Source organism: Lynx canadensis, chromosome A2 (genome assembly GCF_007474595.2).
Source record: "Lynx canadensis isolate LIC74 chromosome A2, mLynCan4.pri.v2, whole genome shotgun sequence".
Taxonomy (NCBI): domain Eukaryota; kingdom Metazoa; phylum Chordata; class Mammalia; order Carnivora; family Felidae; genus Lynx; species Lynx canadensis.
Genome location: NC_044304.2, coordinates 60,681,380 through 60,752,548, shown reverse-complemented (window position 1 = coordinate 60,752,548; position 71,169 = coordinate 60,681,380). Strand labels below are relative to the sequence as shown.

Sequence of the window (71,169 nt, the reverse complement as noted above, 5' to 3'; positions counted from 1 at the left end):
CAAGACATGGCAATCCTAAATTTGTATGCATTAAACAACAGAGCTACAAAATATGTAAAGCAAAAATAGACCTGAGAGGAGAAATAGACAAATCATGATTATATTGGAGACCTCAACACCCCTCTTCCAACAATTGATTAAAATACCCAGAAAACCAGCCAGGATATGTAATAACTCAATCAACAGGGTTACCCCCCCCCCCCCCCACCACAGCAACAGCAACAGAATAGGCGTTCTTTTCAAGTTCTCATGGACAGTTTACCAAGATAAGCCATTTACCACAATAGGGTCATAAAACAAGCTTCACCATATTAAAAACAATTGAAATCCTACTGTGTGTGTTCTCGCCGCAATGGAATCAAACTAGAAATCAGTAACAAAGGTAACAGGAAAATCTTGGAACAGTTGGAAACTAAACAATTTTGCTAAATCTATGGGTTAAAGGAGAAGTCTCAAAGGATAATAAAAACAACATATTGAACTAAGTGAAAATGAAAGTAAAACATACCAAAATATGTGGGATGTAGCTAACGTAGTGCTAACAGGAAATTTTATAGCACCAAATTCTTAACATTAGAAAAGAGGGAAAGTCTGAAGAAAATAATTTAACCTTTCAATTTATCCTATAAAAAGAAGAGCAAGATAAACGTAGAGGTGCAGAAGGAAGGAAACAATAAGAGGAGAAACCAAATTGAAAAGAGAAAAACAGTGGAGAAAATAAAAGATGGTTCTTAGAAAAAATTGACAAACCTTTGATAAGACAAAAAAGGATGACACGAATTACCAATATCAGGAATGAAATGAGCTAGCACTATAGACCTTACAGACATCAAAAGTATAATAAGGGTATAGAACTGTACATATATAGATTTGACAACTTAAATGGACTAATTTCTCAAAAGTCATCTAATATAAAAGATAATTTGTATAGGTCTGTAAATCTTAAAGAAGTTGAATTTTAAATTTAAAAACATCCAAAAAAAGAATCAGAGATTCTCAGTAGAGAATTCCACCAAACATCTACAGAACAAATTCTACACATTATCTTCCAGAAAACAATAAAGGAGAGATTTTCTAACTTATTTTATGAGGCCAGTATTATGCCCAAACCATACAAAGACCATCCAAAAAAGGAAAACTACAAGTTAATATATCTCAGGAATACAGATGCAGAAATCCTCAGTGAAACATTAATAAGTGGAATTCAATGTATAAAAAGAGTTATGGGATTTGGAAAGGATGACAGAGTAGAAAGCACCAGAAATCTGTCTTCCTACTTAGACAATTGTCCTGGCAGAATGTGCTTGACTTAATTATGTTGGAACTCTGTAGTTTATTCAAAGACTTGTAACTTCCTGAAGAAGGCTTGAATGGGAGAGTGCAGTTAATTTTGGTCAGTTTCACCAATGGATACCCACCACCCATCTTCCACTCAGTGACAGTCATGCATTTGTTCCAGGAGCAGCTTACATCTAGGTGAGCCAGGGTGGGCAATATGGGCCCTGTCCTTCAAATTATCAGGATCTGTTTTGTGCTTGCTGCTTCTTATCATGGAAGTACAGACACAGGAGCGGGCAGCCATTGCTGTATGTTCCCTCCCATTGTTTCAAGCCCCTTGCCCTACAGCGGAAGTGACTTCCAGGAGATTTAAAGAGGTGGCACCTTTCCCCCCACCTTTATCTCTTTTCCTCATTTTGGGAGCCAGACATTTAAGGACGAGGTCCTTAAATGGCAAAAGTGACCACACATACAGGGGAATTTAGAAAGTCTTTGTGCATGCCTAGGGAAAAGTTCAGGCTCAGAAAGACCTGAGAAGACCTTAAGTTTACACCTCAGGCTGATCTCCGGCACACAGAGCCTACAACAATAAAACTAAAGCAAAAAACACCCCCCCCCCCCCCCAACCCCAAAGAAAATCCTGGGGAGATAGAAAAGGAAGAATCTGGTTTCCAGGCTTCATACATTATTAGATTCAAGCATGAAGTTTTCAGGGAAAAAACAGTCACAAGACACACAAGGAAAGAGGAAAGTATGGCCCATTCAAAGAAAAAAACAATTACAGTAGAAAATGTCCAGTGAGAAAGGCCAGCTGGCAAATCTAGAGAAAGACTTTGAAACAACTGTGTTAAAGATGCTCGAAAAACTAAAGGAGGACAATGGAGAGAATCGAGAAAATGATGTATGAGCAAAATGGAAATATTAGCAAAACCACAAAGAAATTCTGGCGCTAAGGAGAAGAACTGCAGATTTGAGCAGGCAGAAGAAAGAATCAGTGAACCAGAAGGTAAGATAATTGAAATGATCAAGTCTGAGGAAAGGAAAGAATAAAGATTGAAGAAAAATGAACAAAGCCAAAGGGACCTGTGGGACACCTAGAGGTTTACCATGCATTGTAGAAGTCCCAGAAGAGAGAGAGCGTCAGAGAGATTATTTGGAGAAATAATGCCTGAAAACTTACCAAATTTGAAGAAAGACATATAAACATCCAAGAAAAAATATAAACATCCAAGAACTTAAACTTCAAATAAGATGAATTCAAGGAGACCTACACAGAGACACATAAATTGTTGGCAACTAAAACAGAATCTTGAAATCAGCAAGAGAAGCAAATCATCACATAACAAGGATCTTCAATAAGACTATCACCAGATTCCTCATTTGAAACTTTGTAGGCCAGAAGTCAGTGGGCTAGCATATGCAAAGTAGTGAAAGGGAAAAAAAGATGTCAGCCAAGAATACTGTATCTGCCAAACTGTCCTTCAGAAGCGGTGAAGAAATTAAACCCAAAGCTAGCAGAAAGAAAGTAATGGAGATCAGAGATGAACAACACACGGAATAGAAAAAAACAAATAAGAAGGATTCTAGGAAGATGGGGTCAGAAGCCTCAGGAATCTGTTTCCCTCCTTAGACAACAATTGTACTTGCAGAATCATCCGATATAACTATTTTGGAACTCGAGTCTGTTGAAGGCTTGCAACTTTTAGGGAAAGGCTTGGATGGTAAATTTTACTTTATTTCTGTTCTTAGCATGATAGTAACTACACATCCCAACCCCCAGCCACTTGACAGACAGCCGTGTTGCTGGATCAGCTTGCACACAGCTTGTGGGAGCCAAGCAGGCAAGAAGGACTCTGTCCTCTGAATATCAGGGATCTTTCCTCTGATCACTGCTGCTTCTGATCATAGAGGTTCAAAGAGGCAGGGAGCCATTGCTATTGCACCTCCCCCATCTGGCTCAAGTGTGTTACAATATATTTAAAGGGCCAGTACCCTTTCCCCCCTTTTATCCCTTAATTTTTTGTTTTGTGTGTCAGGGGGAGATGGGGAGTCAGAACCAGATGTTAAAGGCTAAGGTATTCAAACACTCCTGCATATACAGGAAAAATTAGAAAGTAATTATGCATGTCCAAGGAAAAGAGATGATAAGAGTTAAATCTACATCTCAGGCTGATTCTCAGCACAGAAATGGTATAACAATCAAAAAGACAAGTAACAACAGCAAACCCTGAGGGAAGGGGAAGAATCTAATTTTCAGAGTTATCACATTATTAGATTCAAATGTCTAGTGTTCAACAAAATATCACAAGTCAAAGAGACAGGAAAATATGTCTCATTCAAAGGAAAAAAATACAACAGAATCTGTCCCTGAAAAATACATTGGGAGATATATTAGGCAAAGACTTGGTGGTAAAGATACTAAAAGTCAATGGGACGCCTGGGTGGTTCAGTTGGTTAAGTGTCTGACTTCAGCTCAGGTCATGATCTCACACTCCATGAATTCGAGCCTCATGTTGGGCTCTGTGCTGACAGCTCAGAGCCTGGAGCCTGCTTCAGATTCTGTGTTTCCATCTCTCTCTGCCCCTTCCCCACTCATACACTGTCTCTTTCAAAAATAACATTTAAAAAAATTTAAAAAACACTAAAGTCAAGAAAACAATGTGAGAACAAAATGCAAGTATTCATTAAGAGATGGAAAATCCAGAAAGAAACTAAAATGAATTCTTTAGCTGAACGGTACAATAACTAAAGTAAATCACAAGGAGTCAAAGGCAGATTGAGCTGGCAGAACATAAATCAGTACTTTAAGGTAGGACAATGGAAGTTATTGAGGCTCAGGAACAGAAAAAGATGAAAAATAGCAAACACAGCCTGGATGTCTATGGGAAACCATCAAAAGCACTAACATAGGCATTGTGGGAGTCTCAAAGAAGAAGAGTGAGAAAGGGGTGGAGAGAATATTTGATGAAATGATGACTGAGAATTTCCCAAATTTGAAAAAGGACATGAATAGAAACATTCAAGAAGCTCAACAAACTTCAAGTAAGATGAGCTCAAAAAGACCCACTCCTTGGGTCCTCCCTCAACCTCCAGGAGCTCGTGGAGGGATGTGTAACCTCCCCCTCTTGTCCACCCTATTCCCAGGATGAGAGGAAGCCTCTCTCCTTCCCCATCAGACTGGATGTGCCATTATCCTCCAATGCCCCGATCTCTCTGAACACCCCCATTCTCCACCTGGTGGTGCAGGGTGCTCCTTGACCCACCCAGATTCAACAGTTCAGGGGGCTCCCCTGCTATATCTCCTCCCATCCAGTACCCTATTTCTGGGGCCTCATCACTGTGGAAGACAGGGACAGTAAGGGTATAAATGGATGGGAGGCATGGGGGAAGGTTTTGGAGTAGAACCAGGGTGTGTGTGTATGAAGGGGGAGTGATAAAGTCCCTAGGGGAGGGGGGGACTACCTTGTCTGGTTGGATGAGAAGGCATACTTATTTTTGCCTTCTGTATGGTATTTGAAAAGAGAACTAAAAAATCCAAATGGCAAAAACACCCCACATTATAATCAAACTTTCAAAAGCCAAAGAAAAAGGGCAAATCTTGAAAGCAGCGAGAGAAGACAATTGTCACATACAAGTGATCCTCAGAGATTTGCAGATCTTTTTTTTTTTTTTTTATAAGAAACTTTGGAAGCTAGAAGACAGTGGGCAGATGCATTCTAAGTGCTCAAAGAAAAAGAATCTCTCAACCAAGAACCCTATATCCAGCAAAACTGCCTTCAGAAGTGAGGAAGAAATCAAGACATTACTTGATAAAAAGCTGAGGGAGTTGTGACCACTAGACCTGCTCTGCAAGAAATGCTTAAGGGAACCCTGCAAAATGAAAGGACACTGTACATTAGCCTGAAGCTGTGAGGAGAAATAAAGATCTCGGTAAAATAAACACATGGACAGTTATAAAAGCTAGGATTATTGTAATAGCTTGTAACTGTGCTTTTCTTTTTATGGAATTTATGATACTAATGTGTTTAAATAAAAAATGCTAATGTAATTATTACTGTACTTTGGTTTGGTAACTCCAAATCTTATTTTGTACATAATTTAGGAGACTAATGCATTTAATATACTAAACTTATGTTTTGGAGCATACAATGTATAAGATGTGGTTTTGTGACATCAACAACCAAAAAGGTTAGGGACAGTGTGAAGGAGCAGCTTTTTTTGGTGTATTATTGAAGTTAAGGTGCTATAAATTCAAATTAGAGTTTGACAGCTTAGGATATTAAGTGTGAGTCCCCATGGCAACCACAAAGAAACTAGCTATAGAATATACACAAAAGGAAAGTAAGAAAGAGCTTAAACATTTGCTACAAAAAATCAACTAAATACAAAAGAAGACAGGGCTGTGGGAAATGAGGGACAAAAAAGCAATAGGGCATATAGAAAAACAAATAGTACAATGATAGAAGTAAGTCCCTCCATATCAGTAATTATTTTTTTTTTAATATTTATTTTTGAGAGAGACAGAGCATGAGTGGGGGAGGAGCAGAGAGAGAGAGGGAGACACAAAATTTGAAGCAGGCTCCAGACTCTTAGCTGTCAGCACAGAGCCCTACACAGGGCACGAACCCACAAACTGTGAGATCATGACCTGAGCTGAAGTCAGACACTTAACCAACTGAGGCACCCAGGCATCCCAGTAGTTACTTTAAATGTAAATGGATTCTGGGGCATCTGGGTGTCTCAGTCATTTAAACATCCGACTCTTGATGTCTGTTCAGGTCGTGATCTCATGGTTTGTGAGATCGAGCCCTCCGTTGGGCTCTGCACTGACAAGGGGGAGCTTGCTTAGGAGTCTCTCCCTCTCTCTCTCTGCCCCTTCCCTTCTTGTGTGCTCTCTCTCTCTCTCTCTCTTAAATATAAACAAACCTTTAAAAATGTGAATGGAGACGCACCTGGGTGGCTCAGTCGGTTAAGCATACGACTTTGGCTCAGGTCATGATCTCATGGTTCATGAGTTCAAACCCTGTGTTGGGCTCTGTGCTGACAGCTCAGAGCCTGGAGCCTGCTTTGGATTCTGTGTCTCCCTCTCTGTTCTTCCCCTGCTCACACTCTCTTTCTCTCTCAGAAATAGTTTTTAAAAATGTAAATGGATTAAACTCTCCAATTAAAAAACAGATTGCCAGAATGGACGAGAACACATGATTCAACCATATGTCTGTCTACATGAGACTCACTTGAGATTGAAAGATACAGACTTGAAAGTGAAATGATGGAGAAAGATATTCCAGGCAAATAAGTAACCGAAAGAGAGCACAAAACACTATACAAAATTCAGATGAAATAGAATTTAAGTCAAAAAAGCTTACAAGAGACAAAGATGTATGTTAACAAATGTTTTAACAGCAAGAAGGAATTGTAATTATAAACATTTATGCACCTAATCGCAGACCATAAAAATATATGAACCAAAAAGTGACAAAATTGAAGGAAGAAATAGTTTTGCAATAATAGTTGGAGACTTTAGTACCCCACTCAAAGTAATAGAACAACCAGACAGAACATAAGGAAATAAGGACTTAAGCAATACAGTAAAATACTAGTTCTAGCAGACTCTATACATATAGGGTACTCTACCTACCCATAACAACATACACATTCTTCTCAATGTACATGGGAGATTTTCCAGGATGGTCCATATGGAGGGTCACAAATTAACTCAATAGATTTTTAAAAGATAGTTATAATACAAAGTGTCCTTCTCTGATCACAATGGGTAAAGTTAGAAGTCAGTAAAAAACTAAAATACACAAATTTTGGACACTAAACAACACAATTGTAAACAACCAACAGATCAAAGAAGAAATCATAAGGGAAATTTAAAAATACTTAGAGACAAATGAAAAGAAAGACACAACAGAACTCCTGAGATGCATTGGAAGTGGTGCTAAGGGGGAAATTCATTGGTATAAATGTCTACATTAGAAACAAGAAAGTTCTAAAACAACAACCAAACTTTACAACTTGAGGAACTAGAAAAAGAATACACTGAAGCCACAGCTAGCAAAAGGAAAGAATAAAGATTATACCAGAGAACAATGAAATAGAGAGTAGAAAAAATGGTACAGAAAATCAAATGAGACCAAAAGGTGGTTCTTTGAAAAGATCAACAAACTGACAAACCTTTAGCTAGATGACTTAGAGAAAAGTCTCCAATTACTAAAATCAGAAGTGAAAGTGGGGACATTACTATTAATTCTAGAGAACTTAAAAAAAATGTTTATAAGGAAGTACCTTGAACAACTTATGCTGACACATTGGATAATCTAGATGAAATGGACAAATTTCTAGAAACAAAAACCTACCAAGACTAAGTCATGAAGAAATAGTCTGATAGACCTATTATTAGTAAGGAGATGGAATCAGCAATTTAAAAAATCTCCCAACAAAGAAAAGCACTGGTCCTGAGAGCTTCACTGGTGAATTTTACCAAACATTTAAAGAAGAATGCTTTTCATTATTTTTTTTTTTCAACGTTTATTTATTTTTGGGACAGAGAGAGACACAGCATGAACGGGGGAGGGGCAGAGAGAGAGGGAGACACAGAATCGGAAACAGGCTCCAGGCTCTGAGCCATCAGCCCAGAGCCCGACGCGGGGCTCGAACTCAAGGACCGCGAGATCGTGACCTGGCTGAAGTCGGACGCTTAACCGACTGCGCCACCCAGGTGCCCCAGAAGAATGCTTTTCAAACATTTCCAAATTATTGAAGAGAACATTTTGTAGCTCATTCTATGAGGCTAGCATAACTCTGATGGCCAAAGCCAGACAAAGACTGCAAGCAAAGAAAACTACAGACGAATGTCCCTTATGAACATTGATGCAAAAATCGCAACAAAATACTAGTAAACAATTCAGCAGCATTTTAAGAGGATTTTACATTATGACCAAGTGGGATTTATCCCTGGTATGCAAAGATGGTTCAAAATTATGCAAATCAATCATATCATGCACCACATCAATAAAATGAAGGGGAAAAACATGATCATCTCATTTGGTGCAGAGAAATCATCTGTCAAATTCAACATCCTTTTATGATAAACACAACAAATTAGGAATAGAAGGAAACTACTTTCATGTAATAAAAGCCATAAATGAAAAACACAGCAGATGTAACACTCAATGGGGAAAGACTGAAAACTTTTCCTTTAAGGTCAGGAATACGGCAAGGATGTTTTTCACTACTTCTCTACAACATCGTACTAGAAGTTCTAGCCAGAGCAATTAGCAAGAAAAAGAAATAAAAGGCATCCAAAGTGGCAGGAAAAGTAAAATGATCTCTGTTGGCAGATGATAGCACCCTAATGATGCTACAAAACTGTTAACTAATAAATGAATTCAGCAAAGTAGCAGGAGTATGTATTTTTACTGATTGTTATTTATTTTCATTAGTAGTGTTTGTTTTATATATTTGAGAACAATGCTATTAGTCACATGCAATTAGAAATTGTTATATTTCCTGGTGAAGTTAACATTTCATCTTTATGATTTTTTTTATCACTACCTAAAAATAAGTATTCTGAATGAAAGAAGCCAGACCCAAAGGGATATAAATTATATGACTCCATATATATGACATACTGGAAAGGGCCAACTCAGAGAAATATATAAAGGATCAGTGGTTGCTATGGATTGGGGATTAGGAGAAGAGGCTGACTACAAACTGCAAAGGAAAATTTTGAGTGGACTGTGGTGAACGTACAACTCTATTCATTTTTCAGAACTCATAAAACTATATACCACAATGAAACACTTTTAAGTTAAATGGGAACCTTATGTTATTATATTTTGCCAACAATTAAAAAAATTTTTTTGAGAGAGACAGAGACACAGCATGAGCGGGGGAGGGACATAGAGAGAGGGAGACACAGAATCCAAAGCAGGGTTCAGGCTCTGAGCTGTCAGCACAGAGCCCGATGTGGGGCTCTGACCCACGAGCTGTGAGATCAGACCTTAGCTGAATTTGGATGCTTAACTGACAGGGTCACCCAGGAGACCCTACCAACAATTTAAAATTGCATATAGATTTCATACTGGTATGTCAGAATCTATCTAGCACCACAGGGTAACTTCTTCCTTTGTGTATCTGTAACTTCTTTCCCTGATGTTGGGAAACATACTCTCATTATCTATATTTCATATTTGTTATACTCATAATTTCAGAATTGCTAACCCATATCCTGTGGGTTACAGGATGTGTGAAACATTTACTAATCAGTCTGTTTATGTATCATTCTTTTTGTCATTAGCCTTATAGTATCCAGTGAAACAAACACTTTTCCAAAGTTATGTAGGTTTTAGTTCCTTCATTCCACCCTTTTCAAATGTGGTATGCTATATATTTATAATACAATTAGGTTATTTGTCACAATCTGCTTTCCACACTGGGTTTCCCCAATAGCATGGTACCATTTTTAAGTGTACAGTTCAGTGGGATTAAGTACATTCACACTGGTATGCAACCAACATCGTTATCTATTTCCAGAACTTTTTTTCATCCTAAACTGAAACTCTGAACCCATTAAACAGTAACTCCCCATTCTTCCTCCCCACAGCCCTGGTAACCTCTGTTCTACTTTCTGTATTTGTATTCAAGTATCCTTATATAAGTGGACTCATACCATATTGTACACTAATACCAGACTTTTTTTGTTTGGCTTATTTCACTTAGCATAATGTCTTTAAGGAACATCCTTATTTTAGTATATTTCAGATTACATTCCTTTTTTCAAGGGATTACATTCCTTTTTTCGATATTTTATCATATGTATATACCACTTTATTTATCCATCAGGGTCATTTGGGTTGTTTCCACCTTTTGGCTATTGTGAATAATGTTTTTATGACACTGATGAACAGATATCTGTTGGAGTCCATCTTTTCAATTATTTTAGTTATATACCCAGAAAAGAAATTGCTGGATCAAATGTTAATTGTATGTTTAACTTTGAAAAAAAAAATTTTTAATGTTTATTTTTGAGAGAGAGACAGAATGTGAGCAGGGGAGGGGCAGAGAGAGGGAGACACAGAATCCAAAGCAGGCTCTAGACTCTGAGCGTCAGCACAGAGCCTGATGCAGTATTCAAACCCACAACCTGTGAGATCATGACCTGAACCTAAGTCGGAACGCCTAACTGACTGAACCACCCAGGTGCCCCTTTATGTTTAACATTTTGAGGACCACCATACTTTTTCCACAATGACCACCATTTTACAATGCCACCACCAATGCACAAAGGTCCCAGTTTCTCCACATTCTTGCCAACATTTCTTATTTTCTGCTGAATACACACACATACATACACACACACACACACACATACATACACACACACTCATATATATTTGTAGGTAGATCAATAGAGATGTGTAGCTATGACTTGGTATATGTACACAGGTTTTCCTGATCTGTCAGCTGAGGACCTAAAAACAATGACACACTGATAGTGATGAACACACCTAGCTCCCAGATCTTGGTTTCTAAATACAATTCTTGAGTCCAAGGGGCCAGGGCCACTTGGAGAAGTGCTTGGTTCAGGGCTGAGGCAAGGAAATACAAGCTAATTCTGGAGTTTCTTTGGTGGCAGAAAGTAAGGAAGTGCTAGGTAAAAAAGAGGAAAAGGATGGGGGCACATAGAAAGACACAGAAGCCACCTGAAAAAGTTCCCATTGGCCACAACCAGAACAATTTGGAAAACATTTCTGTAGTATAGTTCTCCAAAATCTATAACCTTAGTCTACTTATGAGATAACATCAAACAAACCCAAAATGAAGACGTCTTCAAAATACCTGACCTGTTACTCTTCAAAGTGTCAAGGTCATAAAGACAAGGAAAGACAGGATCTGCCACAAATTAGAAGAGAATAAGGAAACATGACAGCTAAATTGGAGTGGAGCCCTGGATTGGACTTTGAGACCAAAAAAACCATTAGTGGGATAGCTGATGAAATCTGAGTGAGGTCTGTAGTTTATTTGGTGACATTGCAATAATGTTAATTTCTTACTTTTGATAATTGAACTGTGGTTATATAAGATGTTAACATTTGGCTATAGTGGGTGAAGAGGATAGGGGAATGTTGTAGCAATCATTGTGACTTTTCCATACATCAAAAATGTCCCTTAAGTCAGATTTATGTTTGTATATCCCATGTGCTTAATTGATTGTGTGTGTGTTTCTGAATGATGCTAAAATCTCCCACCATGATGTTAGATAAGTCTATTTCCTTTGTTAAAAACAAGACAACAGGCCCAAAATGGAGTCACTTGTGCTAAACCCCACATCACCAGATTGAGACTTAGACTCGTCAATCAGGAACCACCTGGTCAGCACTAGTGAGGTCATCTGCCTGCTACACCCTTGCCATCCCCTAAAGGGCAGTGACCTTGCTAGAACCAGTCCACTTCCTTGTCCTTGCTCCTTCTGCCTGTCAAAGTCTTTCATTGTGTCCAGCTCTTCAGAGCTTCTTTCCATCTGCTGCATGGGATGCTGCCCAATTCACGAATCACTGAGTAAAACAATAAGACCTTTAAAATGTACTCAGTTGAATTTTTTAAAATACTCTTCGTCATTTTATCAATGTTTATGTTTTATGTATTTAAGGTTATATTATGAGGCACATGCAAATGTAAAATTGCTTTATCTGCCAGGTGAAATAACATTTAATCTTTATGAAGTTTTCCTCTTTATCCTTTGTAGTGATTTTTGCTTTGAAATCTCTTTTGTCTGGTATTAGTGTAGCTATAGAAACTTCTTTTTGGTTAGAATTACCTAAATATCTTTGTATCCTTTGACTTTCAACCTCTCAGTATACTTGTGCTTGAGAAGTGTCTCCTTAATACCAGCATGACAAACTGTCTTTTAACTTGAACATTTAACATATTTACATGATTGTAATTACTGATATGTTCAATTTATAACTATCCTCTTGTACTTTTTCTTGAACTACCAGTTTCATGTTTCTTCTTATCCTCTTTTGTATATATTTGGTGTTTTTTTTCTCCTCTCCCACTGTTAACCCTCTCCCCAAATACTTTGGAAGCCAAGTTAGGGTGTAGTACTTTCATTGTTTACTCCAAGAATTCCAAATGCTCTTCTCTTAAAAAGTAACACATTTAGTAAATAAAAGTTCAATTTGTAACACTTGCCTATTTCTGTGATGTAAATACTTCCATCTGATTTCAGGCTACCTTCAGTGAATGTGCACTTGGAAGAGAGGTGCAGAAGTGGCTTGTAAGAAGCTGCTTCCAGCTAGTTTCACACCACTTACACCCTCGATAAAGACTCTTAAAATACTTTAACTCTATTTTCCAACTCTGAAGCTATTGTGGACATGTATTGTAAACTCTCTATTAGTTTCCTATTGCTCTGTAAACAAATTATCACCAGCTTAGTGGCTTAGTATGCACCAATTCATCATCTTCCACTTCTGTAGCTTAGAGGTGCTGACAAGGCTGTGTTCCTTGCCAGAGGCCGCTGGTGAGAATTCTGTTTCCTTCCTTTCCCAGTGCCTGTCGATCTTGTCTCGTGACTCCTTGCTCATTCTTCAGATCCAGCGACAGCCGGGAGCAGTCCTTGCATCTCCTCATCGACCTTCCTGGACCCTGGTAATGGCATTGTCCCTTCCCCCAATCCAGATAGGTGCTCCACATTAAATTCAGTTGATGACCATCCTTAATTCCATCTGCACTCTTAATTTTCCTTTGCCATGTGACACGAAATATCCTAGGGTATGGGGATTAGTATGTGGGCATCTTTGGGAGACCATTACTTTGCCTCCAACTCTTGCTTTAAACATTTTTAAATTTAACCCACAATACATATTATTGTTTTTAAGGCCAATGCTTGTTTAAATTACTATTTTCTGTGCTCTTTATTACTTCTTGAAGCCCAGATCCATCTGCTAATTCCCTCTCACCTAAAGTACAGTCTCTTATGCATTTCATTCTTATAGAACCTGGTGTGGATTTCTTTTATTTGTCCCACTTGAGATTTGTCTAGCCCTTTGAAGCTGTGAGGCAGTATCTTTCATCAGTTCTGGAAAATTCTTAGTAACTGTCTTTTCAGATATTGCTTCTCCATTTTCTCTGTTCTCCTGTCTGAGTCCATAATTATACATATGTTAGACCTTCTGACATTATCTTGTGGTTTCTTAGCCCTTTTCATCTTTTCCTTCACTTTGACCTGTTCTCCATTACTGATAAACTTTTCAGTACTATTTTCCATTTCACTAATTTCAGTGTGTCTAATTTGCTATTAAACCCATCTGTTACACTTGTAATTTCAATTCTATTGTATTTAAATTTTGATTGTTTTTCAAATCTCATCCTTTTTGGATATATTCAAGGTTATCTTTTGTCTATTTCAAAGTGTTAAACATAGTTATTGTAAAGTCTGTGTCTAATAATTCCATTTATCTGAAATTCTTAAAGGTCTGTTTGACTTTGTTTTTTGTTTTTGTTTTCTCATTCATGGTGCCATGTTTCTGTTTGTGTTATGTTTGACTACCAAAATTTTATTTGGAATTTTCTTTGGAATTTTATTTTTCTTGGAATCTTATTTCATAATTCTCTGATGCCCCGAATAAATGTGGATTCTTTCAGAGGGGATTTGTGTTGGCATCTGCCAGGCTCTAGAAGCACTCCCAACCCAGGATCACTCTAAAGTTCCTTCTAATTTTCAGGTTACCCAGGTGGTAGGAGTTCAGGCTGCACAGCCATGAAAGGACTACTCGTGGTTTTCATATCCTCAGAGGGAATCTTCTTCCAAACCAAATTGGAGACACTCTCCTCAGGGGTGGAGGCCAGTTATTTCTCTTTCACTGGGTATGACCCTTTGGAATCCTAGCCTTAGAGACAGAGGCTACTCTTTTACAGCCCCTACCTTGGATGGGTCCTGAGGGCTGGTTTCTGTTCCTCAAATGCTGGAAGCTGTGAAATCTCGAATGCAGGTTCCCTGGTGTGGTGAAGGTCCCCAGAAGGAAGCTGCTGTCATTCTCTAGGCTCACCTCTTTGCTTCTGGGACCTGACCAGAGAATGCCCAGCTTTCTTACCAACTCATTAGATAATTATGATATTAAAATAAATTTTCAGTGCTTTTTACTGTTTTAGGATTAGCTCTGATTAGTGTATAGTTTGCATTTCTGATAATTAAAATCCACTCTTTCAGACCTTTTATTTCAACAATATACTTTTTAAATTTCTGAGATGTCTAAATAGATTCTCTTCAATTTTTTTTTGTTTTGGCAAAATATATACAACATAAAATTTACCATTGTAATAATTCTAAGTGTACAGTTCTGTGGCATTCATTACATTCCCAATGTTGTACAACCACGACATCAGTTTTTCTAAAACTATCATTCCACAGAGACTCTGTAGCTACTAAGCAGTAACTCCCCATTCTCCCACCTCTGGACCCTGGTAACTGCTAATCCACTTTCTGTATCTGTTAGTTGCCTGCTCTGGGTTCCTCACGTAAGTGGAGTCCCACAATATCCTTTTGTGTCTGGCTTATTTCACATAGTGTGTTTTCAAGTTTCATCCGTGTTGTAGTATGAATCAAAATTCCACCATTTCTTGTGAATGAATAATACTCCATTTATGTTTATACCATATTTTGTTATCCATTTAGTTGTTGATAGGCATTTGGGTTGTTTCCACCTTCTCGCTATGGTGAATACCTGCTACTTTGAACCTTAGTGTACAAGTATCCGTTTGAGTTCCTGCTTTCACTTCTTTGGGACATATACCCCAGAAGCATAATTGCTGGATCATATGGTATTTCTGTGTTTAGCATTTTTAGCAACTGCCAAACTGTTTTCTACAGTGATCAAACCATCTTACATTCCCACCAACACTGTACTAGGGTCCCAGTTTCTCCACATCCTCATTGACACTTGATATTTTCTTTGTTTGGTGGTAGTCATTTTAGTATGTGGGAAGTGGTATCTCACATACTTTAATGCATTTCTTTAATGACTAATGATGTTGAGCATATTTTCATGTGCTCATTTGCTGTGAGTATATCTTCCTTGGAGAAATGTCTATTCAAGCCCTTTGCCCATTTTCTAATTGGGTTGTTTGGTTTTTTTTTTTTTTTTTTTTTTTGTGGTTGAGTTGTAGGGTTTCTTATGTATTTTGGATATGAGTCCATTATCAGATATATGATTTGCAAATATCTTCTCCCATTCTGTGGGTTGTCTTCACTCTTTTGATAATGTCCTTTGATACACAAAAATTTTTAAACTTTGAAGAAGTCTAATTGATCAAGTTTTTTCTTTTGTTGCCTATGCTTTTGGTGTCATAGCCAAAAGAATCAGTGTCATGAAGCTTTTCCCCTATGTTTTTTTCCAAGAGTTTTATTGTTTTAACTTGCACGTTTGGGTCTTTGACCAATTTTGAGTAATTTTTGTATATGATGTAAGCTATGGGTCCAACTTCATTCTGTTGAAAAAACTGTCCTTTCCACATTGAATGGTCTTAGCACTTGAGTCAAAAATATGTTGGACCATGTATGTGAAATTTATTTCTGGGCTCATTTTTCTATTCCATTGGCCATATGTCTGTTGTTTATGTACTACACTATTTTGATTACGAAGTTTATAGCTAGTTTTGAAATTCGAAGGTATGAGTCCTCCAACTTGTTCTTCATTTTAAGAGTGTTTTTGTTATTCAGTGTTCTTGAGATTCCGTATAAATTTTAGGATGACTTCTTCTATTCTGTAAACAAATGTTTTGAGATTTTGATTGGAACTCCATTGAATCTGTAAATTGCTTTGGGTAACATTGACATCTTAACAGTATTAAGATTTCCAATCTGTGAACATGGGATATCTTTCCACTTATTTATATCTGCATTAGTATTTTCAACATTGTTTTTGTAGTTTCCAGTGTCCACATTTTTTGTCATTTTGAGTAAATGTATTTCTTTTTTTTAATTTTTTTCAATGTTTATTTATTTATTTTGAGAGAGTGGACAGAGAGCTTGAGTAGAGTAGGGACAGAGAGAGAGAGACACACAGAACGCAAAGCAGGCTCCAGGCTCCGAGCTGTCAGCACAGAGCCCGACGCGGGACTCAAACCCACCAACGGTGGGATCATGACCTGAGCCAAAGTCAGACATTGAACTGACTGAGCCACCCAGGTGCCCCTGAGTAAATGTATTTCTAAAGATTTTTTCTTTTGATGCTAATGTAAATAGAATTGATTCCTTAATTTCTTTTTCGTATTGCTCATTGTTAGTGAGTGGAAGTGCAATGGACTTTTCTCAATCTCTTTGAGTATGACTGAAATTCAAAAAGCTGTACATACATAATGTATACACTTTGATAAGCTTGGAGATCATAATATCCCTGTGAAACATCACAATGAAGGCCATAAACCTATCCATCACCTCCAAAAGCTTTCCTCTCATTCCCTGTATGTATTATTATTTATGTTTATTTATTTATTTGTTTATTATATATATATATATTTATATGCTTGTGTGTATGTGGTTAATGGCACTTAACATAAGATCTACCTTCTTAGCATATTTTTAAGTATACCATTGAGTGTTGTTAATATAGACCCTATATTGTACATTAGATCTCCAAAAGTTACTCATTTTGCGTAACTTAGACTAACCAACACCTCTCCGTTTTTCCCTCCTCCCAGCCCTGGTAACCACTATTCTATGTTGTGGTTTTAAATTTACTATTTTAGATTCCTCTTAAAAGTGGGATCATGCAGTATTTGTCCTTTGGTCTATTTCACTTAGCGTAATGTCCTTCAGGTACATCCATGTCATTGCAAATGTCAGGATTTTCTATGTTTAAAGGCTCACTGATATTCTATTGTATTTATACACCACATTTTTCTTTATCCATTGACTCCTTGATAGACAGTTAGGTTGTTTCCATATCTTGATTATTATGAATAATGCTGCAGTGAATATTGGAGTATAGATATCTCTTTGAGATCTTCAGTACTTTTGGATATATACTCAGATGTGTGATTTTGGATCATATGGTATTGTTTTCTTTTAATTTTTCTTTTATTTTTATTTTATTTGAGAGAGAGAGCCTGTGATTGGGGGAGAGGGGTGGGGAAGGGGGGGGAGAGAGAGAGAGAGAGAGAGAGAGAGAGAGAGAGAGAGAGAGAATCCTAAGCCAACTCCATGCTCAGTGCAGAGCCCAACACGGTGCTTGATCCCACACTCTGGAGTCATCACCTGAGCCAAAATCAAGAGTTGGATGCCCAACCACTAAGCCACCTGGGTGCCCCGGATCATATGGTATTTCTATGTTTAGGTTTTGAGGAACCTCTATACTGTTTTCCACAGTGGCTGTACCAGTTTGCATTCCCACCAACAGTGTACAAGGTACCCTGTTTCTCAACATCCTTACCAACACATATGTTTTGTTTTTTTGACAATGGCCATTCTAACAGGTGTGAGGTGATATCTTATTGTGGTTTTCATTTGCATTTCCCCTGATGAGGTTATGTTGAACACCTTTTATATACCTGTTAGCCATTTGTACGTCTTCTTTTGAGAAATGTCTAGAGGGTCCTTTGCCCATTTTAAAATCAGTCTTCCTTAAGTTTATTCATTTATTTTTGAGGGTGGGGGGACAAAGGATCTGAAGCAGGCTCTGCGCTACAGCAGAAAGCCCAATGCGGGGCTTGAACCCACGAAACATGAGATCATGACCTGAGCCAAAGTCCGAAGATTAACCGACCTGAGCCACCCAGGCACTCCTAAATCAGTTTTTAAAAAATTATTATTGAGTTGTAGGAGTTCTTCTATATTTTGAATATTAACCTCATATGGGATTTGTGGTTTGCAAATAATTTTCTTCCATTCCCTAGGTTGCCTTTTCGTTTTGCTGATTGTTTCCTTTGCTGTGCATTGTTTTTTCAGTTTGATATAATCTCATTCGTCTATTTTTTTGCTATTGTTGCCTGTGCTTTGGTGTTTTAATCCAAGAATTCATTGCAGAGTGCAGTATTTAGCTTTTTCCCTAGTTTTTCTTCCAAGAGTTTTATAGTTTCAGGTTTTAGGGTTGTCCTCTTACCCATAGTGCCCTGCCATTTCAGTCGGAAGGACTCCCTTTACCGTTTGTTTCTAAGGTAGTTTGTGAATAAGCCTGTTGAAGGCAATGAGTCTGTGGGGACTGGGAAACTGGATACTACCTGTTGAAGGCCAAGGCCACTGCTACTGTGGGGAAGGGGTGGGACAACGCATTAAAAATGCCACTGAACTTTCCTGCAATTTTAAATATGACTTTTCTTGCTTGAGTGTTTGCTTGGTTGCTGTAAATCTTGGGTGTTCAGAGCCTCTACACAATTAGTTCGGAGAGTTTCAGGTGGTTTTCCTTCACGTTTCTGTGGGGATATGAGAACGGGAACTTCCTAGTGAGCCATTTTGCCAAAATACTGTTTTTTTAACCTATCACACTGGCAATAAAAGAAATTGGTGAAATTTACAGAGTGAGTTTGGGAAACTGGCACTATTACCGGTGTTGGTGACTATGCTGGGAGAGTAATCTGTAGGTTTGTGTATAGGTACGTTTAAATATGTAAGTGTATGTATATGTGTTGTCCATATGTATATATGTATGTGTATATATGTAAGTGCATATATACATGTTATCGGCACGTATATGTGTTTTCATGTGTGTATATATGGTGTGAGTGTATATACGTGTGTATTAGTATATATGTATGTGTTTGCTTGTATGTATATATGTATATTATATATTTATCTGAAAAGACTTAAAATACTAATATCATCTGACCTAGAAATACAGCTCCTAGAAACTTGGCTTAAGGAAATAATCATGGATGATTACTGGATGAAGTAATCATGGTTGGAGAGTTTTGGCTATGAGGACATTTATTGTCCATATTCCTTACAATAATGAATACTGCAGCAGTAGTTATGTCCAACAATATGGCTGGTTAGAACAGAATCATCCACCAGGCAGTGAAATGGCACACACACTAAAACTTATGTTAAGGAAGAATAATATATCGGAGACCTTGTATATAGTTATTACTTTAAAGTATTATTTATGTATTTATGTATTTATTTTGAGGTGAGGGAGGGGCAGAGAGAGAGAGGGAGAGAGAGAATCTTAAGCAAGCTCTATACCCAGCACAGAGCCCAGGAGATGTGGGCTCTGTCTCACTACTATGAGATCATGGCCTGGGGCCAAAATCCAGAGTTGGATGCTTAACTGACTGAGCCACCCTGGTGCCCCATAAAATATATTTTAAATTTAACTAAGTTTATTTAAAAAAATTATCTGACCTCCCTCATTCTAGTAGCAATCATTACTGCCTTGAACTAGGCCATTTAACAGTTGTCCGCTCCCAAACTCTTCCTAACCCGGTCCTCTGAGATTTCTTCCGATTGGGTCTCGAAGCCCCTGTGGATTTACTTAACTCCCTTTACCGAGCATTAATTACCTTCTGAACTTAGGGCAGCAATTCCGTGAGCTTCCATTTTACTGAAGGGAACACGGATCCTCACAACGGTATATGGATTTTCAGGAAGGGGAAGAGACCATGCACCATCCATGTATTAGTCACTGTACAAATATTAACTCATTCAACCCTCAGAGAAAGGCACCTATTTCTACCTGATTTTTCAAATGAGTAAACTATGGGCCCTGAGAAGATTCTATCTTGCCCATGTTTCCAGAGTTGGTAATTGGTGGCTCTCAGATTTCAACCCAGATATTCTGGCTCCAGAGGCAAGGTTTCAGTCATTGCTTTGCTCTCTCTCATTCTTATTAGCAGTAAAAACAAAATATTGATTATCAATAATACCGAATATAACACAGAAATGTGATCAACAGTGGTTTATATTTTCCAGAGCTTTTTGTCAGGCGTTTTCACTTACAAGAGCTCATTTATTTTTGAAAACTCATTTTGCTGAAACAGCAACTGAGGCTCAAGCACTCACAGATGGTGCCTGTGAAACCCACTGTGGGAACCCCAGACTCATTATTATTGCTTAATAACACAACGTAAAGAATAATAAAAGTGCTCCACGGTCCTTAGAGATGAACAGTGTACTTTATACACATTTACACGGGGTAACTGGCTCAGAGAGGCCAGCAACTCATGCAAGACAGCACTTAATCAAGTAAGAAATAGCAAAGTTACCACTTGTTTAATAGTAGTAACAACGCCTTGCTCTCCTGGGCTAAAGAAAACGCTGTTCCTTACAGAAATTAAACTCAGATCGCAGGGAGGTGTCCACTTCACCCAGCCCCGTCGCAGCTTCGTGGCCCCGGGACAGGTGTTCGGTTGGTTTGGCAACCTAGGCACCCGTCCGAGAGTCCTGGCCCGCGGGCACCCGGGCAGGTGGGCCGCCGCGGTCGCCCTGCTCCGGGTCCAAGCCGGTGCTGTGGTCGCCCCCACCCCCGCCCAAGGCCGCTGGGAGACATACTGGCCCTCTCCCAACACCTCCAAAAGCTCGGCGAACCCCACCGCTCCCAGGCGCGCTTCCAACGAACCCCTGCGTTCCTCCCAAGCGCCCCGATCCACTGTCCCGGGCCCCCTCCCCAAGCGCCTCCCTCTGCTGACCCGCGCCTCCTCCCGGATCGCCCCCCGCCGCCCCGGGACCGCTCCCCGAGCGCCCCCCATCGCCCCGGACCCCCTCCCCAAGCGCCCTGGGCTCCCTCCCCACCACCACCCCGGGCCCCCTCCCCGCCGCCCCTGGACCGGCTCCCCGAGCGCCCCCCATCGCCCCGGACTCTCTCCCCGCCGCCCTGGCTCCCTCCCGAGCGCCCCACCACCACCCGGGCCCCCTTCCCGCCGCCCCGGGACCGCTCCCCGAGCGCCCCCCATCGCCCGGACCCCCTCCGCGAGCGCCCTGGGATACCTTCCCGAGCGCCCCAACCACCATCGCGGACCCGTACCGCCGAGCTGCCCCGGCGCCCCTCCCCGCAACCCCTGCCGTCCGGAGCTGCCCCGTCGGGCGTGCCGTGGCCCGGCGCGAGGCCCCTCCCCGGCGAGGGCGCTCGGCGCGGAGGAATCGGAGGCGGCGGCAGCGCCGAGACCTCAAGCCGCGCTGATGGCGTCGCCCGGGTGAGTGAGGTCGCTCAGGCCGCGCCGGGGAGGGGTCTGCGGGGCCGCGTGGGGTGGGGGAGGCGGGTCCAGGGTGGCAGGTGCGGGCGCGGGGCCGCCTTCACGGCCCCTTGCCCACAGGCCCCCAGCCCGGAACCCCCGCACGCCGGGCCCGCGGGCCTCGCAGCAGACCTGTGGGCGGGCGCGGCCGGTCGGGGGGGGGGGGGGTAGGGCTGCAGGGGCGCGGGTCGGGGCGGCCGGGCGGGGGACTGGGAGCAGGGCGGGGCCGCGGCCCGGAATCCGGTAGCCGCTGGGCCCCGAGGGCCCGGAGCCCGGTCGGCCGGCGCCCCCGCCCTGCCCTGCGCAGCTGTTTTCCACTTGCTCTCCGGGAGCGGATGCCGGGCCCTCCCCCCCACCCCGCGGGGCGCAGCCCGAGGGTCCCCGAGGGTCCCCGTAGGGGGGGGGGGTCCCTGGGGGTAGTGGAGGCCTCTGCCGGGCCGGCTGGGGCTTCGGGTCGGGACTCGGGTCAGGCCAGGGCCGCGGGCCCCGATAGGGTGGCAGCCCCTGTTCTGACATCACCGCTTTCCACCGCCTGGGTGCTAAAATGTTCTTTCTTGAGGAAAAGATGGTGACACACAGAGTTCGTAATTTTGAAAAAATTCCTTACTTGTGAAATAAAACCTCAGCAATGAACTGTAATTAGTTTTTGCTTCCATAATATAAGTGGTCATGAAGCTGGGAATGACAGTTAATCCAATACCTCAGTTCACAGAGGAGGAAAATTAGCCTCAAGGTCATTGCTTTAGTTGGTAAAATTCTTTTTTTGACTACTGTCTACATTCAGAGGGTCTTAGACCTGGTGGCTGTGTAGCAGCTCCAGTGGGTAGAGAACGGTGGTGTCAGGCCCTCTTACAGGTGGGGCTGGCTCTGTCCTCAGCCTCCAGTGGAGCAGGTGTTTGTGATAACCAAGTGGTGGATCTTTTCCTCTACCTGCAGGGCTTTCTAGGTCTGGGAGCTCTGGTCATAAAGTGCCCAGGACTCTTGAGTTCATAAGTAGAATAAACACGGGCCCATCCTCAGAAGGCAGACTGATTCCAGAGGTTCAAGGTCCCACCATGTTCTGGCCCCTCTTGTTGGAGCAGGCGAGGCAGGGTGATGTCTGAGCCTGTGTGTGGCTGCTGTCTGGTCTTCCAAACGTGATGGCTCATTTGGTGTCCCAGCACACTCCTTTTAGACCTGGGTCAGAGGTGGAGTTATGGTGGCCTGGTAAGCCCTCTCAGAGCCAGCAGGCTCTACCTAAGTGGTGTCCCTGTAGCAGGTGGCATTAGTTTAGATTTGATATTGTACCATAGCGGGTGCCCCATGAGTCTGCAGTTAGTACTAAACTGTAGTTTTCTGACATGTACTCATTGCAGAGCTGAGGTCACAAAACTTTAATTTTGCTTTATTTATTTTGTAGAGAGAAACTGTCACTCATTGTGGCATATATGCATTTGGGGACAGTCGTACTTCCAGATATAACCCTGGGTGTCTACTCTGCAGGTTTCACTGGTAGGGCAGAGTCCAGCCAGGAAGACCTAGACTTCCTGGGACTTTCTCGCCTGTCTCAGTCAGCTGACCAGCAGACGTCCAGCCTGCTGGACTCGGTACTGTGGAAACTAGTCCAGGGCATCAGGGCAGGGATGGGAAGGGATCTGTGATTTCTCCTGGGCTGTTCATGAGGCACCTCTGAATCCCATCTTCTCTCCTAAGTGAATCTCTGCAAGAGAGCTGGGAGAGAAGAAAGAGACCCTTACTGATGGGCTGGGCATTTTGCAGAAGGAAATGGTGAGAAAGCGGGCATCACAGGGAAGGATACATCTGAGGTGACCCCCAGCCCCATGAGTTTAGAGCTATGCAGAGACCAGGGTGCCTGGCCAGACTGTGGGCCTGGCCTCGTTTGTGGGCTCGCTGCCCACTGCTCACTGAGGGGGAGTCCATGTGACAGCAGCGTGGTGGGGCCGGAACACACGGAGCTCCTCACCCTGCTACCGTCAGCTCCATCCTGCCGGCCTTCACTCCTTGCTGCCCCATGGCTAGTCTTCTGTGCTCTGCCTGTGCCTTTGCTGTCAGGACTCCCGGGGCCGGGGAGTCTGTAGTCCATTTCTGTAATCCCAATGTGTTCTCTGCCAGATTGTGGCGTTTCTGTGGTGGTTTTTTATTTTTTTATTTTTTAAGTTTATTTTTGAGAGAGAAAGAGAACATGACTGGGGGAGGGGCAGAGAGAGAGGGAGACAGAAGATTCCCAAGCAGGCTCCACCCTGTCAGCACAGAGCCCAACACGGGGGCTCGATCCCACAAACTGTGAGATCATGACCTGAGCTGTTGTGGAGAGTCAGATGCTTAACCGATTGAGCCACCCAGGCGCCCCTATTCTGTGGTTTTAAACGTTGTCTAAATCAGAAGTTCTTAGCCTGGGGTCCATGATTCATTGGTGGGCTTTCAGGGTTCCTGTGCAGTGTCAGGGGTCAGCGAGTATGTTGGTGGGACCAAGGGTCTGTAGCCTTTGTTGTCCACAGCCCATCTTGAAGGGCTCTTACCTCAGGAGCCTTACAGCACTCATCTACACTCACTTGGAGGGACAGCAAACCTGGATTACATGGGCTAAATATATTTACATTTGATTGTTAATGGCATATAATTTAAAAAACAAAAAAAGTATAAAACAAAATCAAAATCAAATGTAATCCAAATTTCCATAAACTACCACTTTAAAATTTTTGGTGTATTTTTTTTTAATGCTTATTTATTTTTGACAGAGAGACACAGAGCATGAGTGGGGGAGGGCAGAGAGAGAGGGAGACACAGAATCTGAAGCAAGCTCTAGGCTCCAAGCTGTCAGCACAGAGCCCGACATTGGGCTTGAACTCACAGACTGCGAGATCATGACCTGAGCCAAAGTCGGACGCTTAACTGACTGAGCCACCCAGGCGCCCCAAGAATCTTCTTTTTTTTTTTTTTTAATTTTTTAAATATTTATTTTTTGAGAGAGAGAGAGAGACACACACAGAGTGTGAGTGGGGGAGGGGCAGAAAGAGAGAGAGGGAGACACAGAATCTGAAGCAAGCTCTAGGCTCTGAGCTGTCAGCACAGAGCCCGACGTGGGGCTCGAACTCACAGACTGCGAGATCATGGCCTGTACCGACTGAGCCACCCAGGCGTCCCTGGTGTATTTTTAATTAGGCTGTTCTTATCAGAGAGACAGACTTCCAGATACGCCTGGAGTGTCGTTCCCTGCCCCCCACCCCCTGCCCCTGTGTCTTAACTAGGCAACTATTCTGACATTTTCCTGTGCATTTACACATTATGTTTGTTCTTGCTCTGTCCCCCCCCGCCCCATTTTTTTATTGTGGGAAAATATACATAACACAGTTTGCTTTTCAGAGCATGTATTTGTTCTGTTTTTACTTAAATGCTCTCATGCTATTCTGCAGTTTGCTGTCCTCAGCCAACATGTCAGAACCAGGATCAGATCTACCTAAATCTTGACATTTATATCATATCATGTGACATGGTCATGTTACATAGTTAGGGAGGTTTCCAGTTTTCTCTGTAAGATGATGCCACACATCACGTCTCCCCTGGACATGCACATACCTTTTTCTAGAGTAGGTTCAAAGAACTGGGTGTTGTGGTCAGGGGGCCTGAAACTACTGAAGTGTCCTCACAAGGGGTCACACCACCTTCCCTCTCTGCACCTCCCAACACACGACATCAGACTTTAAAAGTTTTGCTTGTCTGATGGAATTACTGAGTTAAGAAGTAGGAAGCTGGGGCGCCTGGGGGACTCAGTCAGTTAAGTGTCCAACTTCAGCTCAGGTCGTGATCTCACAGTTCATGATGTCGAGCCCCACGTTGGCTCAGAGCCTGGAGCCTGCTTCGGATTCCGTGTCTCCCTCTTTCTCTGCCCCTCCCCTGCTCATGCTCGCGCTCTCTCTCTCTCTCTCTCTCTCTCTCAAAAATAAATAATAAAATCATTAAAAAAAAGTAAAAAAAAAAAAGAACTAGGAAGCTAATGGCATATTCACTCACTGGGTCTTTAAAGATAGAAACTTCCTACCTGACTGCTTGTGTTCCCTCAGAAATAGTCCCAGTGGCTTTGATCCCATTGTTGACATTGGGTTCTAGCCATGTACACCCCGTAAGTGAGATGTAACACAGTGAGGCCTGTCCCCGAACAGAAGAGCAAGAGGTGAGCAAGTCTGCTGGTGTAGGTGCCCCCCCATCATGCACCACACATTTAAAAGTATCTGAGACTTTATTTTAACTGTTTATCATTCCTATCCAGGAAGATCCTCTCCTAACACCATCATTTTGTGGGGAAGGAAAGGATCTGGGGCTTCGCCTTCTGGGACGGGTTCAGCTTTCCTGCCAGAGCCTGGCCTGGTCCAGATGGGCTCTTCACACCAGGGGGGAGGAGAGGACCCACAAACGCACTGTGGGGTGGAGACACTAAGGAACTCAGGCAAGGTGTGTGTCTGCTCCAGGAGAAGTCTGTGAGGAGCTCTTTGCCCGCTCAGTGGCTGCTGTCGTTCCTGGGGAAGGGATGTGGTCTTACCAGCAGGCTGCAGACTTTGCCACCTCCTCCCCCTGCCCATTCCCCAAGGAGCCACACCAGCCCTCAGGGTGTCCCCCACTGGAGAAGAAGGGAGAGCGACGAGGGGCGTTGTAGGCAAAGCGTCCCTGGCTGTGCAGAGCAGCTCAGCAAAGCTCACCTAGCCGTGGTGGAGGGCCAGTGCTTGATCGGGCGGGATGGCCGTGCTGCCGGCCTCTGTCCAGCTTAGGGAAGGGCATCCTACCCAGGACCACGAGTGTCAGGGGCTTTCCAGTCAGGGAGTGTTCTTTTTTAAAAAAAATTTTTAAAGTTTATTTCTTTATTTTGAGAAAGAGCATGAGCAGGGGAGGGATAGAAAGAGAAGCCCAGGCAGGCTCCACACTGGCAGAACCTGACACAGGGCTCTATCCCACGAATTGAGAGATCACAACCTGAGCCAAAATCAAGAGTCGGACGCTTAACTGACTGAGCCACCCAGGCACCCCATTAGCTGCCTTATTTCTCACAACAAGTAATGCACACACGGTACAAATCTCAAAAGGTGTGAAAGGACTTTTGTGGAAACGCAGGCATGGTGCCCAGGTCCCACCCAGGAGGCATCCTTACCCCCCCGACTCCAGGGCACAGCTGGGCTCTGGGTCCTCCTTGTTTTGTTTTAAACCTGACATGCATTTTGGAGATGTCCTGTCTCACTTTTCTCTTTGGAGTCTTGGCTTTTTCTTGTGGATTTGTAGCTTTTCGTACATGGAGAAAACCAGCCTTTTGCCATTTGTGTTACAAAGACTTCTCCTGTTGTCGTTTGCCTTGTGACTTTATGAAGCCTTCCCGGCTCTGATTTTTAAGTCTTTAATATTTCCTTTGAGTGCACTTTTTGTTTCCTTTTCCAATTTAAATCTTAGGTCCAGTTGATAACTTTGGTAAAGGGAGTGGCCAGGGTTTGCCGTTACCTTTTCCAGGTTGTTTTTAGCCCCCAGACACTGTGAGCTCCCAGGGTCAGGGACCAGATTCCCTGTGGGTTTGGGGCCTGCCCCTGGGCCTCCTGCCACCCAGCGGCCTGTCTGCTCATGAGCTGGGCCTGCAGCCTTCATTTCTGGTGGCTGGTCCTGTGTCCTACTCTCCGGCAGGTTTTGTCTCTTTCATTGCTGTTCTTTTTCAGAATTTTCCTGATATTGTACAAATATTTCTCCATAGAATCAGCTTATCTGTTTTTCAGCCTAGATGCACAGACAGGTTAACTCAGGGAACATTGACTTAGAAAATCACGTTAAGCCTTCCTTTCTCAAATAGGATACACCTCTTCATTTGTTCAAGTCTTTTATGGTCTTTGGGATCTGAAAGTTCTCATACAGATGCTGCCTGTTTGCTGTGTGGATTCTTCACGCCTCTCATTGACGTTGTAAATGTACGTTTCTAACCTGCTTGTCTACAGGGCGTTGGCCGTGGGTTTTGATTCTTTTATTTGCAAGTAGATCTGGAAAACTGCCGCCCCAGTGAGAGAATTTGGGAAGCTGGGGACGCACAAATAGTTTCTTTACACTGGTCTCTTGAGATGCGGGCAGCTGTCAGTCCGGCTGTCTGCTGCCTGCACTGTCTGTCTCACACGTTCTGCCTCGTCTGCTGAACCCTTCACAGAGACTTTGAGTCCAGCCCTGTGTCAGTGTCTCTGGTGCTGCCACCACCCAGGTATGACCTTTGTCACTGGACAGGTGTACCACCTACACTCAGCACTTCCCCCCTCCCTCCTCCCCTGGAATAAAAGTGGATCTTGTCTGTGGCCTGAAGAGCTCAGCCTTACCTATCCTGCTGCCTCCTTCTGCTCACCCTGCCCTCCCGCTCATCCTGGGCCCCTGCCCTGCCTGAGCTCTCCTGTGCCCCCCCCCCCCCCCCGCCACTCCGGGAGTCCCCACCCCCTTTTACCCACAGCAGCCCCAGCCCAGGCCTCAGGGCATCTTCCAGTGTGCCTTCTACTTAAAAGTTATTACTTGTCCATCTCCCCCAGCTGAGAGCAAGGATGTCTGTGTCCTTCACAGAATGATCCGAAACTCCTAGGGAAGTCCCTGGCAGGGGGTAAATGTGAGGGTAAGTCCAGGAGAACATTGACTGCCTTATATGAACTTGCTTCCCACATGTAAACCTCCCCAGACCCTCACAGCACCCTGATGAGCTGTGTGGGGCGGGGACGGCCAGCTTTGGCTCAGAGGTCAGCCCGTGTGTCTTGTGGGGTGTGACACGGCTCCTGTGTGAGCTCTCGGAGGACTCAGAGTCACTTCCTCTCGCTCAGTGAACCCAGGACACAGCCTCGTTGCACGCAGCCCCGTTCCTGCTCCACTTGGGGGTGCGATGATTATGGCCCCGGGAGGGGGGCTGCTGAGGGGGTGTGCTGTGATATCCCACATCTGCTTGTGTCCCTGCCCCCAGGCACTGCCACAGACCCAGCTCCTCTGTTTTCTCAGCCAGTCATGCCCCTGCACATGATGAGAGTTGAACACTTCAATGTGGGTGGTCCCTGTGGAGCTGGGATGGCCTCTCCTGTGGCTTGCATGTTGTTAGAGGTTGAATCGTGTCACCTCCAAAACGTGTGTTGAGGTCTAACCCCTCATAGCTGTTAATGTGACCATTTTTAGGAAATAGGCTCCTGGCAGCTGTGATTAGTTAAAATGAGGTCATGCTGGGCTCGGTGGGCCGTCCTCCAATGACTGGTGTCCTTGCAAGTAGCAGAGAAGGGACGCACTGGGGAGAATGCCGCATCCAGCCGTCAGGAGCCACACTCGTGCTCTATGAACTCTGTTGGGGATGCTGTCACAAGGGCCACAAAGAAGAGAGAAGCGTATTCCGCCACCATTCCGGACACCAGGAGTCTGGGATGAGGGTGTGGGCCCGGTTGGTGCCTCCCTGTTCCCTGGCTTCTGGTGGCTGCTGGTGATCTGTGGATTGTAGACACAGCACTGCGGTCTCTGCCTCCCCTGCCCACGTTTTGCTCGCTGTGGACCAACCACACTTTCCTAGTAAGAGGACCCACCCTACCCAGTATGATCTGGTCTTAATTTAACTAATTATATCTGCAAAGACCCTATTTCTAAATAATACCACACTCAGTACTGGGGTTAGGGCTTGAACATACCTTTTTGGGGGACACATTTCTTTTTTTATTAAAAAAATTTTTTAACGTTTATTTATTATTGAGAGACAGACACAGAGCATGAGCAGGGGAGAGGCAGAGAGAGAGGGAGACATAGAATCCAAAGCAGGCTCCAGGCTCCAAGCTGTCAGCACAGAGCCCGACATGGGGCTCGAACTCACCAACCATGAGATCATGGCCTGAGCCGAAGCCGGTCGCTTAACCAACTGAGCCACCCAGGTGCCCCTTGGGGGGGACACATTTCAACCCTAAACACACACCAGGTTGGTTTATAAAGGTTTATTACTAATTTAGTGAGGCTTCCTAGGCAGAACAACTGGCTTCGAAGTTTATTTTGTTCCGGGGGTGGTAATGGGAGGAGGGCCCCCCACCCCTCCTCCAGGGCAGAGGAAGAAGTCCCTAGGCTTACTTGTCAGCTGGCCCAGGTGTGGGGCAGGAGGGCGACTGGCGGGTCTTACAAGTTGTCAGCATAAAACAGCAAAAATTGAGCAGATTCTTTATTATCCAAAGCAATTGATAGTAGGCTGCTGGCTGCATTACAGTAAGCAAATGCACCTGTATTTCTCTCATATCCTGCTTGGGATGGTTTTCTGTGCCACCTTGCTTTATTGTCACCACCTGGTGAAGGAGTGGGGTTTGTTGCTAGGAATTAGCCCTGCTCACCAGGTTTGGACTGTTTATTCTGGGCATTGAAGACCGCTGCCCGAGAAGTGTGCAGCTCTGACGGGGTGCACTGGTCTCCGTTGTCAGAGGTGGGTCAGCGTGCATTGAACACCCTGGTCTCCAGAATCAGACTCTCCAGATGTAGAAAACCTCTGCAGGTAAATCTTCTGGGCAGTTGGAAAAAGAAGAAGGACAAGGAAAGTATGGCGTGCCCCATCACCTAGGAGACACGGCCAGGGAGTTGTCGGGGCCCTCATTTTTCCTGCTGGACTCAAAGGAAGCCGTCGAAGGGTGCAGACCACAGTGTCTGCTCACTGACTTAGCAAGGAAGTACCGCTAGATGCACTGGGCCCTCAGGGCGGCGGTCAGAGCACCCCTTGTCCCTGTGGGGAGATGCCCCAGGTCTGGTCAGCATGGAGGCCAGGAGCCCACGCCCACCATGGGCCTCTGCACAGGACCTGAGCTGGCTTCCATGTTTGGCTTTGCACTCTGGCCCGTAATGGGGAGGTGACCCCAGCCTCACAGAATGTCGTCCTCTGGAAGCCGGAGCTAGAATGAGCTGTAGCAATGGAATCAGACTAACGGGGGGGAGGGGATTGGTTCATCTGTTGAGTAATTTTCAAAAGAGCAAAGGCATTTTCTTGGTACTCTTCCATATTTTATATTCCCCCTATTTTGGGAAGCAGAAAAAGATAGTGATGATGTTAGTAATTTCCCACACCTGCTCTGCAGAAAGCCTCCTGGGCTGCATGTGCCTGAGGCCGGGCCGGGTACTCAGGGTTTTTGTAATTATTAGTTGTAGTTTTAAGTTACCTAAAATCTACCTGAGTCTTAAAAGTGATGAGCCCTGGGGGAGCCAGAGGACTGAGGTTTGGGTCCAGCCGTGTTTGCTGGTGTGGGGGCGGTGGGCAGGCCTCTGTGCTGTTTCCACCTCGCCGGACGTTTTGGGTATGGCGTTGCTGTGCTCATGGTGCCAGAAGCAACAGACTTGTGTCGCAGGGTCCTGGATCCTGGGTGCCCCGACTGCAGTGTGGTCATGGTTGGTTTCTCCTGAGGCCTCTCTCCCTGGCTTGTGGACGGCCACCTTCTCGCCGTGGCCTCATGTGGCCTTTTCTGTGAAGCTGCAGACAGAGAGCCAGCTCTCCACAAGCCCCAGGCTTAGGACCTCGTTTAACTGCAGTTGCCACCAAAACGGAATTCTTGATCTAATTGTAATGTTGCGGGGGGTGGGGGGGGGTTCTGTCCACACCAGCAAACAATTCTGAGACACCTGCAGGGTGTCTGAAATTGAGCTCATCGCTGACCCTGTCTGCCTGGAGACAGCGAGCGTCTCCCACAGGTTCAGGGTCTTGTCATGCAAGACCACCCCTCCCTCCAACCCCCACCCCCAGCCCCACTTCCACGCCGCCGGCCCGGGCCGCTGCCGTGCTTGTGACATGGGCTACAGCTCGGGGCTCCCATGAACACCTCCTGCCTAGGATGCCAGCAGTGAGAATCCAGGCTGCCTCCTATGCTTCTGGCTGACTAGGGGTGAGTCCGGTTCCCATGACCCTTCTTTGGGGTCAGTTAATTGCTGCAGTGACTCACAGAACTCAGGGAAACGTGTTACTTACTAGATTACCCATTTGTTACAAAAGGAGTGATTCGGGAGTAGCCAGAAGAGGATCTGCACCAGCCAGGTGTGTGGGGAGGGGCACGGAGTCTCCCTGCCCTCTCAGATCTCGTGCTCACCAACCTGGAGGCCCTCACAACCCCGTCCTGTTGGGGTTTTCTGGAGGCTTCATTACACAGGCATGAGTGATGAACTCATTGACCACTGGTGATTGATCCAACCTCCAGCCCCTCCTGTCCACGAACTTAAAGTTCCAATCCTGTAACCACGTGGTTAGGTCCCCAGGCCACCTGCCCCCATCCTCAGGTGCTTTCCCAAACTCACTCGTTAACATTATAAGAGGCACCTTTACACCTCACAAAGAAAATCCCAAGGGTTTTTAGGAGCTGTGTGCCAGGAATGGAGACGAACCAAATAAATTCTTTTAAATCACAGTATCACACTCTGCACAGACCTCGTCTCCAAATGTAGTCGCATGGGGGTGACAGCTTCAGCAAAGGACTTTGAACACAATTGAGACTGTGAAAGCGTTGAAAGTAGATCGAAAGGTAAAAAGTGCCAGGCGGAGCCAAGCTTCTGATCCCCTGCCAGGCTGGGCCCTGTGTTCCGTTCACAATACAGATGTGCAGTTTGTGGACAGGAATACAGGACAGAATCCCTGTGATAATATCACTTTTGTTGCCTGCTTTCTTGTGTTGGAAGGAAAGGGTTGAGGTTCAGCTCTTGTCCCAGGAGCCCGTGTGTGGGTGGGAGGAGCCCCCGACTGTAAACACCTGTCCTTTGGTCCTCCCCTCTCCCAGCCTGGACCTCAGGCGCGTGTGTGCGGCCAGGCCATGCCTGCTTCTACTCTGGGAGCCAGTTTATACCCGTCCTGTTGTCTATTTTTAAGGTTACTTTTTTTCTTACTACAAAAGCAATGAAAACTCTCATTTTTTTATCAGCATCGGGGGCGGAGCTTAGCGGTCTGTGCTGTACAGTTGTGTTTCCAGGACTCTCCTCACAGCAGGCAGAGGATGAGACGCCCAGAGACCCGGCGTGGAGTCTCCTTCCGGACTGCGGGTGTGACTTGTTTGCTGGGGAATTAGTGGGGGCTGGATGGTCTGAGGGTCCCTTACATGGAGTTGAGTGTCCCCATGCTCCTGGAAGACACAGCAGTCTGGTCTCTCTGGGGCACCTGCACATCTTATTCTGGCCCAGACCCCTCTCATTGCATCATTTTTAAGTTCTTTTGGTTTTACTAATACATGCTTCTTTCACTTAAAGAATGTAAATAGAACAAAATAAACTTTGAGATTTTTTATTAAAATAACTTGTACCTAGAGATAAATGATAAAAGTGAAAGGCCCTTTATCCAGAGTTTGCTGTTTTTAATATTTTAGCTCACTTACCATTTTCATTTCTCATGCTCCGGCTCTCGCTGCATGTGTGTTTATGTACACACATGAGTACACTCATGCGTAATCTTTCTTACGCACTAGAGAGTCAGCTACATGCAGCATCCTGTTTTCTCACCAGATCCTTCGGGGTTTCCTGAGAGCAGAGATACTCTCTTACAGCTGTGGTTCAGTCATCAACATCCATGCTTTCAACACGCATAGTGCCCACATTTCAATTCTGTCAGTTGACCCCAAAGTCTCTCCCTCCGGTTCAGGATCTAGTGTGGGGTCAGGTCCTGCATTTTGTTTTCACATCTCTCCAGCACCCTGAATCTGGAACGTTTCCTCCACCTTTGTTTTGTCCTTTGTGACTTTGGGATAACATAGTCCTCCCCTCCAGGTGACTTTCTGTTTTGGATTTGCCCCCACAATTAGACCAGGACTTTTCATTCTTAGCCGGAACACTGCCCGGTGACGTGTTCTTTCTCAGGGTGCGATGGCTGGGGCACACAGTGGCCATCTGTCATGTTGTCACTGATTTGATCACCCAGTCAGGTATTGCCCAAGTGTGCATCGTTGTAATTACTAGGTTTTTTTTTTTCCTCCCTGACCCCTAAGAAGCAGTCTGTGGGGAGACATTTTGAGAGAAACCGAGAGAGAGAGAGCGCGCACACGAGAGAGAAATAGCACGTGTGCACTCGAGGGAGGGGCAGAGAGCAAGGGAGAGAGAGAATCCCAAGCAGGCTCTGAGCTGTCAGCCCAGAGCCCGAAATGGGTCTCAAACTCACAAACCCTGAGATCATGACCTGAGCCGAAGTTGGACGCTCACCGACTGAGCCCCCCAGGTGCCCCTGGCCTGAACCAGTCTTCATTGAGATTGAGATGGTCGCAGAATGATACTACTCCAGCTGCAGCACTTGACTCATCGGATAGTTGTGAGCAAGAGCCCTCCTCCCTCCCCCAGTTTGTTTATATATACCTACACGGACTCATTCAGTCCTGCTTTTCAATGGTTTTTCATTAGTTACTGTATTTATTATGCTCACACTCAGATTGTCCCAGACTTGGCCTTAGGAGCCTCTTCAAGCTGGCACCTATGTTCTGTGACCTACCCTAGCATTTTTTTGAGCACTTCCTTGTTTTCTGAAGATGCTCAGACTTCTCTTGTTCTTTCCCGGCCATCCCTCCAAGGAGACCTGTTGTCTCTTAGTGTGGAATGGCACAGAAGGGGGTTGGTGCGCTCACTGCTTCCGTAGAGTATCTTTGGCCCTTTTGGTGGACGGAGCTAGGAGAGAGAATGCGCATAGATGCAAACGCGTACCCACACGCTCGCGTGTAGAAATCGTGCCGTCGCGCTGGCCTCACTGGTTCCTGTGCGCCCCTGGGAGTTCTTGTTCTAGCTTCTTCTTTCCATATTTGTGTGTCCCTTCTTCACCAGTGGAACCCCTGGCTCCTGACAAAATTGGCACATTTACTCAATTTTATATTTAAAATAGTTCATTCTTAAACGGACTGCACTTACCAAACCTACTTAAAAGAATTCAGGACCACCCCTGTCTGCCCACACCGTTACTCTTGATGAATATCCTTCTAGATCTCCTTATGTACACCTGTAGGGAAATACACAAATACAATTTTATTGAAACGTCATACTACACATATTGTTCTGTAACTTGACTTTTCCTCCTGCTAATGAATATATCATTCACGTCATTCTGTAACATCGTCCAACGTCTCTGTGTCCACAAGGTGTGATCCATACAGTATTTTCTAATGAGTACAGAATAAGACTGTACCATACTTCTCTGTAATCGGACTTTGATTTTAAAAGGCATCCAGTTTTTCACTATTATATGTAAAGCTGACATCAACATCTTTGTAACTAAATCTTAATTATTTCCTTAGGCTAGAAGTGGAATTACTGGTCAAAGGGTATGTATATTTTTCTGTCTTTTTGAATGACGATGTGTGCTCTGGCCTGCGGTTGCAGAGAGGGCTGGTTTTTCTCGACCAGGGCTTCTCTGTGGTGGCTGCACGTTGGAATCACCGAGGGAGCTCTTTGAAACAGTGCTGCCCGGGCCCAGCCCCCAGGTCTGGTTTCCACGAGCTGGGGCGCGGCCAGGATTTGTAGTTTTCAAGTCCCCCCAAAGAGGTTCTGACATGCAGCCAACTTGACAGGTAGAATCAAGTTGTGGTATTACTTCATTATTTTCATTACAGTTTTCCTTTGGAATTGTTTCAGACGCTCAGATTTGGGAGAAGTGGCCCCAGGAATAAAAGCATCTGAGAGACGGACCGCGGTGGCCATTGCAGGTAACGGGGGCCGGCACCCGCTTGGAAGCTGGTTCTGGCGGCATCCTGGGCAGGGACGCACAGGCCTCAGAAATAAATAAGCCTAAGGCTTTTGTTTTTCCTTTTATGAAACGATTCCATTCAAGGGCCTTTTAACTTCATATATTCAAAGTAGGGTTCAGTTTCCAACAGGTGATTATCCCACAGTTTTCTGGGAACGTATCGTCCAATTCAAGCATGTTGTTCCTGCCACCCTGAATCTTGGCTTTGGGGGACTGTCTACCTTGTGACCTGGGCACTTCTGAGCATTGTGTTGGGACAACAGGGATAAAGCAGAACTGTCCCAAGCAGACCGATCCGTGGTCTTCCTGGCTGTGGTTCACACGGGCTGGGTCTCTTCCTCAGTGGGTTTGGGGGCTGGGGCTGGGACTGCCTCTCGTGACTTCAGCTTTGAGGTATGGTGGCCACACATCAGACACCTTTTCTCTTAGAAATCCATGTTGGATCTATTGCTAATTCAGTGCTTCTCGAAATAAATATGTCCTATTGGATATCAGAGTGGTATGCAAAGATAACCCCACAAAAATATGTAAAGAAGTCTGGATTAATCAAATTCTGTTTTATTTTATTCATCCAAACAAATATTTGTTGACCACTTACCGTGTGCGGGCACTGGAGTAGGCACTGTGAATATAGTAAATAGTAGTGAATGCAGTGGCCCACATCCCATGGAGCTTCTGTTCTAGAAGGTAGGCACTGGGAGAAGTAAAGGCCAGGTCAAGCCTCACAGCAAAGTTGGGATCAAGTAGAAATTGGCCAAAGCCTTACCCCTTCTCAAGATCTAGAATGTGCTGTTCGGTACCGTAGCCATTAGGCACACAACGTCTACCTTGGTCACACCAGGTATATTTCAGGTGCTTGTTGGACATGCAGACTTAGAACATTTCCTTGACCACAGGGATTTCTGTCAGAACGAGAGTTGCTCTGGAGAGACTGGGAGGCAGCATGGGGTGATTGGGGGAGGGAGTCCCCCCACTGGATGCCTGTTGTGAGCCAGGTGGTTAGTCACTATTGGTCCTTTGTTTCATTGAGGAAACCAATGCTCAGAGACACTCTGCTACCTTCCTACGTCCCATCTTTATTATCTCTCCAATGAATAAGCCTCTAGTAATTATTTTAAGAAATTTTCTTCTTGAGGTATGTGATTTCCTCTTTAGCCTGTTTCATTAATAAGAATTAAAAGCAAACTCTTCAACCTATAGGATTAAGAGGGAAGTTGTATTGAAGTGTGATGTACACCTGAAGAAGTGCCCACATTCCCAGTGTGTAACTGGAGAAATTTTCACAAACATGAACAGACCTATCTTAAGCAGCATCCAGACAAAGAAGCCAAACACGTCAGTTTCCCAGTAGTCCCCTCCCACCCTGCCTCTTCCAGGGATACTCACACTCCCGATTTTTAAAAGCATGGATTCGTTTTATATATAATCCTCTTATAGAGTTTATTTACCTCATTTCCATCTGAGGGTGTTAATTACTTCATAGCTCATTCCTTATTTTTTAAATTTATTTTTGTAAAAAATGTTTATTTATTTTAAGAGAGAGAAAGAGAAAAGGGGAGGGGCAGAGAGAGAGGGAGAGAGAGAATCCCAAGCAGGCTCCGTCTTGTCAGCACAGAGCCCAATATGGGGCGCGAACTCACAAACTGTAAGATCATGACCCGAGCCGAAATCAAGAGTCAGATGCTCAACCGACTGAGTCACCCAGGTGCCCCTTTAGCTCATTCTTTAAAAGAAATTTAAGAAAACTCTTTAAACTCTTCTCATTCTGGGAAGGTGGCAGAATAGGAAACGCCAGGAATCTGTCTCCCAACCTGCGCAGCACTTGTACTGGTGGATCTGGCCACTAACTGCTTTGTAACTCTGGAGTCAGGTGGAGATTTGCCACTTCCAGGGGGAGGCTTGGGTAGTAAATCTGTAGTTAGTTTGGGAAAAGCTACGTCTCTCAGCACAATAGCAGCTCCCTGCCTCCCATTCCTAGACAGATGCAGGCTGCTGTGCACACAGTCCTGCAGCAGCTTGCACACGGCTGGCGGGAACCAGCTGGAGTGGGCAGAAAGAACCCTGCCCAAATACCGGGGATCTCCGCTCTGCTGCTTACTGCTTCTGATCACAGAAGTGCAGACACAGGGTGGCCATTGGTGTTGCTGCCCTTTCCTTATTGTTGCAAGCCCCTCCTCCTCCAGCTGAAGTGACTTCCAGGGGATTTCAAGACCAGCACCCTTCCTCCCATTAATTTTTTGCCCTTTCCCCTTCTGGGAGCCAGACATTAGACACTAGAACATTCAAAAGCAATTGCATATGTGGGGAAATTAGATAGTGGGTGGGCATTCCCAAAGAAGATTTCAGAAAACACCTCAGAGGGCCTAAATTTCACACCTCAGTTTGCTCCTGAGCACAGAGCTCACCTACACAACCCAACAAATAATAACAAAGAGCAGCAAACCCTGGGGAAGGTGGGGGTATCTGATTTCCAGAGTTACCACATTATTAGATTCAAATGTCCAGTGTTCAATAAAGCAATCACAAGGCACACAAGTAAACAGGGAAATATGACCCATTCAAAGAAAAACAAATTGAACAAAAGCGGGCACTGAAAAGATTGAGGGCAGATGTATTAGGCGAAGACTTTAAGACAATGATCCTAAAGATGCTCAGAAATCTGAAGGAAAATGTGGAGAAAGTCAAGAACATGATATGTGAACTAAACAGCAATATCAATAAAGAGCTAGAATAAGAAACCAAAGGAAATTCTGGAGCTGAAAAGAACAGGAACCAGAATGAAAACTTCACTTGTGGAATTCAGAGGCAGATAGAAGCAGATGGAAGAAAGAATCCATGAACTTAAAGATAGGACAATGGAACTTATGGAAGCTGAGGACCAGAGACAGAAAGATTGAAGAAAAGCATACAGAACCTAAGATGTCCATAGGACACCATCAGTAGGTACTCATTGTGGGCCTCCCAGAAGGAGGGGGGAGAGAGAGAGAGGGGCAGAGAGAATATTTGAAGAAATAATGGCTGAGAACTTCCTAAAAAGACATGCATATAAAATCCAAGAAACTCAACAAAGTCCAGGTAAGATGAATTTTAAGAGACCCACACTGAGACACGTTACAATTAAACTTCAACAAGAGAAGGAGTGAGTCTTGAAGGCAGCAGCAGAGAGGCAGATCATCACATACACAGGATCCTCCAAGATCATCTCTAGATTCCTCATCAGAAACTTTGGAAACCAGAAGACAGTGGGAATATATATTTAAAGTGCTAAAAAATAAAAATAAAGTGCTAAGCAAACAAAAAAACTATGAGCTAAGAATCCTATACCCAGCAAATCTATCCTTCAAAAGTGAAGGAGAGGGATGCCTGGGTGGCTCATTCAGTTAAGCTTCTAACTCTTGATCTCAGCTCAGGTCTTAATCTCAAGGTCATGAGTTCAAGCCCCATATGGGGCTCCATGCTGGGCATGAAGCCTACTTTTAAAAAAAGTGAAGGAGAAACAGATATTCCCAGGTAAAGAGAAGCTGAGGGAGTTGGTGACCTTACACCTGCCCTACAGGAAATGCACCAGGGAATTTTACAGGTGAAAAGAAAGGACACTAAACAGTGACTGTATTACTGATGTATTGAGATGTAAAGATCTAAATAAAGGTAAATACATGGGCAATTATAATAGCTAATGTAAAATTCTAACAATGGTTTGTAGCTTACTTCTTGTTTTCTATATAAGACTAATACATTTTAAAGAAAAAAAATGTAATAGTAATATTACTGTAACTTTGGTTTTTAACTCCAAATCTTATTTCCTGCATAACTTATGAGACTAATGCATTTGAAAGAATTAGTAGTTTATGTTCTGGGACACTCAGTGTATAAAGATGTGCTTTTGTCATATCAACAACCAAAAGAGGTGGGGGTAGAATGTAAAGGGGCAAAGTTTTTGGACGTATATAGGTCATATAGAAAACAAAGAGCAAAATGACAGAAGTAAGTGCCTCCTTGTCAGTGGTTACTTTAAGTATAAAGGCATTAAACTCTTCAATGAAAAGACAGAGATTGGCCCAACTATATGCTGTCTACAGGAGACTCACTTGAGATCCAAAGATAAAAAGAAGTTGAAAGTGACAGGATGAAGAAAGGTATTCCATGCAGATAATAACCAGTGGATAGTAGGAGTGGCTATACTAATATCAGACAAAATAGATTCCACATAAAAAAGGTTGCAAGAGACAAACAAGGGCATTGTATGTTAATAGAAGACTCAATACAGCAAGAAGATACAATAATTATAAACATGTACACACCTAATGACAGCCCATCAAAATATTTGAAACAAGAACTGATAGAATAGAAAGGAGAAATAGCTCTACAGTATGAGCTGGGAACATTAATACCCCACTCACAATAATAGATAGAACAACCAGACAGAAGACAAGAAAAGAAATAGAGGATTTAAAGAGCACAGTAAACTGTCCACATCTAACAAACATAGAGAACACTTAACCCAGCAACATGACACACACGTTCTTCTAAAGTGTACATCCACAAGTCAAGTCTACAGAGATTTTACAAGATAGATATTGTAAAGTGAGCACGATGGGATGTAGTTATAAATCAATAAAACCTAAAACTGAATAATTGTAAAAATTGTGGACACTAAACACACTTTCAACCAGGGTTTCAAGGTAGAAATCTCAAGAAAGTTAGAAAATACTTAGAGACAAATGAAAGCAAAAACACAAAACACCCAAACATGTAGGATGCAGCAAAAACAGTGTTAAGAGGGAAAATTTAGAGCTATAAGAACTTACATTAAAAATAAGAAACATGTGGGGCTCCTGGGTGGCTCAGTCGGTTAAGTGTCCAACTCTTGGTTTCAGCTCAGGTCTTGATCTCATGGCTCATGAGTTTGAGCCTTGTGTCGAGCTCTGTGCTGACAGTGCAGAGCGTGCTTGGGATTCTGTCTCCCTCTGTCTGCCCCTCCGCCACTCACTTTGTCTCTGTCTCTCTCAAAATAAATAAACTTAAAAAAAAACATCTGGGGCACCTGGGTGGTTCAGTCAGTTAAGTGTCTGACTTTGGCTCAGGTCATGATCTCGTGGTTCGAGGGTTTGAGCCCTGTATCGGGCTCTGTGCTAACAGCTTGGAGCCTGTAGCCTGCTTCGGATTCTGTGTCTTCCTCTCTCTCTCTGCCCCTCCCCAACTCATGCACACTTGCTCGCTCAAAAAAATAAACATTAAAAAAATTTAAAGAAATAAACATTTCAAATCAACAACATAATTTTACAACTTAAGGAACCAGAAAAAAAAGAACAAGTGAAACCCGCAGCTAGCAGGAGGAAGAAAATACTAAAGATTGGAGCAGGGATCAGTAAAACAGAGATTAGAAAAATGGTGCAGAAAATCAATGAAACCAGAAATGAATTCTTGGATAAGAGCAACAACACTGACAAACTTTTAGCTACATTGACTAAGAAAAAAGGAGAAAATACTCCTATCACTAAAATCAGAAATGGACGTGGGAGTGTGAATGGTGTGGCTGCTGGGGAAAACTGGGTGGAGCTTCCGCAAAAAATTAAATATAGAAATGCCATATGGCCTAGCAGTTCCATTTCTGGGCGGGGCCCAAAGAATTGAAAGCAAGGTCTGCAGGAGATCTTTATGCACCTATATCAATAGTGTCATCACGACAGCTAAAACATGAAGGTGACCCAAGTGTCCATCACCTCCTGGAGAGATTTCCCAAATGTGGTCCATCTGCACAATGGAATGTGATTCAGCCTTAAAAAGGAAGAAAATCCCACCATATGCTTTAGCATGGATGGACCATGAGGACATCATGCCAAATGAAATAAGCCAGTCACAAAAAGACAAACGCTGTGTGATTCTGTGTATGTGAGGCACTCAGAGTCGCAGAGACCAGAACTGGTTTACAGGGACTGGGTCGGGGAGAATGGGAGTTACTGTCTAGTAGGATTAGGACTCCGTATTCACAATGCGGGTGGTAGATGGCTGCACAACAGTGAATGAACTGATTCAACACCACTCAGCTGTAGTAAATATGCAAGGTAGTAAATTTTCTGTTATGTGTATTTTTTTAATGTTTATTTTTGAGAGAGAGCAAGAATGAGTGGAGGTAGGGGCAGAGAGACAGGAAGACACACAATCCAAAGCAGTCTCCAGCTCTGAGCTGTCAGCACAGAGCCCAATGCAGGGCTCAAACCCAAGAACTGTGAGATCACAACCTGAGTCAAAATCAGATGCTTAACCAACTGAGCCACCTAGGTGCCCCTGTTATGTGTATTTTTTTAAAAAATGTTTTTAAAATTATTTTTGAAAAGGAGAGCATGAGCTAGGGAGGGGCAGAGAGAGGGGAACAGAGGATCTGAAGCAGGCCCTGTGCTGACAGCAGAGAGACGGATGTGGGGCTTGAACTCATGAACCATGAGATCATGGCCTGAGCTGAAGTCTGACGCTCAACCGGATGAGTCACCCAGGTGCCCCATGTTATATATATTTTAACACAATAAGAAAGGAGAAATTATTTTGAGAGCAGGGGAGGGGCAGAGAGGGAGAGGGAGAATCCCACGCAGGCTCCACACTGTCAGTGCAGAGCGCCATGTGGGGCTCGAACTTGAACCATGTGATCATGACCTGAGCCAAAGTCAAGAGTCAAACTTTTTTTTTTTTATTTTTTCACATTTATTTATTTTTGGTAGACAGAGACAGAACACAAGTTGGGGAGGGGCAGAGAGAGAGGGAAACACAGAATCTGAAGCAGGGTCCAGGCTTCAAGCTGTCAGCACAGAGCTCGACATGGGGCTCGAACTCACAAACTGCGAGATCATGACCTGAGCTGAAGTCGGACGCTTAACCAACTGAGCCACCCAGGTACCCAAGAGTCGGACGTTTAACTAACTGAGGCACCCAGGCACCCCATCCTTTGAATGGGGTTTTTTCTTTTTTGTTTGAATTTGCGAGAGTTGTTTATGTATCCTAGAAACTGGACCCGAATCGCATATGATTTGCACGTGTTTTCCCCTATTCTGTAGGTTGTCTTTCCACTTTGTTCACAGTGCTCTTTGATGCACATCAAATTTTTATCTTCATGCAGTCCTGTCTGTTTTTTTTTTTTTTCTCTGTTCTTGCCTGTGCTTTGGGCATGACAGCTAAGGATCCATTGGCAGATCCAAGGTTACAAAGATTTACTCCTTTTCACTCTTATATTTAGGTCTTATAGAGTTCATCTTTGTACAGGGTGTGAGGTGGGAGTTCAACTTCATTCTCCTTCATATACGCTAATAGCCCCAAGGTGTGAAGCAGTGTCTTCGATGTCCACGGACTGTCCAGTAGCAAGCACTCCAAAACACGGTGAAAGCTCTGTGGAGTGAGTACTGGGTGCCATAATAACTAGGGAAAAGTAAATCAGTTTCGTGGGTGAGAGTCGTTCTAATCCCCCCACTGACCTATCATTTCAGTGGGAGCACCCGGCCAGCACTCTGTCCCTGTCAGCCTGGCACCCCCGGGGGTCGGAGCCTGGGCCTGTCCGGCAGGAACTATAGTGAAGAGCTCGCCCCCACCCCAGGAGCAAGCCCTTGCTGGCCCCCACGTCTGCTGCTGACTGGTGCCTATCTGGGCTCCCAGCGATCTTGGCCTACGGACGTCTAGGGTCCCCTGCCCCACGGTGGTTCCTGCAGTTTGATAGGCTGACCCTTTGGCCACTTTGTGCCTCCTTGATGTCACCCACCTGTAATCTGCCCTGTGCGCATCAGAGCTGTGTCCCATCCGTACCAAAAGGAGGCCCTGGCTTCTGTGAGTCTGAGGTTTACCCTGTGATTCCTGCTCACAACTGCTCTCAGAGCTACCTGGAGCCAGGCCCGGGCTCCTCTCTGTCCCGTCATCTCCTATAACTCATATTTTCTCGGAGGGCATTTTGGATTCCTTGGAAAAAATCCTTCTGATGTTTTTTCTCCACTTTGAATAAACTGATCTTTTGATGGCTCAACACAGTGGTTTGATGTGTGTGACTCATCTGTCCTCCATGCTCTCGTGATTTCTCCAACCACTTTCCTGTTTCTCTTCCCTGCTCTTCACATCTGTTTCCAGAAATGCCATCAAAGAAGACTGAAAGGTCATGTTTATCTGCCTCCTGATATGGAAATCATGAGAGGAGTTAATCTGAAAATATCAGAATCTTTTCTTGATTCATAATCTTTAAAAAACATAATTTTAATTTTGGATTAGATGGTACTTTTACTTGGATCAAAAGCCGGAACAATAAAAAAGTACACACTGAAGTCTTGCTCCCACTGTCCCATGTTTGCAGTCAGGGCTGTAGGGTTTTGAGGTCTTTGTACATCTGAATGGCACTAACTTAAATACACCCTGTAGTAAAGTGTTAGTGTCAATGGACATACCCTGATGCTAGAGTTTGGACAGATAACTGTGGACGTGGAAGTCATGGCCCTTCCCCAGGAGAGGTGCCTCATTTCCAGGGATTTCAAAAGCTCTATGATAGAATAAAAATGATGTCTGTAGGAGGTCATCTTGAACTTGAACCAAGGAATTTGCATTGACTTATGTTTTAAATAGTTTCTAACATCAAAGATTAATCTATAAGTTTCATGAACGTATTTATATTTTATTTTTGGAAACTTGAAGTAAATTCTTCAAGATACATGTTCTAGAGCAAATCAGTGTTTCATATGTAGCTGTTACTACTTTGTGTCATATTTGGGGCTGGAAAAAAATGTACACAGGAAAAACTGAAGTTAAAAGCACTAGTAATAAACAGGAGCCCCCACATTCTCACTGAGACTTTTTGGTAGAAAGGTCCTAACTTGCTGATGAAAGTCCTCATGTGTGTGTTTTCTTCCAGATCTGGAATGGAGAGAAATGGAAGCAGATGACTGTGAGTCTCATGTGGGAGGAGACAGCAGGGTTTGGGGTGGACCAGTCTGGGGAAAGGGGGCGGGTGGGTAGACTGAGAACTCACCGGGATTTTACATTGTGAACACTGGGGAGAACTTGCTGTCTTAGTGAGAAGAAGGAAGGTTCTGGGTTTAGCCTAAATTAATTTGTGTCAGTCTAAGGTGCTGATTTGATTGACACCTCATTTTCCTTTGCTTTTTTAGATGGTACAAATGAGGCTCAGGACAGTGACTTCCCAACAGGTACGTGTTTTCTCTGCTCTCACCCCTGTCCTGTCAAGGGAAGACAGCTCCTGTGTCAGAGTCTCTGCTAGCCCCTTAGTCCTTAGTGCCACCACTAACCGGGACAGTGATGGACACTAGCATCTTGGCAGGGGAAGCTGCAAGTGCAGGAATCTTACTTGTGACGAGTCCCCACAGTGGTTCTAAATTTTTTTTTAATGTTTATTTATTTTTGAGACAGAGTCAGAGCGTGAGCAGGGGAGGGGCAGAGAGAGAGGGAGACACAGAATCCGAAGCAGGATCCAGGCTCTGAGCTGTCAGCACAGAGCCTGATGCGGGGCTTGAACCCATGAACCGCAAGATCATGACCCGAGCCGAAGTCAGACCCTCAACTGACTGACCCCCTCCCCCCAGGCACCCCCTGCTCCAACAGTGGTTCTAAAGTGCAGTGGGATCCGGGGGGGCCCTCTGGCTGTTCCAGTGGTTTCTGTGATACTCCCACCAAGGGCCACACACTAGGCATGGATGCCTGTGAGGTTTCTTGTTCTGGCTTTTCCCCATTGCCCATCACCACCATGCTACTTAAAAGACAAAAACTGTTGTTCCATGTCTGGGTAAGAAAAACCACGTCCCTGGTTTCATTCAGGCAAAACTCAAGAGACCTGAGCAGCACCTTTTCTATTCCTGTGTGACCCCGTGCATCTCTTTTGTTTCTGCAGCAAGTTCACCAGCCCTGTGTTACTGCAGCCACACTGCACCCCCACCCCCTCCCAACGCAGGGCAGGTTCTGAAGAGAGGCGGCCCCTGCAGGGGAGGAGACACCTGTGTCCCAGGGCTGAGTCCTGCTGGTCACCCAGGAGGGCCCCGGACCAGGGCTGTGCCTCCTCTCAGGGTTTATATGAACATGTGGGTAACTTCATAGGCTTTCTCTTTTGAGAAAGGAGTGGAAAAAAGCCTGCAGCTCAGTAGGATTTGCATTTTTTAATTGTTCGTTTATTGGACCATGACAGCATACTAATCCTATGCAGTATGGAAATTGGCCAGATGCCATGCCCAAGAACAGGGGCAGTGGGTGAAACCTTTCGAGGAGTTACTGTGCTGAGTGTAGTGCTTGCTAAGAGTTCGTACTGTGTTGGGTGGTATTTGGGGATCTGGACAAGTAAGTGCAGACTTCTGGTAATCTCTACCAAATATTTTACCCCCGTAACATTAAAACCACATTATTGGCTTCAGAGTCACAAAACTGGTTGCTAGCTATGATTTCTGTGACTCTCTATCTAGTGATAACTTCCTTTTCCCTTTAAAAATCCTCCAAGTTGTTTGTAAAAAGAAAAGAATGTAACCTGGAAAATCCGAGTGACTCAGTGATTGTGTCGCTTGTGGGAAATTCCTGGTGACAGTGTGCAGGGACCCCGCTTCTGGCCTAGAGTGTGGGGAAAGTCCACGGGGTCACTTGGCAGGGGTGGGGGTGTGGTCAGAGAAGGGGTCCTGCGTCCCATGTGTGGGTGCATGGCTGTGCATTCTACATGGTTAAATTGGGGCCCCAGTGTGGCTGGGTCTTATGGGTTTCAGGAGAAACCAGACGTGTAGACTGGACTCTCCCAGTTCTTAAACGTGGCCCCTTGGTGTCTTCTCTCTAATGTCCAACGTGTCTGGTGGCGTTTGGGTCTGGGGGTGGTGTGAGTTTGATCTCAGGCAGGCCTTGGGAGGCTGTCCCCCATCCCACCTGTAACCGGGGCCCCTGATGTGTGGGGTGAGCACTGATGTCTTCTCCCCCCACCCCCCCACAGCGGAGAGGAGCAGGCTGCAGGAGATGCTGTCGCTGCTGGGGCTGGAGACCTACCAGGCCCAGAAGCTCAGCCTCCAGGACGCCCTGCAGATCAGCAGCGACAGCATGAGAAACTGGGCCCCTCAGGCCCCCAAAGACCTGCCCTGGAATTTCCTCAGGAAGCTGCAGGCCCTCAATGCTGAGGCCAGGAACACCACCATGGTGCTGGATGTGCCCCCGGACGCCAGGCCCATGGAGAAGGAGAGCCAGATGGAAGAGGAGATCATCTATTGGGACGCGGCTGACGACATCTCCGCGGACATCTATTCCTTCTCAGAGCTGCCGACGCCCGACACGCCTGTGAACCCCTTGGACCTTCTCTGTGCCCTTCTGCTCTCCTCAGATGGTTTCCTGCAGCAGGAAATTGTGCTGAAAATGTCCCTGTGCCAGTTTGCACTCCCTCTCGTCTTGCCTGACTCGGAGAACCACTACCACACGTTTCTGCTGTGGGCCCTGAGGGCCGTGGTGCGGACGTGGTGGGCGCAGCCCCCGCGGGGCGTGGGCGGCCTCCGAGAGGACAGCGCGGTGCTGTCCCGGGCTCCCACCTTCGCCTTCGTGCGCATGGAGGTCAGCAGCAACTCCAAGTCACAGCTGCTCAACGCTGTGCTCAGCCCCAGCCACCGGCCACGGGACTGCTTCTGGCATCGCGACCTGAGTGTGGGCACCAACCCCCGGGAGATCGCAGATGGGCTGGTGGAAGTCTCCTGGTTCCTCCCCAGCGGCAGGGAGGACCTGGATGTGTTCCCGGAGCCTGTGGCCTTTCTGAACCTGCGGGGCGACATCGGGTCTCACTGGCTGCAGTTCAAGCTCTTGACCGAGATCTCGTCCGCCGTGTTCATCCTGACCGACAACATCAGCAGGAAGGACTACAAGCTGCTCTACTCCCTGAGGGGCTCGGCCACCAAGTACTATTTCATCCTGAGCCCCTACCGTGGGAAGCGGAACACAAACCTCAGGTTCCTGAACAAGCTCATCCCGGTGCTGAAGATGGACCACTCACACGTGCTGGTGAAGGTCAGCAGCACCGACAGCGCAGGCTTCGTGCGCAGGGTCCGCTCCATCGTGGCGCACGTGGCCCGGTCCCCCTGCAGGAGGTTGTCTGTGGAGGAGATGGCGCACGCGGCCCGTAAGCTGGGGCTGAGGGTGGACGAGGACTGTGACGAGTGTCAGCGGGCAAAGCAGCGTATGGAGCGCATCACCAGGAGGATCAAGGACTGTGACGCCTACCGCAGGGACGAGCTGTGGCTGCAGGGGGACCCCTGGCGGAAGGCGGCCCAGGTGGAGAAGGAGCTGTGCCAGGCCCAGAGGGCAGGGGACCCTCCTGACAAGGGCAGGGCGGAGCTGGGGCACCGGCTGCTAGAACTTCGTGCACAGCAGAACCGCCAGGACCCTGCCTGGGGGCTGCAGGAGTTCATCGCAGGCATCAGCAGCGCCTCACTGGCTGAGAAGCAGTACTTCCTGAGGTGGATGGAGTGGGGACTGGCCCGCGTGGCCCAGCCAAGGCCACGGCAGCCTCCCGAGACCATTCTTAGCCTGAGACCCAAGCACTGTGGCATGGTGGACTTCGGGGAGCTGCTCTGGCCTGAGCCCCTGGGTGTAGAGCACTTCCTGCGGGAGATGGGACAGTTTTACGAGGCAGAAAGCTGCCTGGTGGAGGCAGGGAAGCTGCCGGCCGGCCAGAGGCGGTTTGCCCACTTCCCGGGCCTGGCCCTGGAGCTGCTGCTGAAGGGGCTGCCCTTGGAGCTGATTGACGGCAGCACGCTGAGTACCCCCCTGCACTGGGTCACAGGGCTCCTGAAGGAGCTGCACGTTCGCCTGGAGAGGAGGTCGCGCCTGGTGGTCCTGTCGGCACTGGGTGCACCGGGCACTGGGAAGTCCACGCTTCTCAACACCATGTTTGGGCTGCGCTTTGCCACGGGGCGGGGGTGTGGCCCTCGAGGGGCCTTCATGCAGCTGGTCACCGTGGCCGAGAACTTCAGCCAGGATCTGGGCTGCGACCACATCCTGGTGATAGACTCCGGGGGCTTGATAGGCGGGGCCCTGACCGCAGCCGGGGAGAGGTTCGAGCTGGAGGCCTCCCTGGCCACTCTGCTCATGGGGCTGAGCAACGTCACTGTGGTGAGCCTGGCCGAGACGAGGGACATACCACCAGCTGTTCTGCACGCGTTTCTGAGGTTGGAGAAAACGGGGCACGTGCCCAACTATCAGTTTGTGTACCAGAACCTCCAGGATGCGTGTGCCCCCGGCCCCAGGCCTCGGGACAGGAGGCCGCTCCTGGATCCCCCTGGAGACGTGAGCAGAGCCGGCGCACAGATGGAGAAGCAGGGCGATGGCATCCGGACGCTGGCCGACCTGGCCTTTTGCGACCCTGAGAAGCAGCATGTTTGGCACATCCCTGGCCTGTGGCATGGGGTGCCTCCCATGGCTGCGGTGAGCTTGGGGTACAGCGAGGCCATTTTTGAGTTAAAGAGGTGTCTGCTGGAAAACATCAGGAACGGCCTGTCCAACCAGAACAAAAACATCCAGCAGCTCATTGAGCTGGTGAGGCGGCTCTGAGTGTTAGGAGGGGGCCTGTTCTGAAGGTGGTGTGCCTGTGGGGGCTGTGCCCGGCACCTGACCCCGTGAGAAGGGAGAAGGGCAAGAGCCTGGGGGAGGGGGCTGGGGTTCCCTAAACAGTGTTGAGAGGGAGGTGACCGCACAGACCTGCTCAGAGATGCTCTCGGGAGCCAAGGGGCCCTGGGGCAGGGCGTGCACACACAGCAGGAGTTTGTTCCGTGTGCAGCTCCTTTCCAGGCCCCTGTGCTCTGGCTCCCTTTCCTTCATCCCTGGGGTGGGGGGTAGTACCCCTGCAGCCCAGCCGGTACGGGGTGGGGGTGAGGAGGGGGGGTTGCTGGACGCCGCCCTGAGGAAGTGGAGGCAGGCCCTTCCTCCGTGACCTGCTGGTCCCGACTGACCCCCATGGAGAGTCCCTCCTGGCTCCCTCCACCTCCTGCAGCCGTGTCTGCCCCGCCCCAGACTGTGAGTTCCTTGGGAATGGGGCTGTGTGTGACCCGACTCTGTACCCCCAGTGCCTGGCACAGGGCCCTGCGCACTGTAGGCGCTTAATAAATGTTTGTTAAAAGAGTGGAGTGAATGAATGTGCATGTGATAGTGACAGGCAGGTTCCTCTGTTTCCTCAAAGAGGATCACGGTGTCTAAGGAGGTTGCACACAGAGCATCTGCAATGGGGGGTGGGGGGAAGGGACACCTGAGAGAAGTGTCCTACAGCTGCCCTGCTGTCCCCTGTCTTTACACAGAGGTCTGCCCTCAGGCTGTTACCAGGAGCACAGAAATAAAAGTCTTCACAGCCACGCTGGGTGTGGCCATCAAGGTCCCACTTTCTAGGCTACGAAGGGAGGCCTAGAGCAGTGAAGCCCCGTCCCACACACCTGGGTGGGGAGAGGGGCTGACCTGATGGGACCCTGCTCAGGGTCATCACCCCTGGACCCCTGCAGCTGCCAGGCTGACCCAAGCCAGACCCTGGCGTCTGCCCTTCATCTGGCTTCCTGTCTGTGGGCCAGGCTCCTTCCCTGACGTCACCTTGAGCCCCTCCACCATGGATGCTTCAGCCTGATCCTTGCCAGCGTTGGCCCTCCCTGAAGCCGGGGCACCTCAGGATCCCTGGAACCCAGCCCCGCTCCCTCACCAGCTCTGGGGGTCTGCTGCTTAGGCTCTGGGGCTTCCTCCCCTCCATAAGTTGTGACTTTGGGGAAGAACTGGGCCCCCAGTGGTGACCAGGAGCTCCTCCGTGTGTTCCCTGTTATCCTTTGCCAGACTCCACAAGGGGGCGCCCTCTGGACCGGACCGCTTTCCCAAAGCCCTTTTCTGTACTTCCAGGACGCCCAGGCTGCTGCTCCCCTGATGTTCAGTGCTGTGCCTGGGTCCTGGGAGCCTGGCTCTGGATGCACCAGATGGAAGCTGAAAACATGACCTCTTGCTAATTTAGGAAAACCGGGGCGCTTGGGGGGCTCAGTTGGTTAAACATCCCACTTCAGCTCAGGTTATGGTCTCAAGGTTCATGAGTTCAAGCCCCCCCCCGTTGAGCTCTGTGCTGACAGCTTGGAGCCTGGAGCCTGCTTCGAGTTCTGTGTCTCCCTCTTTCTCTGCCCCTCCCCCACTTGCTCTCTCTCTCTCAAAAATAAATAAAAACATAAAAAAAATATATCATTATAAATTTAGGAAAACCTTTTCCCTTCTGAAACTCAGAACCTCTAACCTTCAGGCACTAGAAACTTCTCTCTTCAGGATCATTAACACAAATTGTAAGGGGTTGGTTCACCTGGAAATACTAAAACCTCTTCTTACTTTCTTCCCGTAAAGCTGGGGAACTACCCAGTAGCTTCTCCAGCACAGTAAGAATATCAGCCAGGATCATCATGGGTCCAAAGTTCAGACATTGGAAACCTTGCTTAGAATTTTTGAATATCAACCATTTCCCTTAAAAATTGATTCAAGCTCTTCCTGAAATCTGAAATGAAAGTTATCCCTAGTGGCTCCTACTAAGCAAAGATTCTTGACCTTGTTGGGTCTTTCCATTGTCCAAAGATTTAATCACTGAATTCCAGATAATTATGTGTGTGCTTTTTTTTCTGGGGAAAGAGTTCAACAGACTTTCAAAAGGATGCAGGATCCAAAATAGATTAATAACTGCTTAGTAATCAGGAAAATTATATCCCCCTGACCTAAGATGCTGTGAAATTGCAACTAGCATTTGCCACAAGTGTTTATTTTCATTTTTCTATATTTTAGAGGAGGGGGGGAGCACAAGCAGGAGAGGAGCAGAGAGAGAGAAGGGGAGAGAGAGAGAGAATCCCAAGCAGGCTCCTCCCTGTCAGCACGGAGCCCAATGCGGGGCGGGGGGGGGGGGTGGTGCTGGAGCCCACAAACTGTGAGGTCATGACCTGAGCCGAAATCAAGAGTTGGATGTTCAGTCCACTGAGTCACCCAGGTGCCCCCTTGCTAAAAGTGTTTAAACTTTTGCAAACAGACCAGTCTGAAGACAGGGTGTAACAGAATCTGAGCACGAGGTTGCCTCAGACAGGACCCCACTGGTGGGTGTACTCAGTAACTGCACCCACCCCCACCGCAGCTGCCTGGGCAATGTCAGAAGACTGTCACCTCTCAGGTGCAGGGACAGGAGAGGTTGTGCTGGAGCCAAGTGATTTTCCCAGAAATCTCCCCTAATCCTTTCTTAGGTGATGTTCAATTCCACGAGGGGTTCTCCTTCACACACTGAAGTCAGAGCTGCTCTTGTGATTCTAGTTTTTACAATACTTAGGCCTTGCCTAGTGACCTGGGGCTCGGAACGCTAAGTCTAAGTTTGCCCTGCCCATTCCTGGAGACATCAGGGTCTGAGGGGCCCTGGGATTTGCCACGGGGCTACTGGGCACTGATATCCTTGGAGCCAAGCTTGGTGAGGTGGAGAGCCACTCAGAGAAGGTGGACAGGCAGCTCCCAGGGGACCCTGTTAGTCAGTGATGGAGTAAATGTGCCTGGGAGTCTGCGACCAGGCACAAGAGAGCCTGCCCCTCTCCCAGGGAAGAGCTCTCAGCTTGTGGGGCACCTGGGCCATTGCTTCCTGCTAATTATGTTGCCCTTGAGCAAAGTTACCTCAACTTCCCTAGGCCTTACCCCGCCACCACTAGCACCTGCTCTGGGGAGGGTGCACAAGCCTGGTGTTTGAGGAACCAGTCTGTGCTCACGGCACTGCACACCCACAAGTCTTGTGCAGAGGAAAGTGCCTATAACAGGACATCTTGTAATCAGTGGTATCTTAAAATTTGCAGCCCTTTCTCTTTTATTTATTTTTAAGACAGAGACAGAGAGACAGGGCATGAGTGGGGAATGGGGCAGAAAGAGAGGGAGACACAGAATCTGAAGCAGGACCCAGGCTCCAAGCTGTCAGCACAGAGCCTGACATGGGGCTCGAACTCACGAACTGTGAGATCATGACCTGAGCCGAAGTCGGATGCTCAACCAACTGAGCCACCTGGGTGCTCCAGCCCTTTCTCTTTCTTAATAGTACCTAAAGCAATGTCTTCTAATCAACATTATCTTAGACTTCTCGAAACACAGGAGGGCTGGTGTTGAGAAATCTGCACCAATGTAAACCTGATACGGCAGCTCTCTCCAGCTCCTCAGATGTAATTAGCCCAGTTAAAAAAAAAAAACAAAAAACTTTATTTTTTTTTTTTCTAAATCAGTCAATAAAAAAAATGATTTTGGCTATAAACTTGTCCTGAGTTCCTAAGACTTCATCCAAATTACGCCGGAGTGCAGCTTTATGGGCCCAGGTGAGTCAGGACCACAGAAGAGACCCAGGTGACCTTGATCCTGACTTGGCGGCCTCCTGCCTGCCAACCCACACTCTGTGCCCCATGGCTTTGTTCATGCTGTTGTCTGCCTGGGGCTCCTACCTGTACCTTTCCTGGCAGACTCTGGCTGTCACCTCTCTCAGGATGGCCTCAGGTGGCAGCTCCCACTCCATTCCACCCTCTGAGGGGTGCCTTGTCCTCATCCTTGTCTTTTCTCCTTTTACTTGTCTGCTTTTCTGCCCTCTTGTCTGGGGTCCCTGTGGGAGGAAGAGCCTCTTGCTCATTTTTGTGTCCAGATCTAGCCTGGTGTGTGAGAACCAGGGAGCAAAACTCCAGCTGCTGGCACACAGGAGGCCCATCTACCCGGCCCAGCTGGCAGGAGACCACGCCTCCTCCCTCAGCACCCCAAAGCAGAACATCACTAACCCAGCAAACCTGCCCCTTCATCCTGGGTCCCAGCAGAGGGAGAGCGGAGGTGGGGGAACTGAGATCAGAGCCCCTCTGGCTATCTGTGCAAGAAACAGGACAATTCAAGACTCTGCTGTAACTGGATGTCAGTGGTGGTTCGGCTTAATTCCACAATAGAGCTGAGAACCTCTGGTGAATGTTTGGTCACTAGGAGATGAATTACCGGGAGTATGAAGAACCAGATTTAGCAGAGGTTTACAAAATGCAAAAACGTCAGCAGTTCTGAGTTAGGATAAGTCCAAACGAATGGGGTTGTCTCGGCTAATCCTGCATCCAACAGGAAAGCATCCATCCTTGAGGCTAGATTCTGGTGATTTCCAGGACATGAAACCACGTTCCAGGCTGGACTGCCTTCTGCAAGTCCAGCTGGGCCCAGAGTCTCTGTCTCACCCAATGTTGTCCCGCAGCCTGGCTGGCACTCTATCCTCGAATACAGGTGCACCTGTGAGCTGTGCTGGAGCCCACTGGGCCATCTCAGAGACTTGCAGCACCCCCCTCCTCTGCCTTGTGGCCTAAGAGTGGTAGGACTGGGCTAAGGCCAGGCCCCTCAGAGTGAGCGCTGCCATGGTCTTGTATCCAGTGGTAGAAAAGGGCTGTGAGAAGCACCAAACAGGCCTGTCCTCGAGAAGGATCTCTACAAATCAGGTTCTGGAAGACTCCCACATAAACTTGGAGTTTAGGACTTAATCCTGGCTGCACATCAGAATCATCTAAGCAGCACCGGGAAAGCTTAGGGATGGCCCCCCTCCACCCCAGTTCTGTACCTCTGCTGTGGGGCCCAGTAGACTCAAACGAGCAGACACTACCACTTTGAAAGCATACAGGTGACCCTAGCTCTTCCTGGTACTATCATGAGGAGAGCAAAGAGGCTCACATCTGAGAAAAAACAGGTGTACACCCTCATCTTCCCAGGATTCTGGTCTGGGGACCCAGGAGGGCCCTTTGTGTGGGTCCCTTGTTCCTAAAGGTGGCTACTCCATTTCCAGGAGGTCCCCCAGGGCCAGCACTGAGCCTTCTGCACCCACCTCCAGAAATCCAGGCCATTCCCCCATCCTACATGGTTCTGAATGTTCATGCCCACCCAGGGAGGGGAGAACCCCAAATAAGGAATAATCACACACTTTGGAACAAGAAGGCTTGCTACTATTGGCTGGTTCTGTGACCTCAGGTGACTCTCTGACCTCTATCTTCTTTTCTGCAAAACCTGGACAATATTGCCTCCTTTACAGGGTTTATGGGAGAAGCAAAGTACATGAAAACACTAACCAATGGCAATTACGGAAAAATAAAACACCCATTAAGCTTTTTCCACTGGTGATTTAAAACAATGTGAAAATTCATACTGATGCTTAAGTAAATTTTTTCAGTTATTTTAATCATGCAAACACACAAGACCCACCCTCAAACAAGGCCTAAGGGACAGTGACATGAAGACAAACATAAATTTGAGGGTGTGACTGCCTGACGCCTTGAGGATGAAATGAACCAGAGCCGCCTCTGCCCAGCAGCCCTGCACTGCCGCCTGCTGCTCCAGTAGAATTCAGAAATCACCTTCGCTGGAACACCAGCCTTCCTTTCTCTGGGGAGCGTGGTGTTCCTGTGAGCCCTCATGAATCCTTCATATTAAGTTCATCTCCCTAAGCAGATGTACACGTCAGGGACTCTACCCGCAACATGGGCTCAAACTCACAACCCCAAGATCAAGAGTGGCATGCTCCACAGGCTGAGCCAGCCAGGCACCCTGGCTTTATTCTGTTTTTTAAAAAACATTTATTAGTTGCATTTTACAATGTAATTTTCACAATGTCATTGTTCCCATTTTACAGATGAGAGAAACTGAAGCTCCGGAAAGGTCAAGTCACTTGCCTAAGTTGCACAGCCAGGAGCCTATAATTCACATACCAGATCCCATATTCCTCAGCATGTTGGGCAGATTTAAAACTTTTCAAATTATGAAATTATCAAACTTTATGGAAACTTTAAAAGAAAAAAAAATGTCAGTTTAAAAGGGTCCTTTGAGGGGGCGCCTGGATGGCTCAGTCCATTAAGCATCTGACTCTTAAAAAAATTTTTTTTTAATGTTTATTTATTTTTGAGAGATAGAGCATGAGCAGGGGAGGGGCAGAGAGAGAGGGAGACACAGAATCTGAAGCAGGCCCCAGGATCTGAGCTGTCAGCACAGAGCATGATGTGGGGCTCAAACCCTTGAACTGAGAGATCTTGACGTAAGCTGAAGTCAGACGCCCAACTGTGCCACCCAGGTGCCCCTAAGCATCCAACTCTTGATCTCAGCTCAGGTCTTGATCTCAGGGGTGTGAGTTCAGGCCCCACATTGGGCCCAATGCTGGGCATGGAGCCCACTTAAAGAAAAAAAAAAAGGTCCTTTGGGAAAAGTTGAAAGTTCTCTTATCTGGAAAGTATTGTGATTGGAGAACAGATCATTCTTCTTCTATCTCCTTATCCAGTATGCAGAGCAGTTGGAGGCCACAGTTTAAAAATTTAGAAATAAAACATTTCTAGTGAGTTGGACATGAGAGATGCTGTCCCTTGATGAAGATTGTTTTTGAGCTTCTAGTTGTCACAGAAATCTTTATTATGGAAAATACAGTGGCTGCAAGCCAAGAGACATATCTTGGTCCCTCTGCCCCTCCCCTGTGTCATCTTGGGTAACTCACCATCCACTTTTGCCTCTATTTCCCCTCCACGTAGATGACAATCCAGTCCTCCCTACCATGAGAAACCACAGGAGTATACAAGCAGCATTAGGGTCAATGATGTAGGTCAAAAATGGCCAAATGTTGGAATTCCATATCATTCAGCCTATCAATAACAATCATTTATCGTAACAGCTCTATGAGGTAGTTGTGCTAATAAAACACATCTTCTAGATTGTGGAGCTGAGACTCAGTTCCACAAAGACTGCCACACCTGGGCCGGACTCGAGTCCAGGCTTTTCCATTTCTGTGAGGAGTTCTGAAATAAGATACCCAGTGTTGCTATTTTTCCCCTCTGATAACAATTACTGGATACCCGATTACAGCCACAACGTTCTGGTTTGAGTATGAATTTCCTTACTATCCAGCCTTTTCTTACACATTTCCTTCCCCAAGAACCAGACACTAGGGTTTGGGCCCATGTGAAACCCTACCTATTCCCCCAAAGAACTGTGTTAAGTTTTAACCAAAACGTATTTCTTCTTTTTGTGGATACAAGCCAGAAGGGGTTTTTATTTTTTTTAATTTATTTTTATTAAGAAACTTTTTTTTTCTTTTTTTTTTTTTTAATTTTTTTTTCAACGTTTATTTATTTTTGGGACAGAGAGAGACAGAGCATGAACGGGGGAGGGGCAGAGAGAGAGGGAGACACAGAATCGGAAACAGGCTCCAGGCTCCGAGCCATCAGCCCAGAGCCTGACGCGGGGCTCGAACTCCCAGACCGCGAGATCGTGACCTGGCTGAAGTCGGACGCTTAACCGACTGCGCCACCCAGGCGCCCCTTAAGAAACTTTTTAAATGTTTGTTTGTTTTGAGAGACCGAGTGTGAGCGGGGGAGGGCAGAGAGAGAGAGAGGGAGACACAGAATCCGAAGCTGCTCCAGGCTCTGAGCTGTCAGATCCCAGGGCTCGAACCCACGAAACACGAGCTCAAGTCAGACGCTTAACTGACTGAGCCACCCAGGCGCCCCTTTCCTTTTCTTTTTAAATAATATTATTTGGAGGCAGAACTCAGCAGCTTGATTTCTAGAATCTGGGGACGAGCTCCGCTCACATCCGAGTCCCAAGGAAGGGTTCCGGTGAGAGAGCGGTACGTCCAAGTCCGGCGAACGCCAAGCTGTCCCGGAGGCCCTTTCCCTGCCAGTGCGAGCTACAGGAGGGCGAGACTTCACCTCCGCACCACCCACGTTCCGAACCTGAACCACCGCGCACACGCCGACCGTGGCAGGCCGAGGAGAGGTGCATGGCTGGCGTTCCCGGGCTGCTTGTTGCGGGGAAGTCCAGCTCTCAGCATTGCTCCCAGAGGAGGAGCCCGCCGACCTGCCACCGAAGTCAGGCTGCGCCCGGGCCGAAGAGACCCCGCCTACCTGCCTGCGGGGCCGCCCTGGCTGAGACCCAGACCTTCAGCAGCCTCGCCCGGGTCAAGCAGCAAGCACGCGAGCAGACCCGCTCCGACTGAGAAGCCCCACCCGTCTTGCTGCTGCTCGGCGGCCCCTCAGCGCCCGGGAGGTCCCGCCCCGACATAGAGACCCCGCCCACTAGCGGGCCTGCCCACGAAGACGAGCCCCGCCCCAGCCGGGAGGCAAGGCCCCACCCCCGCAGACAGGTTCCTGCCCGGATCGGGAGACCCCGCCAATTCCGCGGGGTCGAACCCGGCCAAGCGCGGGATCTGATTTGGTCTCGTCTGCCATCGTAGCCTCCCGAGGGTTGACCTTTGCCCTGAGCTCGCCCCGCCCCGTCTCCCCTCCCGGCGCCGTGGTACATCCGGCGCGTTGCGCTTGGCCCAAGATGGCGGCGCCCGTGTGCTTCCGCGGGCTCAGGCTGCGGGTGAGTGAGCGACGCTGGCGGGGTCCTGCGGTTCGTAGTCGGGGCCTTAGTCTCCGTGTCACGTGCTCCTTATCTCACAGGCGCTGTCTTGGAGCCGAGAGCTGCCGTGCTCCTGGTGCGCCCTGCACACGTCCGCGGTCTGCACTAAGGTGAGCACGGCCGGGCGCGTGGGCGGTGTGGCCGCGGCTTGGGTCGGTGGGTGATCTCAGTGTCACGGCCCCTCCCTGCTTCTAGAACCGGGCGGCCCGAGTCAGAGTGGGCAAGGGGGACAAGCCGGTGACTTACGAGGAGGCGCATGCTCCGCACTACATCGCTCACCGCAAGGGCTGGCTGTCGCTGCATACAAGGTGAGGGGGCAGCGGGGGCCGCTGTGCTGGGGGCTGTGGGAAGGAGAAGTTCTTGGCTGCGGCCTGTGACACAGCGTGAGATAAACACGTGCAAGAGGCTTCTTTCAGCTCCTACTTTTTCACAGGTTTTATTTCCAGATTTCATATTCGTGAGTTGTGTGCGGCGTGTGCTGTCACCCTCATTCTTAGACGGGGCAGAGCAGCGACCTCGCGTACTCCTCCGCTGAGGTTGAGCGAGGCTTTGCCTTCTTGTTTCAGCGTCCGTGCTGTAAGCAAGTGTTCTTTTTGAGATCTGCTAGTGCTCCGTTTTTACGATTTTGTGCTTTTCGTCGGTGATTCCACCGCCTTAAAATAACCCAGATGCTGAACCGTGAAGCACAAGAAGGGTGTGACGCACATTGCAGAGAAAATCTGCACGTCGGGTGGGCTTTCTTTCAGGCATGAGTTACAATGCTGCTGGCAGAGAGTTCAGTGTTAATCGCCGTTTGTATTAAACAAGGTGTCTTTAAACAGAAACATGTGAAACGAAGTTACGTATTGATGTGTTGACCAAAATATCTTAATCAAGGGCATACAGAACGTAACCCTGTATTTCCCCCAGGAGCGATGGTTCGTGTTGCCTACTTCGTTGTTCATGGTGATTTTATAGAATATAACCATTAGCTGATTAGGATCAGCTGTATTTTCTTCATTATGAGTGTTCTCAGCTTTTGGATGTGTTGAGATCCATCTGTCTAGAAACTTACTTAAAATACACATGACTGCCCTCCACCCTGTTCAGGTTCTGGTCCTAAGGTCTGGGGATGGGTGTGGATGCTCTAAGATGTGCAGGAGTTGCAGGAGCTATACTGAGAATTCACTGGTTGAGACTGCGTACCTGGCTGGTGAGAGAGTTCATGGCCCCTATCTCTGAAGCTGGTGGCCTCATCTCTCGGGACCAAAGGGTGGCCAGTGCTTCTATAAGGAGCCCAGAAAGAGTGTGAAAGAGCTAGACAAAAAGGATCATCTGGCTTTTGTGCCCTGTTAAGGCCTTGCTCTTCTATTTTGTAAAACAAGGATAACCAATAATATCTACTTCACAGGATTTGTTTGGGAATTTAATGAAATAATGTACTTTGAACCAAAAAATTTTTTTAAAATATAATTTACTGTTAAATTGGCTTACATACAACACCCAGTGCTTACATACAACACCCAGTGCTCATCCCAACAAGTGCCCTCCTCAATGCCCATCACCCATCCCCCCCTCCCCCCAATCCACCCTGTTTGTTCTCTGTATTTAAGAGTCTCTTGTGGTTGCCTCCCTCCCTCTCTGTACCTTTTTTTCCCCCTTCCCTTCTCCTCTGGTCTTCTGTTAAGTTTCTCAAGTTCCATATATCAGTGAAAACATGTGATATCTGTCCTTCTTTCACTGACTTACTTCACTCAGCATAATACCCTCCAGTTCCATCCACTTGCTGCAAATGGCATGATTTCATTCTTTCTCATGCCAGTAGTATTCCATTGTATATATAAACCACATCTTCTTATCCATTCGTCAGTTGATGGACATTTAGGCTCTTTCCATAATTTGGCTATTGTTGAAAGTGCTGCTATAAACATTGGGGTACATGTGCCCCTATGCATCAGCACTCCCGTATCCCTTGGGTAAATTCCTAGCAGTGCTATTGCTGGGTTGTAGGGTAGGTCTATTTTAATTTTTTGAGAACCTCCACACTGTTTTCCAGAGTGGCTGCACCAGTTTGCATTCCCACCAACAGTGCAAGAGGGTTCCATTTCTCCACATCCTCTCCAGCATCTATAGTCTCCTGATTTGTTCATTTTAGCCACTTCTGGCGTGGGTGGTATCTCAGTGTGGCTTTGATTTGTATTTCCCTGATGATGAGTGACGTTGAGCATCTTTTCATGTGTCTGTTGGCCATCTGGATGTCTTCTTTGGAGAAATGTTCATGTCTTCTGCCCATTTCTTCACGGGGTTATTTGTTTTTTTTGGGTGCTGAGTTTGGTAAGTTCTTTATAGATTTTGGATACTAACTCTTTATCCGATATGTCATTTGCAAATATCTTTTCCCATTCCATCGGTTGCCTTTGAGTTTTGTTGATTGGTTCCTTTGCAGTACGGAAGCTTTTTATCTTGATGAGGTCCCAATAGTTCATTTTTGCTTTTAATTCCCTTACCTTTTGAGATGTGTTGAGCAAGAAATTGCTGTGGCTGAGGAGGTTGTTGCCTACTTTCTGCTCTAGGGTTTTGATGGTTTCCTGTCTCACATTTAGGTCTTTCATCCATTTTGAGTTTATTTTTGTGAATGGTGTAAGAAAGTGGTCTAGTTTCATTCTTCTGCATGTTGCTGTCCAGTTCTCCCAGCACCATTTGCTGAAGAGACTGTCTTCTTTCCATTGGATGCTCTTTCCTGCTTTGTCAAAGATTAGTTGACCATACTTTGTGGGTCCAATTCTGGGTTCTCTATTCTATTCCATTGGTCTATGTGTCTGTTTTTGTGCCAATACCATGATTACAACTTAGTAGTAGAGGCTAAAGTCTGGGATTGTGATGCCTCCTGCTTTGGTTTTCCTCTTTAATATACTTTGGCTATTTGGGGTCTTTTGTGGTTCCATACACATTTTAGGATTGTTTGTTTTAGCTTTGAGAAGAATGCTGGTGCAGTTTTGGGATTGCATTGAATGTGTAGATTGCTTTGGGTAGTATTGACCTTTTAACAATATTTATTCTTCCAATCCATGAGCATGGGATGTTTTTCCATTTCTTTGTGTCTTCTTCAATTTTCTTCATAAGCTTTCTGTAGTTTTCAGCATATAGAGCTTTTACATATTTGGTTAGGTTTATTCCTAGGTATTTTATGGTTCTTGGTGCAGTTGTAAGTGGGATCAGTTTTTTTCTCTTTCTGTTGTTTCATTATTGGTGTATAAAAATGCAGCCGATTTCTGTACATTGATTTTGTACCCTCCGACTTTGCTGAATTCATGTATCAGTTCTAGCAGTCTTTTGGTGGAGTCTTTCGGGTTTTCTGTATAGGGAATCGTGTCATCTGCGAAAAGTGAAAGTTTGACTTCTTCTTTGCCAGTTTTGATGCCTTTTGTTTCATTTTGTTGTCTGATTGCTAATGCTAGCACTTCCAACACTATGTTAACAGCAGTGAGAGTGGACATCCCTGTCGTGTTCCTGACCTCAGGGGGAAAGCTCTCAGTTTTTCCCCATTGAGGATGATGTTAGCTGTGGGCTTTTCATCTATGGCTCTTATGATCTTTAAGTATGTTCCTTCCATCCCGACTTTCTTGCAGGTTTTTATTTAGAAAGGATGTTGTATTTTGTCAAATGCTTTTTCTGCATCGATTGACAGGATCATATGGTTCTCCTCCTTTGTTTTATTAATGTGATGTATCACATTGATTTGCGAATGTTTAACCAGCTCTGCAGCCCAGGAATGAATCCCATTTGCATGGTGAATAATTAGTTTTATGTGCTGTTGAATGTGATTTCTTAGTATTTCATTGAGAATTTTTGCATCCATGTTCATCAGGGATATTGGCCTGTAATTCTCCTTTTTTGTGGGGTCTTTGGTTTGGGAATCAAGGTAATGCTGGCTTCATAGAATGAGTCTGGAAGTTTTCCTTCCGTTTCTGTTTTTTGGAACATCTTGAGAAGGATAGGTATTAACTGTGCTTTAAATGTCTGGTAGAATTCTCTTGGAAGCCATGTGGTCTAGGACTCTTATTTGTTGGCAGATTTTTGATAATTGATTGAATTTCTTCACTAGTTATGGGTCTGTTCAAATTTTCTGTTTCTTTCTGTTTGAGTTTTGATAGTTGTGGGTATCCAGGAATTTGTCCATTTCTTCCAGGTTGTGCAGTTTGTTGGCATATAATTTTCATAGGTGTTCTCTGATAATTGCTTCTATTTCTGAGTGATTGGTTGTGATAATCCATTTTCTTTCATGGTTTTATCTCTTTGGATCCTCTCTCTTTTTGAGAAGTCTGGCTAGGGGTTTATCAATTTTGTTTATTTTTTCAAAAAACCAACTCTTGGTTCTATTGATCTATTGATCTGTTTTTTTGGATTATATATTGTTTATTTGTGCTCTGATCTTTATTATTTCTCTTCCCCTGCTGGGTTTCGGTTTCTCTGTTGTTCTGCTTCTAGTTCTTTTAGGTGTGCTGTTAGATTTTTGTGTTTGGGATCTTTCTTGTTTCTTGAGATAGGCCTGGATTGCAATGTATTTTCCTCTTAGGACTGCCTTTGATGCATCCCAAAGGGTTTGGATTGTTGTGTTTTCATTTTCATTGGTTTCCATGTATTTTTAAATTTCTTCTTTAATTGCCTGGTTGACCCATTCGTTCTTTTTTTTAAAATTTTTTTTTTTTTTCCAACGTTTATTTATTTTTGGGACAGAGAGAGACAGAGCATGAACAGGGGAGGGGCAGAGAGAGAGGGAGACACAGAATCGGAAACAGGCTCCAGGCTCTGAGCCATCAGCCCAGAGCCTGACGCGGGGCTCGAAACTCACAGACTGTGAGATCGTGACCTGGCTGAAGTCGGGACGCTTAACAGCCTGCGCCACCCAGGCACCCCCATTCATTCTTTAGTAGGATGTTCTTTAATCTCCACGTATTTGGGGGGTTTTCCACACTTTATGCTGTGATTAATTTCAAGTTTCATAGCATTGTGATCTGAAATGTGCTGGTATGATAATCAATTCTCTCATATTTATTGAAGGCTGTTTGTGACCCATTATGTGAACTATCTTGGAGAATGTTCCCTGCGCACTTGAGAAGAACGTATATTCTGCTGCTTTGGGATGAAAAGTTCTAAATGTATCTGTTAAGTCCATCTGGTCCAGTGTATCATTCAGGGCCATTGTTTCTTTATTGATTTTCTGTCTAGATGACCTGTCCATTGTTGTAAGTGGAGTGTTAAACTGCCCCTGCAGTTACCACATTCTTATCAATAAGGTTGTTTATGTTTGTGATTAGTTGTTTATCTATTTGGGTGCTGCCGAATTCAGTGCATAGACATTTATAATTGTTAGTTCTTCCTTATGGATAGACCCTGTAATTATTATATACTTCCCTTTTTTCCTCTCTTGTTACAGCCTTCAGTTTAAAATCTAGTTTGTCTGATAGAAGTATGGGTACTCCAGCTTTCTTTTGACTTCCAGTAGCATGATAGATAGTTCTCCATCCCCTCAGTTTCAATCTGAAGGTGTCCTCAGGTCTAAAATGGGTCTCTTGTAGACAGCAAATAGATGGGTCTTGTTTTTTTTATCCACTCTGATACCCTATGTCGTTTGGTTGGAGCACTTAGTCCATTTACATTCAGTGTTATTATTGAAAGATATGGGTTTAGAGTTTTTGTATTATCCGTAGATTTCATGCTTGTAGTGATGTCTCTGGTCCTTTGTGGTCTTTGCAGCATTTCACGCACAGTGTCCCCCTTAGGATCTCTTGTACGGCTGGTTTAGCGGTGATGAATTCCTTCAGTTTTTGTTCATTTGGGAAGACCTTTATCTCTCCTATTCTGAATGACAGGCTTGCTGGATAAAGGATTCTTGGCTGCATATTTTTCCTGTTCATCACATTGAATATTTCCTATACTCCATTCTGGCCTGCCAAGTTTCAGTAGATAGGTCTGCTACTACCCTTATGTGTCTACCCTTGTAGGTTAAGGCCTGTTTATCCCTGACTGCTTTCAGAATTCTCTCTTTTAACTTTGTATTTTGCCAGTTTCACTATGATATGTCATGCAGAAGATCTATTCAAGTTACGTTCGAAAGGTGATTCGGATGCCTCCTGGATTTCAATTCTGTTTCCTTCCCCAGATGGGAGAAGTTCTCAGCTATGATTTCTTCAAGTACAGCTTCTGCCCCTTTCTCTCTCTCTTCTTCTGGACCTCCTATGATACAGATATTGTTCCGTTTCACTGAATCACTTAGTACTGTAATTCTCCCCTTGTGATCCAGAATTTTTTTATCTTTCTTTTTCTCAGTTTCATCCTTTTCCATAATTTTATATTCTGTTTCACTTAATCTCCCCTATGCCTCTTCAGTCCTTGCTGTCACTGCCTCTAGTTTATTTTGCACCTCATTTATTGCATTTTTTAATTCATCATAACTATTTTTTAGTTCCTTGATCTTGGCAGCAATAGATTCTCTGCTGTCTTGTATGCTTTTTTCAAGGCCAGCGATTGATCTTATGACTATTATTTATCTTGTTCAGTTATGTTGTTTATATCTGTTTTGATCAATTCTTTAGCTATCATTTCTTCCTGGAATTTCTTTTGAGGAGAATTCTTCCATTTCATCATTTTGGCTAGTTTCCTGTCCCTTATGTGTTTTAAAACGTTGTTATGTGTCCTGCACCTGTGAGCACTACTATATTAAAGAGGAGTGATACACTGTCCAGGGCCTGGCCCTTCAGGAGGTGTTTTTTGGAGTGTGTTACTTGCTCTCTGTTGTTGTGACTTTGGTTACCTTATCTCCCTACTCATAGTGATGTTTTGAACCCTCCATCAGTTGTGCTTTGATTTGTTTGCTGAAGTAGCCCTTAATAGGAAAACAAACAAAAAAACAGAAAACAAAAACAAACACACAAACAAAAAAAACCCCAAAAACAAAAAACCAGAAACACCAGCTACAAGTAAACAGCAGGGTGGAGGTGGTGCTGATTGAAGAGGCCTTATCCCATACAAAGAAATGACAGGGACAGGGAAAAAGAAAAAATAAAAATTGACCGGACAGAGAAACTATACGGCTTAATCCAGAGAGACAGAAAGGAAAATAAAAAAAGGAGGTGTAGAACATGTATCAAAAGAAGATTAAATGTGTCTGCTTAAACAAACCACAACCAGAATAACCCGATTGGAGGAGGGAAGATATGAGAAGGAAAAAAGGAAGAACATATCTATATAATAAGAATTGTCTGAGAATTAATCCAGGCAGTGCAGCAGCACAGGTCTGGAGGAGCATCTATCTGTCTGTCTTCAGCATCAAGCCTGCTCGAGTATCCAGGAGATTCGTAGTTACCCGGCACAGAGGGGCATGGTTTGGTGTAGGTGGGTCCCGCCTCCACTGGGGGCCCCGCTGTCTGATCCCTGAGGACCCACCTTGGTGGTGATGGGGAGAAAAATGGCGACACCCCAGTCTCTCCTCCACAGACTGGGTGTCCCAAACCACTCTGTTCGAGCCGTCCTTACTGTGCCACGGGTGCAAAAGAGGCGGTTTGCCCTGCTCCGCTGACTCCTGTGCCTCCCTGGTGCTTGGCTGGGATTCAAACTCCTGCTCCATGCACCCCAGTACTGGGGAAGTGCCGCTTGGCACCACCCGATATATGGTCTCTGGCTGGCAGGCGCAGGCAGTCTTTGTGCTTTGAGCGGATGTATGCCTTCTTCCCACAGCACTCCAGGGAGGGGATCGCTTTCTCCTACTGCAGACTGTGTCTCTGACCTAGCCACCAGTCTGGGGCAGGCTCCGCTCCTCCTCAGGTGCGCGGTCAGGGCAGCCAGCCCCCAGAGTAAGCCCCGCAGTTAGAGAGTGGATCTCTTCCTCCTGGTCCATGATTTTCTCTTGTCCAAATACAGTCCTATGCTTCCCCAGCCTCTGTTTCTCTTCCCTTTGTCTCTCTGCAGAAGGGGATCCCCCCACTCGGTTCATTTTCTCTCTCCCAGTTCACAATCATGCACCTATGGCCTGTCAGGTCCCAGTGGGTCCCTGGAAGCTACTTTGTCACTTTGCCTTCTGGACTCTTGGAGTTCAAAGTCCTTTGGCTTCAACACTGCTTTGTTTGAGAGACGAGGGAACTTCGGGTCCCCCTACTTCTCTGCCATGTTGGCCCCCCTGTACTTTGGACTTTAAAGTGGTACTCTTTTTATTTCACTTATGGAAGAAAAGAGAAGAAGCCAGGGTGGGGGGTGGAATTGAGTGCCAAGTGCTCTTGGATGTTACCTCCGGAGGTTTTTGCTGATTCTTCACGGTGCCCTTCTCTCTTCAGGTAACCTGGATGGGGAGGACCATGCTGCAGAGCGAACAGTGGAGGATGTTTTCCTTCGAAAGTTCATGCTGGGCACTTTTCCAGGGTGTCTAGCTGACCAGGTTATCCTGAAGCGCCGGGCTAATCAGGTGGAGATCTGTGCCCTGGTCCTGAGGCAGCTGCCTGCATACAAGTTCTACTTCCTGGTGGGTTACAGTGAAACTCTGCTCTCCCACTTTTACAAATGTCCTGTCCGTCTGCACCTCCAAACTGTGCCCTCCAAGGTTGTGTACAAGTACATCTAGCATAGTCACTTTTTTTGCATCAGGCTTGAGCCTGCCAAGGACAGGAATGTGTGGGAAAGGGGTGAAGTGGGAATGGGGAAAATGTATCCCTTCAGTGAACTGAGGATTCGTTTTCAAAGCTGCTGTTCAATAAATACTTTCCATGTTGTCTTGCCTCTTGGTTTGTCTTTACTCTTTAGAGAACTGGAATAGAGTCCTTTTGAGGGTACTCCAAGGCTCCCAGACAGGCCAGGCCGCCAGTTGTTCGAGGTTTGGGTAACAGCTGCAATGCAATGATTATCTTGTGCCAATCACTTTATCAGGAACTTTACTGAAAGTTCTTTGTTTTCTCTCAAAATGGAAAGATCCGTTTTTGGTGATTATAAAATAATGTTGAGTTTAAATAATTTTAAACAATATATACATGTGTCGACCATGAAAGTTTCTTGTAATTCTCCCACAGAGAGAATGACTGGGTACAGTTTATTTGCAGATGCACCTCCCCCCTCCCCCCCGCCGCCCAGAAACACCCTAATGCGTACCCATTGTTTTATTACACAAGCTTTCAACAGAGCAGCGACTCTGTGCCACAGACTCTTCTGAGTGCTCGGAATCCATCAGTGAACAAAACATTCTGTTCCAGGATCCCTGCCTCCGTGACACTTGTGTCTCTGTGGAGGTGGGCATGACTCCAAGCAGGTGAGGGAGGTAGACCTATAGCTCAGTGGGAGAGAGCATTTCAGAAAGTGGCATTTGCAAAAACTGCACGTGGTGCTGGGTGGTGGGGCAGGAATTGCTGACCAATTTCACTCTGACTCTGACCTTGACCCTCACCTTGATACACTTAACCTTGAACTTCAACCTTACATATCCTACTCCCAACTCTGACCTTGACTTATTACCCTCTGATTCTACCCTAAAGCTCTACTCTCCCTCCAACAGAAATGCTCTCTCTAGTCCTACCTACCACTTGACCATCACTCAACTTCACTCTTGCCTGAGGGTCTCAGTGGGATCCTCCTGGCATCATGTCTGACTCTGACACTGACTTTGATCATGTCCCTCATATAACCCTCTCAGTTTGAGTTTCTGAAAACATCATTCTAATGCTATCTGATCCTTACCGTGACCCTGACTGACCTCATCGTAACTCCCAAGTTAGGAGTTGCTTGCTTTGACTCTGACCATAATCCTGATCCAGATTCTTATGACCTTGACCATAAAACTGAAAGTCATTTAAATTTGACCCTATCCCTGATCTTCCTTCAGTGATAAAGTGGACTCTGACCTTCACCTTGAAACTCAACCATCACCCAGACTCTCCCTTGCACAGATCTGACCCTATTCTTAACCCTGATTGTAACCCTGATTCTAACAGTCAACAACCTCAATTGATAAGACTGATTGTCATTCAGGGCCCTGAGATACCTTCACACCCTGCTGACAAAACTCAACCTTGACCTGATTCTGACCCTTCTGACCTCCACTCTGACACTGACCATGACCCTGGATTTCATGTGAATTTGACCCTCACCATCCTCCTGATTCTCACCATAACACTTTGACCCTTACCCTAAAAGTGATCTAACTGAACCTCAGCTGGATTTTGATCATGTCCCTGACCCTCATGACCCTGATCAACCCACTACTGACCATGAAACTTCACCTAACCCTGACCTTGACCCTGAACCTTATTCAAATCCGTAACTGACACAGGTCCAGACTGTGACCCTGATGTGCAGCCTTGCTTTGATAATCACCATTACTCACCCAGATCTTGACCCTGATCCAGTTTTTAATTGAAATGTATTTGACATATTGTATAAATTTAAGGTGTATCAACTTCACATGTACATCTTAAATGTATCAAGTTAACATGTACATCTTAAATGTACATATGTATCTTGATACATATCATGATTGCAACAATTAGCAGCTCTGTCATATTACAGAATTATTCTGTCTTTTTAGTTGTTGGAATAATGAAGTTCTACGTTCCTAGTAAGTTTGTTGATTATAATACAACATTGTCTATATTCACTGTATTGTGCATTGTATCTCTAGGGCTCATTTAATCTTCATTGTAAATTTGTACCCTTAGACAAAAACTGCCCAGTCCCCTTCCCTCCCTAGCCCCTGGTAACCACCATTTCACTCGTTTTGTGAGTTTGGCTTTTTTAGATTCCACATATAAGTGATATCCTACAGTATTTGTCTTTGTCCATCTCAATTATTTCATTTAGCGTAATTTCCACAAGGTCTATCCATGCTCTTGCAAATGGCAGGATGTCCTCTTTTCTCATGGCTGAATAATATTCCATGTGTACCACATCTTTATCCATTGATTTGTTGACGGGAGGGTGGTTGTTTCCATATTGGCTATTGTGAACAAATACTGCAGTAAATATGAGAGTGCATATCTCTCTTCAAAATCCTGTTTTTATTTCCTTTGTGTATATACCCAGACGTGGAATCACTGGATCATTGGTAGGTCTACTTTTAATTTTTTTTATAAACCTTCATATTGTTTTCCACTGTGGTTGAAACATGCACACCAGCAGTGTGAAAGAGGTCCCTTTTCTCCATGTCCTTGTCAGCAATTTTTTATCTCCTGTCTTCTTGATAATAGGTGTTCTGACAGGTGTGTGGTGATGTCTCATTATGGTTTTGATTTGCATTTCCCTGATAATGAGTGATGTGGAGCATCTTTTCATGCACCTGTTGGCTATTTGTATGTGTTCTTTGGAAAAGGGTCTGGTTCTACCCATTTTCCAATTTGGATTGTTTGTTTCATTTTGTTAGTAGATTCTTTGTACAAAAGGTTTTAAGTTTCATGGAGCCCTATTTGTTCGTTTTCACTTTCGTCTTTTGTGCTTTTGGTGTCATGGTCAAGAAATCATTGCCAAAACCAATGTTAAGGAGCTTCTTCCCTACATTTACTTCTAGGAGCTTTATAGTACCAGGTCCTTATGTTCAAGTCTTTAATCTACTCAACTGTAAGACAGGGGTCCAATTTCATTGCTCTCAATGTGCTCATCCAGTTTTCCCTACCTTATTATTTTTTTAATTTTTTAAAAAATGTTTTTATTTAATTAAATGTTTTTTAATTTTTTAAAAAATGTTTTTGAGACAGAGAAAGACAGAGCATGAGCAGGGGAGGGGCAGAGAGAGAGGGAGACACAGAATCTGAAGCAGGCTCCAGGCTCTGAGCTGTCAGCACAGAGCCCGACGTGGGGCTTGAACTCACAGACTGTGAGATCATGACCTGAGCTGAAGTTGGACGCTCACCCAGGCACCCCACCCCACCTTATTTGTTGACAAAACTGTTCTTTACCCATTGTGTGTTCTTGGCTTTCTTGTTGTATAAGCAGGGGTTCAGTTCTTTGCCTTCTATTCCATTCCATTGGTCTATGTGTCTATTTTTGTCTGTATATGCAGTAACATACTGTTTTTATTAGTAAAGATTTGTAGTATAGTTTGAAGCCAGGAACTGTGGTATCTCTGGCTCTGTTCTTTTTTGCTCAAGATTGCTTTGGTTATTCTGGGTCTTTTTGATTTCAAAAAGATTTTAGGACTGTTTTTTCTATTTCTGTGAAAAATGCCTTTGGTGTTTTGATGGGGATTGCATTGAATCTGTAGATGGCTTTGGGTAGAATGGACATTTTAACAATACAAGTTCTTCTGATCCATGAACACAGGATGTCTTTCCATTTGTTTGTCTTTCCATTTCTTTGATTTCTTTCAGCAAAGTCTTGTAGTTTTCATTGTATAGGACTTCCACATCCTAGGTTAAATTTATTCCTAAGTATGTTATTGTTTTATATGCTATTCTGAATGGGATAGTTATCTTTATTTCTTTTTCAGATGTTTCATTGTTAGTGTATAGGAATGCAACTGATTTCTGTAAGTTGATTTTGTGTCCCACAACCTGACTGAAGTCATTGATTAGTTCTAACAGTTTTTGGGTTGAGCCTTTCAGATGTTCTAAATACAGACTCATATTATCAGCAGATAGTGACAGGTTCACTTTTTCCTTCAAGATTTGGATGCCTGTTATTTCTTTGTCTTGCCTATTTGCTTTGGCTCGGACTTCTAATACCGTATTGAATACTATGATACTATATTAGGACTTCTTATACTATATTGAATAAGAGTGGTGTGTGTGTAAACATCCTTGTCTTGTGCCTGATCCTTGAGGAAAAACTTTCAATTTTCACCACTGAGTATACTGTTAGCTGTGAGCTCATAACATATGGCCTTTAATATATTGAGGTGTGTTCCTTCTATATTCAATCTGCTGAGGGTTTTTATGAAATTATGTATTTTGTCACATGTTTTTTCTGCATCTATTAAGATGATCATATGATTTTTTCTTTTCTTCTTTTATAATTTTTTAAAGTTTACTTATTCTGAGACAGAGTGCAAGTTGGGGAGGGGTAGATAGAGAATCCCAAGCAAGCTCTGTAGGGTCAGCACAGAGCCTGATGTGGGGCTCAAACCCATGAAAATGTGGGATTGTGACCTGAGATAAAATCAAGAGTTAGATGCTCAACTGACTGAGCCACCCAGGCGCCCTTCTTTTATTTTATTAATTAGATGTATCATATTTATTGATGTGTGTATGTTGAATGATCCTTGCATTCCAGGGATAAATCCTACTCATGGTGTATAATTATTTTCATGTGTTCTTATTTTTTTTAACATTTATTTATTTATTTATTCATTCATTCATTTATTTATGTATGTATGCATGCATGCATGTATGTATATATGTATTAATTAATTAATTAATTAATTCATTCATTCAATATATATATATTCAATATATATATATAATGCCATTTATATATATATATATAATAATTTATATATATAAATGCTATATATATATATGAGAGAGAGAGAAAGAGAATCCCAAGAAGGCTCTGCACTGTCAGTGCAGAGCCTGATGAAGGGCTCAAACTGAGGAACTCTGAGATCATGACCTGAGCTGAGATCAAGAGTCAGATGCTTAACCGACTGAGTCACCCAGGTGCCCCCTTTATAGGTGTTCTTGAATTCAGTTTGCTAATATGTTGTTGAGTTTTTG

The 71,169-nt window shown here is 45.4% G+C and overlaps 2 protein-coding genes across 6 annotated transcripts; both read left to right on the top strand.

Moving 5' to 3' along the window:
• Positions 1-21,348: 21,348 nt before the first annotated feature.
• Positions 21,349-49,229, top strand: LOC115508646 (up-regulator of cell proliferation). Of its 5 annotated transcripts, none has more exons than XM_030307573.1 (6): positions 21,349-21,414; positions 34,683-34,709; positions 35,020-35,090; positions 44,007-44,039; positions 44,263-44,301; positions 46,071-49,229. In XM_030307573.1, exons 1-6 carry the CDS (start codon positions 21,401-21,403, stop codon positions 48,662-48,664), a joined length of 2,778 nt encoding a protein of 925 aa, XP_030163433.1. In that variant the 5' UTR covers positions 21,349-21,400; the 3' UTR covers positions 48,665-49,229. The 5 variants fall into 5 exon arrangements, with proteins under 5 accessions (XP_030163433.1, XP_030163434.1, XP_030163436.1 ...); XM_030307576.1 differs by having other exon boundaries at positions 21,395-21,414; positions 34,688-34,709; XM_030307572.1 differs by lacking the exon at positions 21,349-21,414 and adding an exon at positions 29,296-32,460.
• Positions 49,230-57,220: 7,991 nt separating this feature from the next.
• On the top strand, positions 57,221-66,256 carry MRPS24 (mitochondrial ribosomal protein S24). The gene is made up of 4 exons (XM_030307579.1): positions 57,221-57,469; positions 57,550-57,618; positions 57,704-57,812; positions 65,815-66,256. The coding sequence occupies exons 1-4, from the start codon at positions 57,431-57,433 to the stop codon at positions 66,099-66,101; spliced, it is 504 nt and encodes a 167-aa protein (XP_030163439.1). The 5' UTR covers positions 57,221-57,430; the 3' UTR covers positions 66,102-66,256.
• Positions 66,257-71,169: the final 4,913 nt, after the last annotated feature.

Coding starts and splice junctions, on each gene's coding strand:
- MRPS24 (XM_030307579.1), top strand. CDS start 57,431: ATGGCGGCGCCCGTGTGCTTCCGCGGGCTCAGGCTGCGG. Junction 57,470..57,549: donor TCCGCGGGCTCAGGCTGCGG/GTGAGTGAGCGA, acceptor CTTATCTCACAG/GCGCTGTCTTGGAGCCGAGA. Junction 57,813..65,814: donor GGGCTGGCTGTCGCTGCATA/CAAGGTGAGGGG, acceptor CCCTTCTCTCTT/CAGGTAACCTGGATGGGGAG.
- LOC115508646 (XM_030307572.1), top strand. CDS start 32,318: ATGAAAACTCTCATTTTTTTATCAGCATCGGGGGCGGAGCTTAGCGGT. Junction 32,461..34,682: donor AGTCTCCTTCCGGACTGCGG/GTGTGACTTGTT, acceptor TTATTTCCTTAG/GCTAGAAGTGGAATTACTGG. Junction 35,091..44,006: donor GACCGCGGTGGCCATTGCAG/GTAACGGGGGCC, acceptor GTTTTCTTCCAG/ATCTGGAATGGAGAGAAATG.